This window comes from Bidens hawaiensis, unplaced genomic scaffold (assembly GCF_021521415.1).
Source record: "Bidens hawaiensis isolate Kalapana, Puna unplaced genomic scaffold, B.hawaiensis_p1.1 tig00014712_1, whole genome shotgun sequence".
Lineage (NCBI taxonomy): Eukaryota > Viridiplantae > Streptophyta > Magnoliopsida > Asterales > Asteraceae > Bidens > Bidens hawaiensis.
This window is the reverse complement of record NW_027492287.1, coordinates 41,024-113,112: the sequence shown is the minus strand read 5'-3', so window position 1 is coordinate 113,112 and position 72,089 is coordinate 41,024. Positions and strand designations below refer to the sequence as shown.

Sequence of the window (72,089 nt, the reverse complement as noted above, 5' to 3'; positions counted from 1 at the left end):
GACAAATAAATTAGTCTATATTTATCTCTTGATTGAAAACTCATCATGATGATTATTTGCTAGTATTAGGATGCTTAATTGTAATCTAGTATTTATGTTTAGATTCATGATGGTTTGCCATATTATTGTTTTATCATGTTAATAGAGTGGATTCATGTATAGATAGTTTGTGGATTGATTGCTTTCTTGCATTTTTATTTTCTTTGTGTTCATTGTATGCTATTTTAGTTAATTAAAAATTCATTTTGAGATTTACTTGTTCGGTTACTCATTTATAAAGATTTAGTACTATAAAGTTACCGCGTCCATGGATTGATACTCGGTTCTTACCGACACTTTATTACAAACAATAGGTAAAGTTTCCTTTCGTGTGTGGTTTAGTTGTAGGTGAAAACCTATTTTAAAACCTGATTTGTGTGGAAATTTTATTCAAATTATATATATATATATATATATATATATATATATATATATATATATATATTCACACACGTCACTACGCGATGGGTTGTAAACTTTGCCTATAAAAAGGGGATCGGGGATCAAAATTAAGCAACCCAAAACACACTATAAATGCACACATATAGCCTCGATTTCCATGCCACGAGTCCAAGCCCCAATATCCCGATGGTTTAAGCCCCAGTACACGACGTAAAGTAGAAGTGCTGCTCGACCAAGCTTAGGCATCCAACTCCAAGTACCCGCATATAGTAGGCATTCTGCTTAAGTTTCTTATTTGTATGGCTTAGACCCTAGTTGATTGTATACCTCTAACCTTGATCAAATTTAAGTTAAACATAGCTTTTCATATGCAAAAGTTATAGCCAAATTAATTTTTCTTTATAACCAAAAAACATATAGTTTTACATACAAAAGATTTAGTCAAATTGATGTTTCTTCTTAAGAAGAAACCTAACATTGGGACTAAAGGTCCAAATATTTTATATAAATTGACAAGGTTAAGCTATACAAAACAGACTAACTGTGTGACAATTGATCATTGATCTAGTTATTTATGAAAGTTATTCTCGCACTATAGGTCCAAGGTAACACTCAAGCATAAATCAGTGAACTGCACTGATCATAACAAAGGTGAATACGTCTAAACTATTTACAAATATAAATGAGCCATTATACAAAAGTTTTCATGGGATTACAGATCCCTAAAACTTAAGTACTACTAGCATTTAGGCTAGTTATACGTGTGACTGGATCTTTGCATATGTGGGCAGACGGTAGCATACCCCACCATACTGTACCTGACCATTGAGCTCGTCTATGGTTGTGAGGGCTGGACTATGTGATATAATTGGTACGGCGATCTATAGAGCCTCTAATTGTTTCGAGTATGAACTAAATGTTTACATAAATATGTTTTAAGCGTCAACGTATTCACCAGTGTGAGTTGCTGACGTATTTTATAAATATTTTTACATGTAACGAGGACAGGGATAGAAGATGATGGCTTAGCCATTAGATGATCTGATGGCTCAGATGATTTTTTAATATGTAAAAGATGTAAATTTTTGTTTTCAAAAAGACTTTTGTACAAACTATCGGGTGTTTGATATTATTTTAATGAAAGACTTGCGCTTTGCAACCAATACTCCAAAATATTTACAAAGCAGGTACCAATGTTGGTCATATGCCTAGACCCATGAAGCCGGGTGTGAGATTGGTATTAGAGCCATCGATCTTAGCGAATTAGCTTTTTAAACCTGTCTAAGCTTTGATCAAAGATAAGATTTAATATTATAAATATTAGGGATAACATAGGTTGGTATTTTTTCCTATCCCTTATCAACCTAATCTTGATAGATCCCATCAAATCCTTACATCAGCTACTTTGGCCACAGACGTAAGACCGCAATTCATTGACCCCAATCCTCCAGAGATGTCAAAGTGACAGTTACCTTACTGAACTTTTCAACTGTGAGAACATCGCTAAGAGAATGTTAGACGAGCCAGTATATTTCCCCAACACGGAGCATATGCTGATTAAAATACCAAGTGATCCTCCAACTTCGGAATATCATCCAAAAGTACCAGATTATCATCCCTCGGATGAGATGGAAGTTGAAAGTTCAACTAAACTTGAAAATAGAAATTAATATAATAAGTAGCTATTTGAACTAGATAATATAATAAAAGATGGTATTAATTGATTGTCTTGCCGGATCGTACATATGATACTTAGCATGGGGGCGTGATGGGTGAGACACAAGGTTGTGTTTTGGATGCCAGATTCTTATATTTTTGTCTTTTCTTGGGAAGTTGACCACAGGGGCATGTTGAATAGGACACGACCCCGTGTTAGCTTCATCAGATTTTTGTATTAACTTGGAAAGGCGGCCACGGGGGCGTGTTGGATGGGATTCATCAGGTTTTGTCTTTTTCTTGGAAAGGGGACAACGGGGTTGTGCTAGGTGAGACACGGCCCCATGTTGGCTTCATCGGATTTTGTCTTTTCTTGGAAAGATGACCACAGGGGTGCGCTTCCTGAACATAGGGGTGTGCTAAATTGACTGATACATAATTTCTTCATGTATCCACTCGTTTCTTCGTTTGAGGCTGGAATAAACTTGAAAATAGAAATTAATATAATAAGTAGCTATTTGAACTAGATAATATAATAAAAGATGGTATTTTGGAGATTATTTGATGCTTAAACATGTATATTTTTATATACATCAAACATATAGACAGCCTTTGAGTAGGAACCAATACAATAATTCGTTATTGTACATTATGTATGCAACACCCTTAACCCTTGATTTCGAAAACATGCTAACCCTAAAATCACAACTACACGATCTGTTCGTCGTCCACCGCCTTTGCCATCCCATCAAAGTCCACCATCGCAACCATCATCTACTGTTGTGAGCATCGTCCTCTTCCGTCACGACCATCGATTGTTGTTCACAGGTCAATTGATCAATTTCCTATTGAAATTGAAATTGAAATTGAAATTGCTTAACCTAATTGATCAATTAACCTTGAAATTGATCAAATTAATCATCAACTTGAAGCATTAATCGATCAATTTCGAGTTTTGAGTTATGGGTTTTAACCTTGAATGTATCAGAATTAAGCCTGAACGTTTTAGGTTTTAAGCATAAACGTTTTAGTTTCAAATCCTTAACGTTTTAAATTTTGGAATTTGGCTTGAACGTTTTTGTTTTTTAACATTGAACGCATTTCGTGTACGTAACGTACGTTAAGCGATTATTGTACGTTAACTCAACCTAAAACCATAACTCAATTACAACCCTAAGTCAATTAAACCTAAATCGATAAAAATATTGACTGCCCCATATATAATTGATTAAAACAATAAATTGATTTGAAGACTAAATCATTTAAAACCTTCATTTTATTAAACCTAAATCGATGAAGATAAACAATAGAATAAATCGTATGTCGTTTAGAATTAATAATACCTTAAATATGTGTGAGCTCGATTGGTTAAAATCATCATCCAAACAACACCTGCAAATTTATAATAGCTCAAAATGGTGAGTTGAACTCAAATCATCATCCAACCAGCACCTACAAATAGATTTCAACAACATTAGAAAGAAAAACTTAAAATGTCAACAAACCCACAAAATACAAAGAATTAACTTGGAATCGATAAGCCTTTAAGCTGTCAATGTATTCGAAAGTAATCACCCTATATCCTGAAAATATCCACACAACTACACAATTGTTGCTATCAAGCACTTAAACCACCAACAAATCGATTAGGGTTTGAAGGTTTACCTTACATATAGCGATCGGCCTGGATTTCACATCCAATCAAAACACTAAAAGCCTGAATAGATGCAGAATTAATTGTAAATTAATATCCTGTCGTGATTGAATGGTAGAACACGATGGAGTGTATCAGATGAAAAACTTAAAATGTCAACAAACCCACAAAATACAAAGAATTAACTTGGAATTGATTAGCCTTTAAGCTGTCAATGTATTCGAAAGTAATCACCCTATATCCTGAAAATATCCACACAACTACACAATTGTTGCTATCAAGCACTTAAACCACCAACAAATCGATTAGGGTTTGAAGGTTTACCTTACATATAGCGATCGGCCTGGATTTCACATCCAATCAAAACACTAAAAGCCTGAATAGATGCAGAATTAATAGTAAATTAATATTCTGTTATGATTGAATGGTAGAACACGATGGAGTGTATTAGATGAAAAACTTAAAATGTCAACAAACCCACAAAATACAAAGAATTAACTTGGAATTGATTAGCCTTTAAGCTGTCAATGTATTCGAAAGTAATCACCCTATATCCTGAAAATATCCACACAACTACACAATTGTTGCTATCAAGCACTTAAATCACCAACAAATCGATTAGGGTTTGAAGGTTTACCTTACATATAGCGATCGGCCTGGATTTCACATCCAATCAAAACACTAAAAGCCTGAATAGATGCAGAATTAATTGTAAATTAATATTCTGTTGTGATTGAATGGTAGAACACGATGGAGTGTATCAGATGAAAAACTTAAAATGTCAACAAACCCACAAAATACAAAGAATTAACTTGGAATCGATTAGCCTTTAAGCTGTCAATGTATTCGAAAGTAATCACCCTATATCCTGAAAATATCCACACAACTACACAATTGTTGCTATCAAGCACTTAAACCACCAACAAATCGATTAGGGTTTGAAGGTTTACCTTACATATAGCGATCGGCCTGGATTTCACATCCAATCAAAACACTAAAAGCCTGAATAGATGCAGAATTAATAGTAAATTAATATTCTGTTATGATTGAATGGTAGAACACGATGGAGTGTATTAGATGAAAAACTTAAAATGTCAACAAACCCACAAAATACAAAGAATTAACTTGGAATTGATTAGCCTTTAAGCTGTCAATGTATTCGAAAGTAATCACCCTATATCCTGAAAATATCCACACAACTACACAATTGTTGCTATCAAGCACTTAAATCACCAACAAATCGATTAGGGTTTGAAGGTTTACCTTACATATAGCGATCGGCCTGGATTTCACATCCAATCAAAACACTAAAAGCCTGAATAGATGCAGAATTAATTGTAAATTAATATTCTGTTGTGATTGAATGGTAGAACACGATGGAGTGTATCAGATGAAAAACTTAAAATGTCAACAAACCCACAAAATACAAAGAATTAACTTGGAATCGATTAGCCTTTAAGCTGTCAATGTATTCGAAAGTAATCACCCTATATCCTGAAAATATCCACACAACTACACAATTGTTGCTATCAAGCACTTAAACCACCAACAAATCGATTAGGGTTTGAAGGTTTACCTTACATATAGCGATCGGCCTGGATTTCACATCCAATCAAAACACTAAAAGCCTGAATAGATGCAGAATTAATTGTAAATTAATATTCTGTTGTGATTGAATGGTAGAACACGATGGAGTGTATCAGATGAAATAGAGAAGAAGTAGTTAGGGTTCGTGTAAATCAATTTTGAAGCAGGTCTTCCAATTGAAATGGGTGAAGAGAGCGTATATCGGTTTCAACATTGGATATTTTTTCTTATTTTTGGTTTATTATAATACATAGATATTTTTGGAAAATATTCAATAGAACCAATAGAAAGATGCCAGGTGGACAAAGAACATCTTGTTTTAGTAGTATAAGTAGACTCTCAACCCATCTTTCATCATCATCTTTATAAAATTACATTAAAAAACATTACATTTCTCTCTCATGTTCAATTAAATAATATTTTTTTTATCATTACAATTTTCTCTCTTCTATATTCACAATCAATCAAAGACATATTAAAAAATAAATTGGGGCAAACAAGTTTTTCCTAAATTTATAAAAAAAATCACAACTTTTCTCTCTTCTTCGCTCACAACCATTTTTAACCCTATCTTATAATTTACAAAAGCCTCTCATAAAATTTTAGGGGATGGGTTGGGAACGCTCTTACTAAATAAAAAAAGGGGGGGGGGGGGGCTTAGCCAAATTCCAAACACAAACGCACACATTAATCAACCTTTACCTTTATTAAAATTAAACTGTACATTCAGTTTTTATAGTCGCCACTCTTGTTATTTCGTCTGTACGTATCAAATCCTTGCTGGGTTACTCTTTCATAATTTTGTGTATTAAATACTAATTTACAACTAATTGATTACTTGAACTCTTGAAGAACACTTAACAACTCTAAAAATCTGAACTTATATTATTTTAATTGTTAAAATTGCTTATGTTAATTCTTATAAAAGTCCAACAAGCCAAAACCGTGAAACCAAACCGGAACAAAACTATTAGTAGCGGTTCGGTTTAAAAGTTCTACGGTTTGGTTTTGGTTTATAAAAATAGAAAAACTTTACTACGGTTTGGTTCGCTGTTTGACCTAAAAATCGTGAAAATTGGACCGTGAACATCCCTAATTGGCATGAATGAACAAGGCCTATATTACAACCATTGAAATACAGCTAACATAACTAACAGAAATACTATGCAGTATATATCACGACATGATTGATAAGCTATAATATTCAACTACCACGTTGCAAATTGTTATCACCACAGCAACTCGCGGGTTTCATAATAGTTTTATAAAATTATAATAGTTTTTTTTTTGAATAATTATATTAATTCTTCATTTAAAAGTAGTATTTACATAGAAACAGAAGATAAATGGGCAATAAGTTATGCGGCCATCTTTTCATAAATTGTAAAACTAAATCTTTTATATAGAAATGGGTTTTATTTTTAAATAAATAAATTCAGTTGACTTTTAATTTTCAGACAGGATTCTAGCATGTTGGAATATCTTTTATATCCTTCTTATATTTTTAATCTAATCTAGAATAATTTAAAGTATGGTAGATGCTGGATTTTCTTTCACAATGTGAAACGCATCGATCAGTATGTGTTACCATTGTTTATATTATCATGAATATGAGACGTATTTGAATCCAGGTCTTGGTATATGTTGTACAAAATATTCCATGAGGGGAATTTAAATGGGCAGGGCCAGCTATTATATGTGGTAGGGGGGTCGACAGCCATAAATTCGACTAGCCACTACTAGTACAAAATTGATTTTTTTGGCGGTCAAAAAGTGTTTTTTGGCAGTCAAATACCTTTTTAGGCGGTCAAATATCTAAAACCGCTTAAACTTATATTTTAATTATTTTCTCTATTTTAAATACATCTTTTGGGCGGTGTGTATTTCTTTGAACCGCCTAAAAAAGAGAAGCAAAGTTAAATTGTTTAAATTGTTGTCATTATATATTTCCGATATATAATTATTAATATATGTTTCATATTTAGATTATTAAGTGGGGAGTTTTTGTAGGGTGTTTTAACTGTTTCATCTCACCACGTATAGTACAGGAACCATGGGCTATTTCGCCATGTGCTATATATTATTAAGAAAACCCAGGTTATTAATTGAGATAGCTTAGAAATTATATAATATATCGGATGTATTTAAAGCTATAAAATTTCTTTTGAACGACCAGCAAATATAGAATGCGTAGATACTTCGTACGGGGTGGTCCAATGACTGAAGGCCACTGCCAGTTATATGAAACCCTTAAGCGCCTCCAATTTATCTCAAGTTCCAAGAAAAACTCACCCGCCCAAAGGCACACTGGTGGTAAAACCCAGATGTCCTCGGGATCGAACTGGAAATCACAAAGATCTCAGTCTTCCTTCATTAGACCACCCATGTCCCCTAAAAGTGTTGTAACCGAGAATTTAACTTAGTCTCCATTGAGAAACCCAAATTCCCTACCACTACACCATATTAGAAAGGACTATAAAGGACTATAAACTGTGAGATAATTATAAATAATAATTTTCAAATATTTGTGAATATATTGAAAATAAATATTAGATTAATAATTTCATATATTGTATTTATAGGTGCAAATGAACCGAGCTGCTCGCGAGCAACTCGAGATCGGTTAAAAAGCTCAATCGAACCAAGCTTAATCGAGCCCGAGTCGAGCCTAAAAGTAAGCTCATTTAATAAACGAGTCTGAGCCCGAGTTTCACTTATCGAGCTCGAGCCGGCTCGCGAGCCTAAACGAGCCTGTCATTTAAATAATTTTTTAATATATATATATATATATATATAATTATTAATTAATATATATAATGTTATGAAAAAAATAACAAAAATAACTAAATAACATATATTATTTTATACAAAAATTGTAGTAGAAAAAATATATATAAAATAATTATAATTATATAAAAAATAGTTGATATATAGTAAACGAGCCGAGCCTGAGCCAAGCTTGAAAATCTACTCACGAGCCGAACTCGAGCTTTGAAAATAGAGCTCGAAACGAGCCGAGCTCGAGCCTAAAATTAAGCTTGTTTAATAAACGAGCCTGAACCCGAGTTTCACTTATTGAGCTCGAGCCGGCACGCGAGCCTAAATGAGTCTGTCGTTTAAATAATTATTTAATATATATATTTAATAATTATTAATTAATATGTATAATGTCACGAAAAAATAACAAAAATAACTAAATAATATATATTATTTTATACATAAAATTATAATAGAAAAAATATAGATAAAAATAATTATAATTATATAAAAAATAGTTGATATATATTAAACGAGCCGAGCCCGAACCGAGCTCGAGTTTGAAAATCTACTAACGAGCCAAGCTCAAGCTTTGAAAATAGAGCTCGAAACGAGACGAGCTCGAGCCTAAAAGTAAGTTCGTTTAATAAACGAGCCCGAGCCCAAGTTTCACTTTTCAAGCTCGAGCCGACTCGTGAGCCTAAACAAGTCTGTCATTTTTAAATAATTTTTAATATATATATATATATATATATAATAATTATTAATTAATATATATAATGTTATGAAAAAATAACAAAAACAACTAAATAATATGTATTATTTTATACATAAAATTATAATAGTAAAAAATGTATAAAAATAATTATAATTATATAAAAAATAGCTGATACATAGTAAACGAGCCGAGCCCGAGCCGAGCTCGAGCTTGAAAATCTACTCACGAGCCGAGCTCAAGCTTTAAAAATAAGGCTCGAAACGAGCCGAGCTCGAGCTCTGTGTAGGTTAAACGAGCCGAGCTCGGGCTCGACTCGGCTCGTTTGTACCCCTAATTGTATTGGGTTGAGTAATTCTACAAAGGTTAGCAAAAAATAAGAAGTCAGAAATCATAAATATGTGTCAACTAGGGACCAAAGTGATAAGGACATAAAAATAATAAGCCATTTTTTTATTCACATGCGAGACATATGTCACTTTTCCAAACACAAACGCACACATTAATCAACCTTTACCTTTATTAAAATTAAACTGTACATTCAGTTTTTATAGTCGCCACTCTTGTTATTTCGTCTGTACGTATCAAATCCTTGCTTGGTTACTCTTTCATAATTTTGTGTATTAAATACTAATTTACAACCAATTGATTACTTGAACTCTTGAAGAACACTTAACAACTCTAAAAATCTGAACTTATATTATTTTAATTGTTAAAATTGCTTATGTTAATTCTTATAAAAGTCCAACAAGCCAAAACCGTGAAACCAAACCGGAACAAAACTATTAGTAGCGGTTCGGTTTAAAAGTTCTACGGTTTGGGTTTGGTTTTGGTTTATAAAAATAGAAAAACTTTACTACGGTTTGGTTCGCTGTTTGACCTAAAAATCGTGAAAATTGGACCGTGAACATCCCTAATTGGCATGAATGAACAAGGCCTATATTACAACCATTGAAATACAGCTAACATAACTAACAGAAATACTATGCAGTATATATCACGACATGATTGATAAGCTATAATATTCAACTACCACGTTGCAAATTGTTATCACCATAGCAACTCGCGGGTTTCATAATAGTTTTATAAAATTATAATAGTTTTTTTTTGAATAATTATATTAATTCTTCATTTAAAAGTAGTATTTACATAGAAACAGAAGGTAAATGGGCAATAAGTTATGCGGCCATCTTTTCATAAATTGTAAAACTAAATCTTTTATATAGAAATGGGTTTTATTTTTAAATAAATAAATTCAGTTGACTTTTAATTTTCAGACAGGATTCTAGCATGTTGGAATATCTTTTATATCCTTCTTATATTTTTAATCTAATCTAGAATAATTTAAAGTATGGTAGATGCTGGATTTTCTTTCACAATGTGAAACGCATCGATCAGTATGTGTTACCATTGTTTATATTATCATGAATATGAGACGTATTTGAATCCAGGTCTTGGCATATGTTGTACAAAATATTCCATGAGGGGAATTTAAATGGGCAGGGCCAGCTATTATATGTGGTAGGGGGGTCGACAGCCATAAATCCGACTATCCACTACTAGTACAAAATTGATTTTTTTGGCGGTCAAAAAGTGTTTTTTGGCAGTCAAATACCTTTTTAGGCGGTCAAATATCTAAAACCGCTTAAACTAATATTTTAATTATTTTCTCTATTTTAAATACGTCTTTTGGGCGGTGTGTATTTCTTTGAACCGCCTAAAAAAGAGAAGCAAAGTTAAATTGTTTAAATTGTTGTCATTATATATTTCCGATATATAATTATTAATATATGTTTCATATTTAGATTATTAAGTGGGGAGTTTTTGTAGGGTGTTTTAACTGTTTCATCTCACCACGTATAGTACAGGAACCATGGGCTATTTCGCCATGTGCTATATATTATTAAGAAAACCCAGGTTATTAATTGAGATAGCTTAGAAATTATATAATATATCGGATGTATTTAAAGCTATAAAATTTCTTTTGAACGACCAGCAAATATAGAATGCGTAGATACTTCGTACGGGGTGGTCCAATGACTGAAGGCCACTGCCAGTTATATGAAACCCTTAAGCGCCTCCAATTTATCTCAAGTTCCAAGAAAAACTCACCCGCCCAAAGGCCCACTGGTGGTAAAACCCAGATGTCCTCGTGATCGAACTGGAAATCACAAAGATCTCAGTCTTCCTTCATTAGACCACCCATGTCCCCTAAAAGTGTTGTAACCGAGAATTTAACTTAGTCTCCATTGAGAAACCCAAATTTCCTACCACTACACCATATTAGAAAGGACTATAAAGGACTATAAAGTGTGAGATAATTATAAATAATAATTTTCAAATATTTGTGAATATATTGAAAATAAATATTAGATTAATAATTTCATATATTGTATTTATAGGTGCAAATGAACCGAGCTGCTCGCGAGCAACTCGAGATCGGTTAAAAAGCTCAATCGAACCAAGCTTAATCGAGCCCGAGTCGAGCCTAAAAGTAAGCTCATTTAATAAACGAGTCTGAGCCCGAGTTTCACTTATCGAGCTCGAGCCGGCTCGCGAGCCTAAACGAGCCTGTCATTTAAATAATTTTTTAATATATATATATATATATAATTATTAATTAATATATATAATGTTATGAAAAAAATAACAAAAATAACTAAATAACATATATTATTTTATACAAAAATTGTAGTAGAAAAAATATATATAAAATAATTATAATTATATAAAAAATAGTTGATATATAGTAAACGAGCCGAGCCTGAGCCAAGCTTGAAAATCTACTCACGAGCCGAACTCGAGCTTTGAAAATAGAGCTCGAAACGAGCCGAGCTCGAGCCTAAAATTAAGCTTGTTTAATAAACGAGCCTGAACCCGAGTTTCACTTATTGAGCTCGAGCCGGCACGCGAGCCTAAATGAGTCTGTCGTTTAAATAATTATTTAATATATATATTTAATAATTATTAATTAATATGTATAATGTCACAAAAAAATAACAAAAATAACTAAATAATATATATTATTTTATACATAAAATTATAATAGAAAAAATATAGATAAAAATAATTATAATTATATAAAAAATAGTTGATATATATTAAACGAGCCGAGCCCGAACCGAGCTCGAGTTTGAAAATCTACTAACGAGCCAAGCTCAAGCTTTGAAAATAGAGCTCGAAACGAGACGAGCTCGAGCCTAAAAGTAAGTTCGTTTAATAAACGAGCCCGAGCCCAAGTTTCACTTTTCAAGCTCGAGCCGACTCGTGAGCCTAAACAAGTCTGTCATTTTTAAATAATTTTTAATATATATATATATATATATATAATAATTATTAATTAATATATATAATGTTATGAAAAAATAACAAAAACAACTAAATAATATGTATTATTTTATACATAAAATTATAATAGTAAAAAATGTATAAAAATAATTATAATTATATAAAAAATAGCTGATACATAGTAAACGAGCCGAGCCCGAGCCGAGCTTGAAAATCTACTCACGAGCCGAGCTCAAGCTTTAAAAATAAGGCTCGAAACGAGCCGAGCTCGAGCTCTGTGTAGGTTAAACGAGCCGAGCTCGGGCTCGACTCGGCTCGTTTGTACCCCTAATTGTATTGGGTTGAGTAATTCTACAAAGGTTAGCAAAAAATAAGAAGTCAGAAATCATAAATATGTGTCAACTAGGGACCAAAGTGATAAGGACATAAAAATAATAAGCCATTTTTTTATTCACATGCGAGACATATGTCACTTTTTCATGCGTTCTTCGCATTTTCCTCTTAAAACCCTCAATAAAGCACCACAAATTTCTGATTCAAATCTCAACTAACCTCCGTCGCCGAATCAATGGCGTCATCTACGTCACCGGCAATCGAACCTCTAACTGAACCACCGTCATCAGAGACAACACTTCAAATTTCGAAACCTACTGATACTAAAAAGAGAAAGGCAAGCAGAAATGTTCCGAATAAGCGAAAAACAACTTCAAACGAAGGTACATTTTAGGTTTTATTTTTCATTGTGTACCTGGATTATTGTGTAATTGTGTCATATTAGTTCATGTGTGTTACCGTATCTGCACTATTGTGTCATTGTGTAGCTAGATTATTGTGTAATTGTGTCATATTAGTTCATTTGTGTGACTGTATTTGCACTATTGTGACATTATGTAGCTAGATTATTGTGTATTTATGTCATATTAGTTCATTTGTGTTACTATATCTGCATCATTGTGTCATTGTGTAGCTAGATTATTGTGTGAATTGTTTCATATAAGATCATTTGTGTGACTATATATGCACTATTGTGTACCTAGATTATTATGTGATCGTGTCATATTAGTTCATTTGTTTGACTGTATCTGCACTATTGTGTCATTGTGTAACTAGATTATTGTGTGATTGTGTCCTATTAGTTCATTTGTGTGACTGTATTTGCACCATTGTGTCATTGTGTAGCTAGATTATTGTGTAATTGTGTCATATAAGATCATTTGTGTGACTGTATCTGGATTATTGTGCCATTGTGTAATTGTGTCATATTAGTTCATTTATGTGATTGCTCACATTATCGTGTCCATAGTGTCAATCTATATCATTTGAGTGTTGTGACATAATCTACTGTGTTAAATTCTAATTGTTTTATCGGGTAAATGAGTCAGTGTTATCGGGTCGGGTATATTACAAATCCTAAATTCGTCCAAAACCCACGAAAAATTTCAAAACTAATCCCAAACTCGTCCTAAACCCTAATGGAGATGATATTACCATCTCATTTATGTCGGGTTTAGGTTTTCCTAGCTAGTATCACTTCCAGTTAGGGGTGCAAACGAGCCGAGCTCGAGCTCGAGATTTGTATAAATTAAACCATCCGAGCTTGAGCTCGACTAGCTCGGCTCGGCTCGGCTCGTTTGGACCCGTACTTCCAATCATTGCATAAAACCCACTAAAAATGGAGGGAATATGAATGCTTGATTAAAATTTTTGTGGGTTTCCCTGTTTTTACATTTTCATTCTCCCTCGCTTTCACTTAACTGTAACTGTAACTTGATTTATCTTAAATAGATCTTATCCTCAAATTCAAATGGTGTTCCAGCAGCAGTGGAGAAATAGTAGCCGCTGGCTAAGCCACCATCAAGATGCATTGCTGTCTACCTTTCCACCATCGCTGATCACCATAGATTTATTCAAATTGATTGGCATCCAATATTTCAGCAGATTCGGAGATGAATCAGCCCCCGGCTAGACGCCCTAAAGTTGGTTCAGTGTATTTTTATTCAGTCTTGATAGATATCTTCGTTCTTCGTCTCAGAACTATAACACTTTCTTTTGCTAATTAGAATTTTCAAGATGATAAGCTCTTAAATTGTTCTAATTACTATCTGGGAAAGGTCTCATGGGAGCATAAATGTTTATGCAGGTAATCAATTACTAGAATACATGTTTAGTGGTTTCTTTTTCTTGTTGTTTATTAACTGTTATATTATGCACAAATGGGATGCCTTGATGATAGTTATTAGAATTGAACTAGAATAGCATGAACCTTGTTTACTGTTTAGTGTTGCAATTTTGGGGCTGAACTGACCAAAATAGGTTTAGTTTCTTGCAATAGTTAGTTATGCACACCACATGTTTGATGAAATAACTCAATGTAATCTCTCTTTTAGCTTAAACGTATGTCGTACAACTGTAACATTTCCATTTGCTGATAAATTGCTGATAATGTAAGGGCTGCTTTACTCAAAACAAACTTGTGTCATTTGATTACATAATTAAGATATATTGAATCGCATAATAGATTTCCGTTGAGAGATTACAAGTTATGTTTCATTGGCATGCCATAAGGTTTCATTGCTTATGTTTGATAAATGGTATATTATATGCAGCTTAATATATGATTTACATATTTATTTATTTAAATTTTTATAAGACTTCTAATATTTTTCTTTAATTGTAGCTTATGAACACAACTCAAACTCCCGAGAATGAACCCCTGACGCAAATAGCAGATGGCGTCTCATGTTATATACGAGAGGTTAGGGGTTGGGTTACTTGGGTCCGTGTAATATATAATTTGCAATATTTTATTATATATAACAATTTTATTTGCTTGATAGACCAATTGACCATGTGGAATATGAGGTGATGCTGGAATTTTTAGCAATTGGGTGGCTTGATGCTAGCATCATTGGTGTCAAATGCAAGTTCCTATTATTTTTTTATCTTGTAAGTTTAATTTTTTAACATTGCCTTTTATTTTCTTAATGTTAGGTATTTGTGTACCCTGCAAACACAAGATACTCAAGTCATCTTTTCAATACCCAAAAAATAACTATGGAAGAGTACAACAAAAATTTTGCAAGTGTTATATAGCACTTAGTTCATATCTACAAACTTCATCATGACAAACAAAATATTTCATTGCACCATTTTCCATAGGTAATATATCTCGTGTTATGATTAATTTTCATTATTATATTAGCAAAGTTTTATTACTGACTTTACAACTTTGTATTGTAGCAAGCATCGAGGTTGTATTTTGGATTCTGTTTCGGTTAAAGGCCAAAAGAACAAAAATGATTGTCTTCTTTCAAACACAGTCGAAACTCATTTTGGAGGTTCATTTGCTTGGAATATAGTAAAGGTATGTTATCTACATTATATGGATAAAACATATTTTATTTTATTTGAATTTTCCTTTTTGTTGTATTGTAAGCAAGAAGGATTATGGGAGTGCGAATTCATGGCAATAAGACATATTTTTATCAAGCAATATAGTTTTCCAAACAGTGTATTGTATTTTAAATTTGTATACTTTGATTTAGCATGTTGTTTTGGTTAATCAGCTTTACAACTGTATTATTTGGGTTTCATGTTTATTATTCAGCTTTCGTTGTTCGGATGATTCAAATACTTTTTAATGTTTCAGGTTACGTGGGTTTGAATGAATCGGGTTTGGGTTTAGTTCATACTTACATCTCATTTTTTGTTTTTTCTTTTGTTTCCAGAATTTGAACATTATAGAAAATATCACTGCAGAGATTGACAAGTTGGAGCGGATTTTTTTTTCGGTATTTCATGATGAAATAAGCAATGTAAAGTGTAGCTTAGATAGATTTATGTTTGAACAAGTAGGTTTTGTAAACTATGTATGACGAATTATAAAGGTTTTGTATTTTTATGAGTTTGTTTTCCTATTTGCTGAATTTATATAAAATTTCTAGAATTTAAATAAACATATTTTTTTAATTTGTCACTTTATAAGAAGTTGGTAGTTTGAGCTTAAAGCAACTGGTGGGCCTTATGTTGATTAATAGTTGGCCAGCCTAGCCAAACAAAACTCAATATGGCCTGATTAAGTAATAATTTTGGGCGGTTAACACTCTATTTTGGGCGGTCACATCTTTTTTAGAGAAACTAGGTTTTGGGCGGTTCTCTAATATTAATTTGGGCGGTTCGTTCTGATTTTTGAGCGGTTCCAAGTCTTTTCCAGCGATACCTGTTTGAGCGGTTTATAAACCGCCTAAAATCAGCAAATCACCGCCCTAAACAACCCCCTTTTTGTACTAGTATGTCTGAAATTTTTTTAAACTTTTATATATATTATATATTGTTATAAAAAAAATTTGTATTTGAACTTATAGTCTTAGATCTTTAATTTTGTTTAAGCCCATATAAAATCATGTCTAATTGCCCAAACTATTTGTAGGCCTATAGCCCAATTACAAAATTTTTTTATTTGTTAATTTGTTATTTTGTTATACCGCTCAAAAAATAGAACTGGAAAAGCAGAAAGCCAGAAAGAAGAAGGCCAAACAACCTTAATCCACCGCACGACTGACGACGGCTTGCTTCCGCCTTCCGTCACTCCGTCCGTTCGTCGCTGGACCACCGGTCGCCTTCCAGACCCGCACGACCACTGCACCACCACCACCGCCAACCTCCAGCCTCCGATTCTCCAAAATTCTGAATTTCTGATCTAGGTTAGTTATTTTTTTTTATTAGTTTTATAAAAGTTATTGACTTAAAATAATAAAATCTTAGATTTAATTGTTCATAATTCATGTTGTGTTTGTTTATTGAATTATGTTGATTTGTTGTATATGTCAACAACAGTATGCTTGAAATTCAGTTATTAATTAGTTTGTTTAGCAAATAGACGATAAGACGAATAACACATTTAACTAAGTAACTAACTGCACTCGGAACTAAAGCATAGGTTATCAAGAATTGATCGAGAGTTTTGCTTCAAAAAATGCAAGGAGAGCATCACGTTTCGTTTTGGTATTTAAATTAGATTATTTTGCTACAATATTTATGTTTTGTGTATTGAAATTACTATTATCATCGTATAATTTACTTTTTTTTATGAGTTATCGAGTTTATTTTTTGCTTAAGTCTTTAGGCTCGTCTTTGGCCCAAAATTGTTTAGCCTTTCTCGAAGCCGGCCCTGTAAATGGGTACTCTTTATTTAAAGGCTACAAATTTTTTGAAGGTTCTTTCTTACGCGTGTTCCCAAGTTTATTTAATTAAAAAAAGGAATGAAATGGAAAGCCTTACTTTCCTTTCCTTCTCATTCTCGTCTCCTCTCCTTTCTTTTCTTCTATTTCCTTCTATAATTCCCACGCAATGAATCATTCCATTCTCCTTATCATTTCTGTATACCAAACGGTATCTTATTTTTTTTCCTTCCTTTTCTTTCGTTTAACAAAACTCAGAAACACACATTTTCTTATTTCCTTCTCTTTCTTTTCTTAAATGAAACTCGAGAACACAACTTTAGTTTGGACCATATTTAGCATCACTCAAATACTATGTGTATCGTATTTGGTTTATGGTACTTTATTAAGAGCAATTGTTTGCATGACAAATAAGCCTAAGTAAAGGTAGGAACCGTCAGTAAGTCATACAGAAGATTTATATAGGTTTGGGTAACTTCACTGTCAATTAAGTGTTATAACTTATACATTTACTTTTCTTTTATTTTTTAACGTTCTTAGTATTATTGTTGGTGATATCCACATATCATCGACAAAGTTTTAGAAAATCGTAATTCTTCTTGTGGCTTATTTGGTAGTCTAACTATGATCCGTTGGTGATTAAATGACTAGTCAGAAAGAGTTACTATCATTTTAGATTTTCATTCATCTAGTATTAGGTGAAATTTTTGTCAATGAAAGTCTTTTCTCTAAGCGGAGTTCGAAGTAACCCAAATTATATATTTCTAGTTTTGTATATTTAATTTTCAAATCATAAAAGAAATTATTTAGATGAAATGAAATATTTTGTAAAAGATATCTACACGTGTTATGACTTCACTAAAAGTTATATATATAATATGACAATAAAGCCATAGTTCTTAGGCTGTGTGCTATGATGGGGGGCTTTGAAGCCCCTCCACAATGCCATGTCAGCACCACGTGGGCACTGGGGGCATCAAAGCTCCATGGCATAATGCCCCTCTATGGTGAGGGGGCTTCGAAGCCCAACATTTTTCTTTTTTTGTTAAAGCAAAAAAACCAATACAATAATAAAAAAAATACAATAATACTAAAATACAAAATAAGTTGAATAAAAAAACATATAAAAAAATTAAAGCTATTTTTAGTCGTTGTCCTAGCCGTCACCTTGCTTATTACTCCAAAGATGTTCAACCAAATCCGATTGAAGGCTGAAATTCGTTTCCCTTTTTCGTGTTTTTAATAGATTAGCAAGTTTCTCATCTTCGTTTAGTGTACAGAAATCGTTCCGAATCAAAAGTCGCGTCCGATGAAACATATTCTTTCATCAACCGGTCATGCGTACCTACGCGATCCCGTTGAAGATGAGGCCGTCTTTCTAGTGGTTGTGAGCTTTCGTAATTCTGGACTACGAGTCGGGCAGCCTCTACAACGACACTAAATATCGCTTCATCCTCTGAATCCGAATTGGAAATATCGTCGATATCGAGCTGGAAGTCGAGTGTGAAAAATGAGTCGGAAGACATATTTGAGGAGAAAGTTTTATAAAGTTTAAATAGGAGAATGGGATGTTTGTAGAGGATGGGTGATTGGTTGGTATATATATATATATATATATATATATATAGTATTTTATATTATTTATTTTTTTCTAAACGGTAATAATGTCGTTGGTGGTGGCCCCCACCTCACCCCCCCATCACGCTCATCGTCCGCTCCACCCTCACCCCCTCTGCGCCCCTCGGTGGTGTTTCCTCCCACCGCGCCCGTCTCCCCCTCCCTTCCCCCCACCGCACCCGTCTTCCCCTCCCTTCCGCGTCCATAGCGCATAGTCTTAGGCAAAACGTGTTTTGGGTGGCTATAGTAGTAATGAAATGAAATGTTGTGTAAAACCTATGTTATGATCTGCTAAGTGCTAACAACTCTTTAACATGTTTAACTAGATTTCAAGTTACTTAATGATATTTATAAAGTGAGAATCTAGCACCCACAAATGATTTAAGTCATCTCGTACGTTAAATTTTTATATAAGTGCATCAAAAACACAAACTTTTTTTAAACGTTACAATCATTCTTTCTTACCAATAAAATTTTTATACATCATAACCCTTGTTTGCATCTATAGTAAAACTTCTATAAATTAATAATATTGGGACCGGGATATTTTATTAATTTATCGAGATATTATTATATCGATAAATTAATAAATTATTAATTTAAAGAGTTGGGTTTTTTTGTGAGCAACTCTTAAATTAATGCATCAACCGCCAAAATTTCCATGTCCATTTGATTTACCTATTTGAGTAAAACAGAAACAAGAGCATTCAAACTTCCCATGCACATTCACACATTAATGAACTTGGCAAGTTTAATGTACATAGATCTAGATTGATCACTATAAAATGTCTAATGATAAATTTTAAAATCTCATCAACTATGGCTTATAAACTAAAAGGTGTTAAAAATCAACGATAGTCAATCAACAATGAAAACTATTATGCGAGTATAAGAGAGATAACCAAGAATGCACTCAACAAGATTTGGTGCAGTGGGTTGACAAAACTTTCGATTTGAAAGTTAGTCAAGGAACAATATCAAACACTCTTAAGAGATCATCGGAGTTCCTATCGGCTAACTTTGATAAAGATGGATCTTCCAAGCGTCACAAAGCAACCAAGTATCCGGACATGGAGAAAGTTGTTTATGAATGGTTTCTCCAACATCAAGAGCATGTAAATATAGCAGGAGAGTTAATCATAGATAAGGCGGTTGAGACGTTAAAGCTTTTGTATCCACAGGATCCTTCTGAGCATAAACTTTCACAGGGATGGCTTGAGAAATTCAAGTTAAGGCATGATATCGATCAAATCGTATCGCCAATTCAGAGAAAGTGGACACACATGACATGGAGAATAAATTGGAGTGTATAAGGGAAAAATTAATCAATTTCCAATGAAAGATGTTTTTAATATGGATGAAACAAGTTTGTTTTATAAGTTACAAGCTGATCATTCACTTGCAACAAAACAACTTGAAGGTAGGAAACAGGACACGGAAAGACTTACAATTGTTATCTGTTGCAACGAGGATGGCTCGGAAAAAATTCCTCTATGGATCATTAGTAAGTATGCAAGGCCACGTTGTTTTAAGAATGTCAACAAGAATAGCCTAGATTATGAATACCGTGCTAACAAAAGAGCATGGATGACTAAGTTGCTTTTCGAAGAATATGTTCGTTGGCTAGATGATCAAATGCACGGTCGAAAAATTCTCTTGGTAGTGTATAATTGTCCAGCCCATTCAAATAATATTCAAGGGTTGCAAAACATCGAGTTGTTTTTTCTAGTGCCAAACATGACTTCAAAAATTCAACCATGTGATGCTGGGATAATTAGAGCCTTTAAAATGTACTACTGTAAAAGGTTTTATCGTAAGATTTGGAAGGTTATGAGTTGGACATTTCTTCCTAGAAAAGATTAATGTTTTAGATGCCATCAATTTGGCCGTCTCGGCTTGGAGAAATGTGAAACAAAAGTCCACAACAAATTGCTTTCGACACTGTAACATTTGTTCAGCTAATCCAACCAGCTCAAATGATTTAAACAATGTAAGTTATGGAGAAGGCATTCGTGAGCTTGAGAACTTTATTACGGGAATGCATTATCGACACAAAATGGATGTGAATGAGTTGTTGGATTATCCAGGTGAAAATAATGAATGTCATGAGGTTCAAAGCATTAAAGAAATTATAGCAGATACTGTTCAAAAGCCGGTTGATGGTGAAGTTGATGATGATTCAGTACCTTTGGAACCGGACACTTGGAAAGAAGCATTGCAAGCAGCAACAACCCTTCACAACTTTTTGTTGCAATTAAAGAGTGCAATGCCTCAACTCTTAAGTGCAATTGGGAGATTTAAAGACGAACTCAATATAGATTAGAAGTTCACAAAAATACAAGTGACTATAGATTCATTTTTACTAGACAATCATAGAATTTTGGAATATTTTAGTAATTATTAATTTATAATTTCGCTGAGACCAATTATTTACATTGGGATTTCAACAAAAAACTATTATTTTATCGATTGAGGTCCAATTTTGTACCGGTACCAAGTCGGGACCAGACAACTATTAATTTTATCGAGATTATTAATTTATCGAGTATTAAATTACTTGGGACCAATTATTTGATAGCCATTTATCTATTTTTAGCTCTAAGTAGGACCAACGCCTCATTACGGATGGTCTAAGTATTAAGAGCAACATATTCCCTATCCATATCCATATAATTACTTAAAAATCACTACATTTTCTCTCTGCTTTTCAGTTAAAAAAATACGTTTTATATCTTTATCATTATATTTTCTCTCTTCTACACTTACAATCACTTTTAGAAAATATTAAAAAAATTATAGAGTGTGAAAAATATATTCTCAAATTTAACTTTTATATATAACATTTTCCCTTCGCTTTCCTTCTACTAACAACCACTCTAAACCACATCCTATTATTTGCAAAACTCCGGCACAAACTAAAGGGTACGGCTGTGAATGCTCTAAAGTCAGCTAAATGTTTTATGGATTCTTCATTTATTCGTTGTTCAGGTTGTGGTTGGGATTGGACCTTGGGCCTACTTCCATATAATTGAGCTTCTAGAATTGTTAAACGGGCTCTCAAAGTGAATCGTTTTCAAGTTGTTAAAGACACGTGGTTATTAACTTTACAAGCCTATATTAACTGGTATAGTAGACACTTGGTTATTAACTGGTTATTAACCGGTATAGTAAAAAACAACCCAAAATCAAAACCAGTTATTAACTGGTATAGTAGAAACCAATTACAAGCCTATATTAATCGTAAGTTAGGGACCAGTTAGGAATTTTCGAACACGAACAGGTTAGAAACCGGTTATCAACGTTAGTAATAAAATTTTTACTGTTTTCAAAAGGCTATGTAGTCGTTAGAAACTGGTTTTTGCCCATTTTTCCCCAATACGTTGGTTTAAATAGGTATTAGGCATATTGCTTTGATTACACGACTTTTCTATCTCTAAAAAATTATCAAAAACATAAAATCGCTCAAAAGTTTTCAAGTCTTAGTCCTTAAATGCTCAAATGGAAATAAAACAAACATAGTATTGGTACGGGAAACCAAGAGAAACCTCAAAATTTTCAGGAAGTTCAGTTTATTTTAATGTGTTACCCAAAGCCACGTCTAACTTCACTTTAAGAGCTTATTTGGCAAAACACTGTAAGGCGGTGAAAACTAAAAAGGAGGCACAATTGTTAGCGAAAGCCTCCGAAGACCGAAGGTAGCAACTATTATTATTATTACTATATATAAAAAAAAAACTTTGGTGTCGCAAGTGCTCTATTGGGTACCTAACGACACCATATTAGTTTGTGATTTTTTTTATTTAGTTCAGTTATCATAAAGAACGTATAGGAAACCGACAAAACGCCAATTTTTTTTTAGTTTCGATGCTATAACGAAGCTGACGGAAACCGACCGAATTTGTGTAGACTCCCTATCTCAACGCTCAGGTTTTACCAACTTGTAAGTTTACCAACCAACGCCCCCCCAATATAAAATTGGCCATTGGTCCACCTTAATTTTTATAAATATTTTTCGTTTTGTAGCTCCAATACCGTAACGAACGTAATTAAAATCAACCGAATTTGTGTCGAGTTACCGTCTCAATGCCCGGGATCGACAACGTTCGAGTTTTTCCACTGCGCGGCTTGCCGATTAAATAAACATCCTTTTGAATATTTTATCTTTTTATATATATTAATCTTTTTATATGTTAATTTGATGAATTAATTCTTTGGTTTTTTAACGCTCAAATTTTACCACCGGTGTTTATACTGTAACGAACGTATCCGATACCGACCGATTCGCATCTACTTATCGTAGTAACACTCGGGTTTTACCAACGTCCGGGTTACAATGTTGGGGTTTTGCCAACTGCCCCGGTGCAACGCGCTGGGTAAAAAATCTAGTTAAAAACTAATCGAAGAACACGATGACATCGAAGATTATATATCATCAAACAAAATGTATTTCCTTTTTAATGTTTTATAACAATGTTTGTTGTTTTATTATTATTATTTTTTTATTTTAACAAAGCAAGTTTAATTTATATTATACAATCCGAATCATGAGGAGCATGAAACGTTGAAGCAAATACAATATTACTAGAGAGAACAAGTGAACACCTAAAATACTAGACTTCCTATGGTTTTACTGTAGTTGCAAGAATAATTCTTGTTAGAGAGAGTCACTTAGGGGTTTTTTGCTTTTACCATTTAATGGGACCATTCAGATGTTTACATCTGATTCGACTAGATTTAAGTGTGCTTATCAAACAGCCCCTTAGTGTGTCTATGTATTTTTATTTTCTTTTCTCGTTGTTGATAGCTTGATTTATGTTCAAATCATTAATCACCCAATCGTCCAAACTCAAGTACATCACTGTTGAGTTTCTTGCCTCCGTTTTAAAATGTTTGGCAGTCGAAGGTGACACTCGAACCGATCTTAATCAAATTTAAATCGTCCACCAGGAATACGGAATACACTTAAAAGATAATGAAAGGTAAAACCAAGCCATAAGGTGTTTTAAAATTTTACATAACTTTAAATTACTTCAAATATGTTTATTAACCAAAATCATTCACACACACAACATAAACCTTGTTCTCTTAATTATTATTATTGGTTATCAGGCCTGTACGTGGCTAATAGGGCAAATTTCACATATTAGTTATATCAAAATATGTAATGTTGCAGATTCTGGTTTTATGGGGTTTTAAGAACAGTGTGTATCATGTATTGAAGGAATTGTGAATTATAGGGGTGTGCATGGTTCGTTTTGAGACGGTTTTTTTGGCTAATACCTACTAAACTTTTAGGACGGAAAATTTAATGAAGTTAGGCCTAAATCATTTCGTTAATTTACTTTTTTTGTTTTTGAAAGGCCAACAAACAGAGAATTGCCTAGGTACTCCATGCGGTGTGATCCAATGGCAAAAGGCCACCGCCATCTGGCCCAACCCGCCCGAAGGCCCACTGGTGGTAAAGCCCGAACGCCCACATGATCGAACCGGAGATCACAAAGATCCTAGTCTTTCTTCATTGACCCACCCATGCCCCCTTAAGGTGTTGTAAGTGGGATTGAACCTGTGCCTCCATTGAGAAACCCAAGTTATTTAATTACTGATTGATTATTTTACATTTGGGCTAAAATATCTGAGTTACATATTTTTTTTTAATTCTTATGAATTACTTAAATTACAAAAAAATAAAGAAAATCTGAAAATTCTGGTTGATTTGGTTTTTTTGTTTTCTGTTACATGCAGAACTAAAATCAAACCGTAAGTTTGGCTTTTACATAAACATAAAACCAAGCCGCCGGTTTTTGTTTCAATACTGTTTTTTCGGTTTCATACTCACCCCTGATGAATTACATGATATAGTGTAATGAGTAAGCAGCTGCCTTGTTTATGGCACGTTCTGCAGGCTGCAGATTCTCAAGTTGTCTCAGATTATGTTAGATGTTTTCTTCATCAGCGCACGTGAGCATTCTGTATATCACTAATTGCTTATAAATATGTTCCGTTGAATCATATAGTTTGTATTACATTTATTTTTTTCATTATGTTTTTGGTAATATTGTAGATTAGTGGTTAATTATCTTAATTGTTTTTTGCGGGTCAACAGGATTCAGCTTGGCAACCTGCTACTGTAAAAGTGGCTGCAAATGTTGTTAGGCTTGTATCATACAACAAGAAGGTTTGCACTCTCTTTATATCATTATCAGTTTATAATAACTTGCTAAGAACTTTTCAAATTTCTTTGTTTTATAATTTTGTAGAACATGTTGCAAACGGATATAATTGTTGGCGGACGGGACAAATATGAAGGCAGTAAAGTATACGGCATCCCTCTTGGTGGAACCATTCTTGAGCAGCCATTTGCCGTTGGAGGTTTGTTTGTTTTTTCTAATGCATATTGTCGATTCACAAAATGCACGTTGGCAGTTTATTGATGATTAGTATATTTGATACATATTGTCTTCCACTGTGGCATGATGAGGTGGAGGCGCATGAACCGTTGCTGGATATTCTCAATGCTTCAAATCCCAAGCCAATGAGCACGTAGGTTTTTGTATCGTGTGTGTCTGGAGTGGAACTCGATTAGTAATTCACTTTCTGCTAATGCACTGATTAAAAAGTATGTAAGTTTTATGCATTAAAAGGTTCAACTGGAACTCATAATTTGTTCGTATTGGGTTCGGTTTGTGACTGGTTTGATATCTCTTTTCACTTATGTATGCTGCTTTAGAAGATTATATTAAAAACCTGTTCAGTCCGGTCTTAATCTGGCATGAGTTACACAATCTATTTTCTACGCCTCTAAATAACCGAATCACAAACTGTTTTTTAACTGTTAATAGTTCAGTCAGGTCCCAAGTTGGTTCATTGTTTTTGCTGGTTTTGGAATGAGGTTTGGATGTCTGGGGATCAAACTTGGACACCACTCACCTGCTTAGGATGTAAATTGATGTACCATGAGTAGATGATCTAGTCATATGTACATAAATCTTGTGTATCATACTCAAAGCAATAGACATAGTTTATTAGAGTACATTATCTGCTTCTCTGCTGATCTTTTAACATAGTATTGGGTTTAAAAATAGACGTCCATCTACGTAATATATGTAATATATATCGTCTTGTGTATCATACTCAAAGTTGTAAGTGGTAATTTCGTTATTAATTAAAAATAATAAGGGTTGAAAGGGTACAAATGGGAATTCACCTATTGAGTAAGACTTTTTGCATTAAATTTATGTTTAAAACTCAGATTCAACAGTTTTTTAAAAATCAATAACTTTTAAATGCTTCATTATTTATTTAAAAATTATGCATAAAAAATCAAGAATTTGTCTTCTATTATGAATACATTTTTCTTAAAATGTGTAATGCACTGTAGCGATATATCATTTTACACAGTGTTATATCTTCTACGAATTGTTATACCATTTATGAAGTGTTAGATATCTTTTGTTCTGTGCTATTATGCATGGTATAAAAGCGTGTATGTTGTAACGCCGATTACAAATGTGTATGGCATAAACACGTGTACATAAATAGACACAAATGCCTCCACGCATTTAACCACTCATTTACGCGTCAAAACCTCGTTGCTTCCTACACTTCTCACAGAAACCTATTGGAATCTATTTATTAAAACCAAACCCAATATGCTTGAATCTATAGTTGAATCTATTTCACATTTTAACTTCAACCACCACCATTTCCAATTTGGTTTATGTTCATATGCTTAGTAAAACGAAACCGCAAGAAACATAAAGCCAAATACAGGTTATTTTCAAACCATAAAGAGCTGCATCCAACTGTTGATCGGGGTTTGTTTATCTGGAGAATAAAAATACAGTTACGCTCGAGATTCTAGCAGCATTCAACCCGAAATCTTGTTTTCATCGATTTGATTATAGTAGGCTTCATATGTTTCAACCCTCGGCTTAGATTGAGATAGTTCCTGTTCTTCCACAAACCCCATGGTCATATTCACAAAATCTTTCATCTTTGACTCTTTCCAAGCCTACAAAAATACCAGCACTAGATAAACATATATGCCGACACACAAGAGATGGTTAATTGAACTGCTAAACAGGCCAAATAGGTAAAAGTTTGGTAGTTGGCCCATGACATTTTTAGGTCCGAGTTTTTTCTCTTCTTTTTCTTTTTTTTTTTTTTGGATAAATAGCATGTCAAGTATGACTGCAATAATCTAACTTTGAACAAGTTGTTTCCTTTTAGACAATATGCAAGGATTTTAACCATCTGACCTAGGCCTTTACTCGTGTTTGTTTGTTTGAGCAATCCATCCAACAAAAACAATTAAACAAACAGGACTTTCATGTCCGTGTTCGTTTTAAGAAAATGAACATGTTCATGTTCATTCGTTAATAGTATAAACGAACAACAGTTCAAGAACGTAAACAAACGAACATAGATGAATGAATATAAGAAAATACAACAAAGCAAACACCCAAAAAAAAAGTAGTAAATGTAAGCATCAATCTGGTGATTCTAAAAATTTAGTAAACTAGACTAAATTGTAAGGGTGATAATTTAGTTTCATAAACTTGACTATATTGTAATGGGTCTAAAATATTTAAATGAATATATAAACGAATGAACTTAAACAAGCATAAACTAACAAATATAAATGAACATAAACAAATGACACCGACATGTTTTCCATGTTTGTTCGTTTAACTAGGAGAATAAAAGGTTTTGTTCATATTCATTAGTTTCTCAAATAAACAAAACAAAATTCCCACCAAATGGTTCACTGAACGTTCGATTCATTTGCAGGCCTAATTTGGCACGTTAAAGATAGAACATAACCCAGATTAAACAAGATAAACGATCTAAATTGGCACAACCAATGCACCAGGTTCCTTTGCACAAATCCAAGATTTTGGAAATTGGAACAGGCAGTTAGGTTGCATTTGTAGACAGTAATGGAACATGATAACAAAGATTATTACCTCAAAATCCCATTCTCCATACAAATCGGGGTCGTCTTTGTCGGCCCACACATATGCGTAAGCCGGTGAAATGCCGGAACTACCCTGCAAAAATGGTTAAACAGTTGGTTTTTTGCTACCACTGTGTATAAGTAAACGATTCCGGGTACAAACCAGCAAAGAAACATCAACAAGCCTCCTTTCATACTCATAATCCTCAAATTTATCCAGAATATCTAATTCTGGAGCTGTAATATCCAATAAAACCTGCAACAAAATGATTGAAAATATTGGTAATCACTGATTCTATATAAACCATATGATATAATATCATACGATTAAAATGATAAAATCAAACAGATTATGAACACACATACCCTCCCTGTAACTTTCTTGTTTTCCACAGGCAGAATTGCAGGATAAACACGCCCTTTGATGCTGAACCTATGACTACAGTAAGAAGAACATATTAAACATGCATACGAATGGGGGTGTTTGCTATTGGAATCGGACTCGAAAAACTCGAAATTCAGTCGAATTCGAGTTATGCATTCTATTTTTCTTTTATATACCCACATCATTATAAAAATACACAAACACATATATAGATACTTAGATAGGCACATGACTACAAAAGAGCTTCTAGTAAGACTGCAAAATTACGACATTAAATATTCAATTCAGTGATCAACCCAAGAAACAATTGCCCGTATATCATTAAATATGTACAATTCTAAATCCATAATGTAGCATCGGCTTTTATGTTTTCGTATTTGATTTCTAGTTCACTTAGTTTGAACTTCATTTAATACTTTGTTATTTGATTTTGATTCCTAGATCAGTTTGCCAATTAGGGGCGTTCAACGTCCAAATCCGACTCAAAAAACTCGAAATTCGATTCGGTTCGAGTTCAGTAACCTAACTTCTAAAATGAAATTCGAACTCAGCTTCAAAATTTCAAAATACTCAATTCGAATTCGATTAATTTAAGTTTTCAAAATTCGACTCGATTAGCACCCCTATGTATGAGCTGGCAATATAAGGAAGCTAATTATTCAAATTCATCAACAAATTAGGTATAATTAATTGATTAATGATTATCAAGTTATATAGCTATCGCCTATCAATTACATAACAGAATCACAAGCAAATTAAACTTAGGGCTTCGAATCAACGGAGACGTAAAATCAAACAAATTAATATTAACAGAAGATAAAATTCAATATAACGGAAGAGACTGACTAGCCGTTAAGTGTGGCAGGAGAATTCTGAGGGATACGACGGAGGAGAGCACGAACGACGTCGTCGGCTAATAAGCTGCCGTAAACAAATACAGTACGGAGGATGTTGCTGCCGTTTGTATCTACTGCTGTAACCGAATTTGCTGATGCCATTTTTTTAGTTTGATGCGATTATAAATTGAGGGAGAAAGAGAGAGAAAGAGAAGAATATAAATAACCGAAGAAGATTCATTTGGAACAATTGGCCATGCTTGTCAATTGTCATATAATAGTTTATGGAAAATAAATAATTATCTTTGAAATATTGCACTAACTACCCTAAAGTTTCATTTTTGCCACCATTTTTAAGAAACTTTTTTAAATGCACACAGAGTTGTTCTCCGTGGAGAAGCCGGCACCGGGTGGGAGCACCAACCTCACTGGCTTTATTCTTTAAAGAAAGTGATTACATTATACAAACACTTTATTAGCTCATAAATATCACACAAGACTTCTTCCATGATAAATATATCACTGCTATATTTCTCCCTAACTTTGATTATTTATAAAATTTTCTAAAGACAATATGGAGATAAACTTCTTTGCCAAAATAGAACACAAGTGAAGAAACACTAACCGGACCCCGGACAGATTACTAGTAACCTGGGGGTTAGAGAGATGTTTCCCACGAGGGGTTAAACCCTTGGAAGATGGTTCTTCTGATAACCTGCAAAACAGACACCGTGAGCTCGTCACTGAGAAGGGGGGGTTCCTCCTTGTGACCACCCTCCGGCGTGAGAATCAGACTAGATTGCTCTTTAAATATAAAAGTATATTAAGAGATTGCTAGAGCAGATATCAGGTATAATATGATGATAATGTGATAAGATATGATAAGATGAGATGGTCATACCATTTGTGGTATTTATAGCCGAAGGTAGGTTTCCAAGGAGGTATGGCCGGCTGCAACAGTGTTCCTGTTCCACCAACAGTAGCCTACGCACGTGCCCTGCTGGTAGTTGGTGGGTAGGTAGCGGCTGATAGCGACCAGGCCTGCTGTATACTATTCCTTTTCTACCAACTGCCGGCTACGCACGTGGTATGACAATAGTTGGTGAGTAAGCAGCGGCTAATAGTGACATACAGTGTAGGAGCATGCTGCTCGCCATACTGTTGTCCATAAGCTGTCGTATCTTTAGTCAGATCTTTTTCCCATACCTCGTCAGGTACAGTACAGAAGATCTTCCCGTATCGTACGGACTGGCTTATTTGGGCGGGAGTATTCCCCCTCCCGCCGTTGTGCGGGATTGTTCCCGGCTTCGCTCATTCCTTCAGGTGACACTGAATGATTGAGAGCTAAGTGCCTTGTGCGTGTAGCCTTGCTGCGCGGGTGGCCTTCCCTAATGGCTTGTATCCGAGGCTGCGGGGACAGGCGGAGTCCTTCACCATTGGAAGGCATTTCCTGCGGGACCAGCTTGCGTACTGCGCGTAAGGACGTCACGTCTCTGAGCATGGTTGGTCCTGCGGATCCAGTTGGTTTCTGCGCAGACGTCCCTGTTTAAGGTGAGTCTTGCGGGTCCAAATGGGCTCTGCTGGGACCTACCTCTTCAACAAGTTAAATGGTTAGAATCATTAAAAATGTATATTAATTTACAAAGGAAAAAAAAAAAGAAAGAAAGTACATCAAATTATTAAATTAAGTTAAATATCATTCAAAATGTATATTAATTTACATAAATATCTAATTTATCATACTACTTTAATCCATAATTATATTTTATATGCATTTGTCATTAAAATATCAATATACAAAATGATTATTTTGTTGTGCCTATAAAATTGAAAATCGTATTCAGATTGCATATAGAAACAAGAATTCAACTACAAGAAACCCTTGCACCACAACCAAGATGGCTATGTTTTTGCATTTGTTTTGGCACTAGAAGACAACAAAAAACGACTTCGTCGATTCAGTGATCCACGACTCTGAACATAGGTAAAACATGATACCATGAAAATAAATTCAGCACTACACCAGATCACTAACTGTCTTCTCAATCCGAACGCCTGTCTTCCAACAGATCACTATCTTCAAGCCACCAGAAGACCAACTTTGAAATCTGACAAATACAAGATTATGTTAAAAGAGTAGAATGTGTAGTAGTGTCGTGTTGGGTTGACTTGAAACACGTTTTCGTGCAGATTCTTTTGCATCATTTATAAAGATTCAGTGTGGTAAATATGATCATGAAAAGTATATAACCAACAATGGTTAACTAGTTTCTTGCATAAAGTGAGATAATGTGTACACCAAAAATAGTAAAATACACTTTGGTGACTTTCAATATGTTGACCCACTCAAACCTATTTGACCCATTTCCTTTTTACCTGCAAATCTATTTAACCCGGTATAGATAAAACATAACCCAAATCAACCCATTCATAAGCAAGGAAAACCTTAAACGGGTCTTCATTAATTTCAAGTTTTAAAAGGTCTTATGGTGCATTGTTTTCATAAACATTATGCAACTTATATGCACACACGTGAGAATACACACGTGAGAGAAGTCACGTACCTAATCATCATAGAACCGAGAAGGACGTCTCTGAGAACTGTTGCATAAGAAAGTAATATATAAGAACTAGAATCACATGTATGTGTGCACATCAACTGTTTTAATAATCAAATCACCCAATTTAAAAGCAAAACGAGTCAAAAATGCTGACCTGCGATGACCTGTCCTGCCCCTGAAAAGGTGACTCCTAGTCACAAACTCACCTTCAGCCTCATAAGCTCTATAATCTGCAAACTCTGCAGACACCACCGAACCGTCATCAGAAGTTTCAAAACTCAATCGACGGCTACCTTGCCTCGATTCACTAACCCGAGCCCGTCTTCTATTTCTAGAACACCTAAAATTAACAAACACTTTATACAAAATACAAGAAGTCCACCAACTTTTATCTTCACCAGAAAAACCTTCATATTCATCACCAGAAACATTATCTCCATATTCTATAACATAATCTCCCAAAACGACCCCGTGTGGTACTTCTGAGTGTATAGTGGTTAAAACATCAATAATATCAGATGACTGTTGAAAATTATCCCAATCTTGTTGTCTTGCAGGATCAATCTTTGATGGGCACGCGTGAGGATGCTCCACCTCAGCATGCTCACTAAGTTCCATATATGTTCCTGTAAATGTGCATTTTTCTTCTTCACAGCATCGTTTTTTACCGTCCAGTTTAACTCGGGCTTCGTTTACAACAACCCAACCGATAACATCGCCTCTACAAAGAGGGCATAATGGTTTGCTAGTGGCGTCAGAAGTCAAAGGCGGGTTTGACCCAGGTGATACTGATATCTTGTTTGCTGTTTGGAAACGGTGCAAACAGTTTGAGTGTAAGTGACTGGTGTCGCATATGAAAGGTCGACATCCTTTTTTGTAAGAAGTGCATTGAAGAAGAACACAATTGTGTGGGGAGGATAAGCATATGGGACAAGTGATATCTTCCCATTTGATATGAAAACTGTCCATAACAAGTGCCAAGTTGGAGTTGTGCGGTTGATTTGTTATGAAAATGTGTGTTCAATTTCTCATTCTTGAGTTAGAAGTTGTATTATCAAATAAAATGATTATAACCAATAAGGCAGATGGCTAGCGGCTACCAAGAACCTGATCTTAAACAGCATAAGTGTATTGTACCTGGTGAAAGGATAATAAGAAAATAAGCAGGACATGATTTATTATTTTTGAATATGTAAAAAAGGAAATAAATATATTCAGTGCTACTTGCATATGTGTCTCAATAACCAAATTGCAGAAGCAAATACACATCACATAATTCCTATTGAAACGTAGATCACGGTTTAATTAGGTATCTAGAGATGGTATGGGTGACCATGTAAGATTATGCAATACAATACAATACTTGATTGATTATCATTGAATGGGTGCCACACGATATCGGAAGCAAACCTAATTGGGTCTGTATCTGTGTTCTAATAATTCCTACTCATTGTCTTGTCCATCTTTTACATTCATAAAACTTAATAGGCTAACAGTAAGTCACATATTAATGTCATTCCTATAACAATCAAACAATTAATTCTCACCAAAATCAATACAACAACAACAAACGCACCCGGTAAATCCCACAAATAGCAAAAACTATAAATAAATACCTATCACCCTAATTACAAAAAAAAGGAGAAGGCTGAAATTCAACAATCAGTTAGATATGAAGCATGATGCAATTGATCTATAAAGCCTTAAAGTGATAACGTACGATGCAGGGATCAAAGCGGCAGGATGAAAGCAAATTGATAGGAAAATGGAGTTAGTGAATCTAATCTAACCTTGGTGATGATCGATGAAGAGGTGCAAAAGGTGGAATATTATTATTATTATTATTATTATTATTATTATTATTATTATCTGAAAGTGTTTAGTGAATCCATCGGAGGAGAGGACTTTGAGATGGTGAGGTCTTAGTCTTAATCACAAGATGATGGATGACTACACGCTAACGCTCTAAGTTTCTACTTATTATTATTATTATTTACAATATTTTTATAAATTATAAGTGTCACCTGCAACTACACCCACGCCTCCATTAATCAAATCAAACACAAGCGCTCTCTTTTTAATAGCATTTGGAAATACTCTCAATTGAGACCATTTGAGAAGACTCGTTTCATACTGATTTTGACGTTTTAATCATTACCAAGGGACATAATTAAAAAGGAAACCTACCAATGTGGGATCATTTCCTTGAGTTAGTTAGGTTTCGAACCTAAGACCATAACAACTCAAGTCTTAACCATCACTCGCATGTGATTAGACCAGAATGCCAACTACAAACACAAGCCATATTAATCGATTTATTTGTTTGTTATGGTCTCACATATAAGTGAAAAGACTAATAAGCCTGACATATTTTAGTGTAAAAAGACGGAGTGCAAAATAGTAGACTATATATACGTTAATTCGCATACTAGTAATACGCTATCTATATAGAACTAGCAGACCATATAGTAAGATCTATTTTATATGACTATATTGTTCCTACAACATGTATGATACGCAATTAAGTTATACATACTGGTACGAAAATATAATAAGAACTCATATGATATGTGAAAAACATTACATGCTAAGGTTTTAAATGATCTACAAAAGTTAGGTAATTTTATTGAAATTGGTTAATGTGACAGTAACTTGTTCTACATAGGGAATATTATCAGCATAATCTTCCTAGTGTCCACAATTCTAGGGCTTCATCAATTAAAAACCATTTTATTTCCGTAAGGGACTCAAAAGATGCGCCCCAATGTGCACGTAAGAAGTGGGTTTAATGTGGGAACTTGTGTAGCTATATTTTAACGAAGGGCGGAGGGGAAAGCTACGTCTTCAAAATAGTATTATATCTGTGAGTAAATATAAATATACTATATTTTAATGACTATAGTATCGTGTTTACATGTGTCATGCATCAAAAACATTATTATTATTTTGTTATGTTTAGACTTCCGTTTAAACTATGTAAGGCCCCCGACCCAGGTGTCCTACTTTCTTGCTGGTTGGATTTACTCATTCACATAATTCGTAAAATCAGAGTTAATTAAAACTTTTCGCGGAATTAAAAGTCATTCATTCATAACATAACCATCTTGTCCTAAACATCATAACATAAATCCATAAAACATAAAACATTAAACGACACGATGTCTTCTTCATAGCGATGTCAGTCTTCCTCTTATTTGCCACGTGTCCTCATCAAGCAACTTGTCTCATTCTACATGCCTGCGTGCATACTAAAAGTCAGCTACGCTGAGTGAGTTTTAGTTAATTAACGTACATTACATCCACTTACTTACCAATACCGTCCGAAGATACGTATTGATACTTACTCATTCGTCTATCATTCAATCATACATACGTACTACATACATACATTCATACTTTCATACTAACAACATACCTCGGATACTATAAAGATCCGGTCCTCACTTACCTTGGATATTATAAGGGTCCAGTGCCCTACATACCTCGGAATTATAAGGATCCGGTGTCCTTCATACCTTGGATCTTCTCAGAGTCCAGTCCCTACTTACCTTGGATATTATAAGGGTCCAGTGCCCTACATACCTCGGTTATTATTAGGGCGCGGTGCCCTCTAACATACCATACCATTCTAACTTCATTTCATTTCCTTCTAATTCCTTCAATCATAACTAATATAACATTATGTGCATACTAATTAATCAATCCATAACGTTCACATTCATACACAAACATGTATCTAATATACACTTACCATTTAAGTTAAGTGTATAAATCTAAACACATCGTAGTATGCACACAGCCCCGAAAACATAACACATAAAAGGGGCTAGAACTCACCTGGATCCTGTTACGTTCACCGTTTATAGTAATGCCCTTCCTGAGTTGTGCGCGGCTAACTGTTTAACACGTATATTCATTAATTAACCACGTACTAACATAATTAATTAGATTCGTATTTATTAGTCTAGCGTACTTGATAGGCTAGGCTCGTTTGTTTGGGCTAACGAATCAAACGGGATTACTTCGTTTAACGACGATCTTTATTTCCCGTTCATATTCTCCAATTATTATATATATATATATCTCCTCTTTATAATAATGTGTTCCTTTTCATTAATATATTATTATGTGTGTATATACAATATATATATATACATATATTTATATACCTTTCTTTTAATTAAATATTACATATTTCTTTGCTTTAACGGATTATTTATCTTAAAAATATATCGGGTCATACAAAGGTGACGAGGTTAGTTGGTTTGGTTCATCTTGTTGGATTATCTTGGATTAACTCGGAATGGCTCAGTTCACATCGCATGAACCCCTCAGTTCGCTTCGCTTGGACTCGTTTCGCTTAGACTCAGTTCGCTTCGCTTGGACCTGGTCTGTTTCGCATAGCCTTCTTCGCATAAAAAGAATTCGCGCGAAAGCTGGGATTCGATCCCGTGACCTCCGGTTCCCATGCTCGTGTCTTATCCACCCAGCCAGCATGTGTGTATGTTTAATGTTTACCTTCCCAACCTATACACACATTGGCTGCTCATCATGAGCTCCTTTTCCTTTCCTTTTCTTTCTCTTTTCCTTTCTTTTTCCTTCTTCTTTCTTCTTTTTTCTTTGTTTACGATTATTATATTATTATTAGTATTATTATTAATACTTTTATTAATTTATTTATATTAATATTAACAACTAAAATATAAACTTGGTTAGATTCAAGCTTCAAATATTATATTCTAGGCTTGCAAAGAGCCAAACTTGCGTTAGATCTACAAGTCATGAACGAGCCGAACTTAACTAACGAGTTAAACGAATCCGACCCTCAAAGTTCACATTTTTACGTCAAGTTTATATTTTTATTAACCTTTAGGCCCCAATCTATGGTTCTACAAATTTTCATGGCGAACCGACACCAAATGAACCACCTTTACACTACAAACGTACCTCTAGCGAAATTCATTTTAGAGCTTAATCTAGACACGAGCTAGATCTTGATTCTTCTTGTTGTTTGGATGCGAAAATCACTAAAACGACTTGGATCTCGTTCTCGGGTTTCAAAGTATGGAAAGTGTGTGTTGGTTAAAAATGGAAAGGTAGGGAATTATGAGATCTAGGGTTTTAAGAAAGGTTTAAGGGGTACTTATACCCTTATCCCATTGACCTTAGGTCCATTAATTCACTAAGTCCATGTTTTATTTTTTAAATCCATATCCATTAAGCCTACCATCTCTCATTTTAATTTATTATATATTATTATACGACGATTAAATAACAAACTTTATTTAAATATTTCTTTATCTATTACTTCAAAAAGTCGGATGTTACAAACTAACTTTAGGTGTTGTTTGTTTTTAAAGAAAAAACTGTCTTTAGTTTGATTTCATGTCTGCAACTGAAGATGTGGTCTGAAGGTCTGCAATCTGAAAATATAATACTGTTTGTTTTATAAATTGGATATCGTCTGCATAAGCTGAAAATTAGTTGCTATCATACATATCACAGTAGATAAAATTTATTTAACATCTGTAGACTGCTAAAATAATTGGTGGTGGTGTATGAACTGTGAAAGTGGGTGGTGGTGGAAGATTAGTGGCAGACGATTGTGGTAGCCGGTGAACGGTGGTGGTGGACGGTGGGTGGTGGTGATGCACAGTTGTGGTGGGTGGTGGACGGTGGTGGTGGTAGTGGCCGACGGTGGGTGGTGGTGATGGACGGTGGTGGGTGGTGGTGGTGATGGTGGACGATGGGTGGTGGTGATGGACGGTTGTGGTGGGTGGTGGACGGTGGTGGTGGCTAACGGTGGGTGGTGGATGGTGGTGGTGGCGAACTATGGGTGGTGGGTGCTGGTAGTGGACAATGGTTGTGGCCGACGGTGGGTGGTGGTGGTCCTGTACGGTGGTGGTGGTGGTCGGTGATGGTGGTGGTGACGGTGGGTGGTGGACAATGGTGGTGGCAGACGGTGGGTGATGGTGGTGGTGGTGGTGTTGGACATTGGGTGTTGATAGGATGTGAAGAAATGTGAAGAAGTGTAAAGAAGTTGAACAATAGCTTATTTTTTAAGACCATAAAAGCATTTTTCAAATTTTTTTTCTTCTAAAAAAACAAACAGTATTCAGAAGCTTATGTCTGCGCGCCCGCAGACATAAGCCCGTTGTAGACCTTTTAAGCAAAAACAAACAGAACCTAAATCTCACTAACTTTTGGTTTATAAAATAAAACTGGCTTTAGAGTCTGTGTAACACACGAGATAATTCAAATAATAAAGTTATAAATAAAGCAAATAAGTACATATTGTATATGGAAAATATGCTTATATCTATACTGTGTGTACATAAATTGATTTTATTTATATCAGAAAAATGATTTTTTTCAAAAAAAAAACGAACTTAATAAATAATATTAATAATAATAATAATAGCACAAGTGCAAAAACATACCCGAGAATGGTTCATCTATTGGAAATTTGATTCTCAGTATCATATATATATATATATATATATATAATTGAAATAATTTTGGTTATGAACCAATTTCAAAAAAAAATTCATATAATAATAGTTCTGAGTTACATCATGAACATGATTTTTATAATTTTGAGAGGGCTTCTTGACTTTGTCATAATGACAACACATAAAAATAGCACATTAACCTGCTCCATTTTGTAAATGTTTTGCTTCGCTTGAGCACAATTTTGTATGACATGTTTCACACACTACATTTTAATCACCATTAAAGGAAAAGTTAATACTGACACAAATGTTTCAAATTTGATAAAAGTTAGAAGCATTAATAGGCCTAGAGGTAGCATGTCGAAAGTGTTCGCTGTTTTTTCTTAAATTTTAATAGTTGTGAGAAAAATAGTTAATTAGCCAAATCCCGAATCTTTTCATTATTTCCAAAAATGCCATTGAAAATAAATTCGAAACCTAAATCACGTTTAAAATTCTAACTTTCATTATTTGGCATTTTCAAGTCAAAACTTTGAACCCGTAACAAATTTGATGATAAATCTACCTGCATTCTCAAACTTTTAAAAATACTCATATTACCCATTTGACTCGTAACAAATTTTGAGTCAAACGTAATTAACTTGTACCATACAATCTATTTACCAACTTTTGACTCGTAACAATCAAATTTAATTCCCACAAAAAACCTGAAATAATCGTTGATAAAAAAAACCGAGAAACTGACTATGATAAATTTTATTATATATGAAAGTGAATGGTATATATTATTACATTTTAACACACACACATATATATATATATATATAGTTTAGTAAATTAACTGGAAAAAAATAAATTGATAGATTTAAAGCATATATTTATAATTTATAAGAATATTTATTTTTATAAAAATGTATAGTATATATATAATAAAATAGAGTTTAAAGGACGGTGAATAATTTGATCATGTTATAGATGTAATATAAATGGAGTGTAAAAAAAATGAATAATTATTAATCTCTAGCATAATTATTAGTTTGGAGGGAAAAAAAGTTATAAGGTTTAACCACAAACTGACATGAAAGTTATTTTACTTTATTAAAATAGATAGATATATACTTTTTCGGTGGTGGTGGTTGTTATTTATAGAAGTGATACTTTTTCAGGCTTGCAAACCTAGCTTTCAGTTATATATGAGGTGCGTTTGGCCTTGATTTAATTCATGTTTTTAACATGTTTTTAGGCTTTTTCATGAGCAGGATAACTACTATAAATTTGTCCCATTAGTTTCAATTATAACTTTGAAATCCTCAAATAAAACAAAGTGTTTAAAATTCAAGGGTGTGTTCAATTGTTAACTTATGTATATGCTGGGAGAAGTGGCGAAGTTTGGGCTTAGTTAAAGGGTGACCGACGTCACGAACATAAAAATTTTCAGTTCGGCAATTTGATTCAAGTCGGTTCGGCGATTCGTTTCAGGTAGGCAATCTAGTTCGGGTCAGGTCAAATAATATGAAATCTAAATATCTAATTTTTCTTCATTTATTCAAATGATTGTTTAAAAAAAAAAACTAGATGATTTTTTAACTAACAAAGACCTAAAATATTCATGATAACGCGAGAGGAAGGGTGCGTTACTCGACGGTGCGGCGTGTGTGGTGTCTCCAAGGTTGAAGACGTTGTCCTGTGTGTGGTGGCCGGTGGTCTCCAGGATTGTGGCCGATAGCGGCGGACGACGGTGTGTGCAAGGACGGATCATATCACGAGCCAAGGCGGGCATCGGCCCATCCGGCCTTTTCATTTAGTAGAGTAAATTTTTCAAAAATGTCAATATATATATATATATAGAGAGAGAGAGAGAGAGAGAGAGTTCGGCCCATCCATATTATTTTTGTCCGACCCATCCATATTATTTATGTCCGGCCGACACTTTATTTTTCTTTAGATAAATTCCTTAAACCCGAAGAACGGGAAACTGTTTACCTAATCAGCGTAAAGAAAGCCTTATATGTCCAATTTTTTTAGACAAAAAGCCCAAGCCCAAATTATTTTTAAACAAAAAAAAAAACAATAAGTCCACACTCCCAACCCTAATCAAACAACTGAAGAAGAAGAGTGTTTGTCTGGACGCTAAGGTGTGATAAATGAAATCGAACATAAGCAGAAACAAGCTGCTCGAAGAAGACTTAGACTACTAGACCAGGGTCAAGTCACGAGTGCCTACATATCACAATTCAGACATTAGGCAAGCAACAAGTTCGGTGTTCTTATTTCCGATTTGGTATGTTAGCGCTTGGAATTATTGGAAGAATTAGTGCTTGAATTTGGTCTCCTTCATGAATTAGGAATATGTGTGTTTTTATTATGTGAATTCGGTTTTTGAATTTGAACTTGAGCCTTGAGGTACTAATCTTTCACCTCGCATCCTTTGTTTAAAAAAATGTGTTTTTTATGTGTAAGAACGGTAAGCTAAATAATTGAATCGGTATTTTAGTTGAATGATTGAATATAGAGTTTTTATTTTTTAACCCGACCCGACCAGGTTGTCAACCCGAAACTTAGAAGTAGGAAAAAGTTCGTCTCTCGTGACTTTCGGCCCATTCATACTAGATGTTCAAGATCCGCCACTGGGTATGTGCTTAGTGCTTGCCGGTCCAATGACTCAGTAAGTCAGAGACTTTGAACCGAATGAATGGTAGATAGTTTCCAAACCCTAACCTAATGGTAATCCTGTTGGGTTTTTTTTTTCTTTTTGTTTTTTGTTTAAACAAGTTTATCATTATTACAAATAGCCCCCCTTCAAGTTCGGGTTTTATAAAAACAAAGCTTTTAGTATTCAACTAGTATTTGTTTAAAAAAATGCAAGGTTATATATATATATATATATATATATATATATATATAATCAAATGCGGGGATATTATAAAAAATTAAAAAAAAATTAGTTGTGACCGGTAGCCTTTTGGAGAAATACCTTGGGGGTGACTGCGCTCAATACCTATAAAAATTTTCAGACAAAAATCATGAAATTTACGCTATTAACAGAAAAAACAGTAGTGGTCGAGGTCACCCCTGGTCTCCCTGAACCTTCGCCCCTGGAGCGGAGGATAATTTGAGAAATCAAATTACAATGAGAATAAGAAGTGCAAAAAATCAATTTGAACTATCCATTATGTATGTATAATTAATTAGTTTAATAATAACTGACTTGTAATTAACAAGAGATTAATGCGTCAAGATTCCAATGAAAATGAGGGTTTTTGAAATCAAACATGAATTATAAATAGCATTAATTTTGTAGCTATTATATACATATTATATTTTACTTCTATTCAAGACACAAAAACACTGTTTCTTTCAAAATACATTTATACTACCTGTACATAGTGCTTAGATGACTGTAACCATAAGCCCCTTCTTACACCTGTGTTGTCTTATTTACACGTGTTGGTTTTACGGCTGCCTCTTTTCTTCTCTTCTTTTTATTTACTTTATATATTATAGTCACCGCCATAGCTCTCTTTTTCTAATGCAATGGCGGTGGTGTTCTTGATTCATCTGGTGGAGATGGCTGCCGCTGACCACCGTTAACCATCTGACGATTGCTAAGCTTCAACACCTGTGAGTCGCTGCCACTCAATACGATGACGACGACGGTTGTTATCTGTGTCTGCACCATAAGCGTGGTTTCGCACACCTTTCAGGGTCTCAAATTTTCAGGCGATATTTCCTTCAAGTGCATCTATGCTTCAGCCATATCTCTTTCAGAAAAAGGTTCTGCGGATTGTTTTTACGATTTGCTGCTTTTTTTTTTGTATTTGATTTTGTGTTTTCGGCTATCAACGCCACTACATGATGCCTGATTAGCCCTGCTTGCGGTGCGCACATATGATGTATATATGTGTGAACCCTCGGGTGGGCAAAAGTGAAATTGCACTAATTTTGACGTTATTTTACTAATCTCGTGAAAATAACGTTAAAAGTGACGGACGGTTAATCAGGCATCATGTAGTGGCGTTGATAGCCGAAAGACAAGGGTACATGCACCGATCAGCCGGTGTCCCGATGATTGAGTGCTATGTGCCTTATGTCCAAGGCTTGATGCAAAACTACTATCGAGCCGGGGTCTCACAGGAAGCAGCCTCTCTATCCTTATGGGGTAGAGGTAAGGCTGTCTACATCTTACCCTCCTCAGACCCTACTATAGCTTTGCTATTGGTGGGATATACTGAGTACGATGATGATGATGATGATGATGATGATGATGATGATTTGATTTTGTGTTTTCACTTATAAATTCGATGTACTCTATGATTTTCAAAATGCATGCAGACTGTCCGTTGTTGTCGCAGACCAATCTAAGGTACAATTTACTACTGCATTTGTTACTTTCATGCTATGTTCTACTTTAGTTGACTTGATTGTTTGCTTTTGGGTGACATAAAGTTCAATTTTATTTGTTTTGAGTCCCAATTGAGAATCACGGTTAGGTTGCCGTGGAACTTCATCTGTTGTAGGTCGTTTTGGATTTTTTAGCCTCTTGAAAATCAAATGTCATGTCACTCATTTGCTGTTGATTGCATTTAGAGTTTGCTTTAATGTAGAGCGAGGAAATTATGATTTAATTCGATGTTACATTGATCTTTGAAATGCATGCATGTTAGGTGTTTGATGTAATGTTTAACTGAATTTGATTTTCTTATGATTTGTGGAATCTGGAGGATGATCTTTATGCTACATATATCTTAAGTTTGTGCTATACGTACGATAGGTTAGTAAATCAAGACAGAATGATGCAAAGGGGTGGTTTAATGGGAAGTCGATGTTATGTCACACGCTCCCCGGTTCCTTTTGTCTGTAGACGTGATACTCAAAAGGTGAGGTCTTCCTTCAGACCCAAGTGGGTGAAGCGGCGGGAATGAACGTGCAAATTTTGGGCTCTAAATAGAGATTGATTTTGCCTTTTGAGGTTTAGTTTAATAGGAGTCTGCGATGATAAGCTTCAAGATATTCGACAGGATTGGAGCAAAAATATGTGCAATCTGGATGGTTATGTGAAAGGAACAATTGTTTCTCTTACAAGGCAACCGTTTTATTTGCAGCCATGGTACATTTCTCATAATTTGTTCCATTAATTTATGTATCTGACTATTTAAGCCACATATAATTTAAGAAATCTGAATGGTTTTTGATGTATCCTATAATCTAACATAATTTTGTTGTATGTGGTTACTATATGCAATCAATTTCACTTTGGTTTCTATTTTGTTTCAATACGTTTCAAACCTGATTTATGATTGATTTCGGAAGAATCACATGTATGCCGTTTCGCTCATGTGTGCTACAGTTGTTTCTTCTTCCATTTTATTACATTTTGTGAGACTACAAATACACTTAGCTTTACTGGATGATGGTTATTCAATAGTGCTTTGGCCTATAGCTTTCCAAACAATCGATCGGTGTTTTCCCAGCTTTATGTCACCCGCCGCAATGCGACGGGTCTAAATACTAGTTACTAGTTAATTCAAAGTTACAAACCAGTTCTTATATATATATATATATATATATATATTAAGATTTACTTCTATTTTTATTATCTTTTAGCTGTAAATCTCATTACCACAAGCCAAAAACTCCCACTAACGAGCCGCTAATAGGAGGCAACACACAAAGAAACAGATTATAAAGCCAAAATTTTTCATCTAGTTCAGTCTAAATCCAACCTTCTAGCTCTATTTTTAATCCACACGTAACTTAACACCTTAATCACATCCAAAATCCACCAAATCTTAACCATATAGAAAAAATACAGCTGATCTAGGCTTTCCATATACACCAACACGCCACCATGACGATTGATTGCACCATCTTTCATGTATGCTCAATTCCAAGACATGTTTATAAAAATCGAACACATCTTCGATCGAAAACACATATATTCGGGATATATCACACCACAAACTAATGTTATACCAAACCACGGAAGCAACATGACAAGACGTAAGCATGTGATCCACTGTTTCATCCGAGGCAAAGCAACAACTACCATTGTCCAGACCTGTAATGACTTTTCTTTTTATCAAATTATCATTCGTCAAAAGTCAGCTAAGAAAAGCTCACCACGCTACCATATTCACTTTTAAAGGCACCCAAGGGTTACATTCTAAAATATTATTATGAGGCAAGGATTCAACTTGATACATTAGCTTTTTCACCAATGCCACCGAAACCAGCTCGAGCTATCGCCGCCCCATATCCATTTGTCACTAACACCTTTGAATCTAAAACAGTATAATATCTCTGATTCTCCGACTCCATAACTTCATTAACTTCATATCTATACCACGGATGCCTACACCAATTCCACTTAAGCATTATAACTCCATCCATTTCATCACATCGATCCGCCACCAAACAACCATTTTCCTTCTGCAAAGCAAAAAATATTAGGAAATGTGTTTTTTAGCATACCATCATCTAGCCACACATCCAACCAAAAATGAATTTTCAAACCGCTCCCCCCCCCCCTCCTTTAATCAGCTTAGATAAAGAAACTTGAGAAATTACTAGGAAGTTATTAAGTTTCCTCATCTTTTTGCTTGAATTCCCTTATTTATTTTTCTTTTTCAACATCAAAATTAAAAAATAACATCTAAAAAATGGTTTGCAAGGGCAAAGTGTCTTTGGTTTATATTTTCAAGGTTAAAAATCTCCTTAGAGAACATTTACACGTAAGAGCACAAGAAGGGGAAGAAATCAATCTAATCGTTCATTCTTACCACATGTTGGGCTTCTGGAAAATGAAAAATGATACATTGTTTAACAACATACGAGTGTCAATCAATAGACTAAAAGAAGACCTCAAAAGAAATTTGTTCTTACGGGTTAAAAACAGAAGGATAATGGAGGGTCTAGTGTAACATCCCGAAAACTCCCATACTAATTTTGACAATTTAGAAAGTTGAGGTACTAGTTAGTCATTTAGCTGAAATAAAATTTAAAACACTCACGAAGCGACACGTGCCCAATGACTAATCGGATGAAATTGACATGTGTCTGATGACTAATCAAATGGAATGACAGTATCGCCACTGTCACACCACAACCTACGACGGAAGCGAACCGTTGGTTCACAGCTCACAAGGTACTATCATACAAATTAAATATGACAATGACTAATTTATTTATTACTTCCAAAATTTCAAACAAGTACACAAAGTTTAACAAATTACTAAACAATCCAAATTATACAACCATTCAAACACAAATGTCTTTATTAAGTTAACTGAGGGATCTCTAAGTGCTTCTTCGCCTTAGCTTCAAACCAAATGATAACCTGCAAATGCGTACAAAATAATATAATTTGTCAACACGAGGTTGAGTGAGAAAAATCACTAGTTTTGATGTAATAATGATATATAAATAAAAGAGCAAAACTGATATTGTGAATATAAATCAATTAAACCATGAGCAAATAAAGAGTGTCAATTAACCATGCCTCACAAACACGGGATATGACTACTATGACAGTCGTATGATCATACTATAATGTGATTATGATGGACCTCTCCAAATGCGATAAAATAAAACAACTAAATAAGTAGCAGTTAGTCATTCAATTGATAAACACACAATACTCACAGTTTGCTAATGCATATATAATATAATATGTAAATACTAATAGGTACTCATATGTCCCCAAAACGTTTAAAGTCATTAAAACATGGGGAATGACTTCTCACCTTATTACTTAGGCGAGATTAGAGAATAATAATAATAAGCGAGAAACCAAATTTTAGCGTGATGACTCAGTTAACCCAAATGAACCTAAAACTTAGAGACAATAAACTAGAATTAAAACTGAGAACATAGCCACTAGAATCAATTCAAACGGACGTATAGAACTCCGGGTATGAGATTTTCAGTAAATAAGCGAGCTGGTACTGACCGGAATCCAAACAGCGAGTCGGGAGTCAGGTTTTGGTTAGTACACTCAAAATCTTGAAATAAATCAAAAACCTTCTGATCCGAATAGTAGTTTTAACCATAAGGTTGAGTAATCAAATAGTCAAAGAATTTGACTATTATGCCCTTAAACGAGCCGGGATCAAATTGACCGCTGAGACTTCATCAATCGGTAAAATTGATTGAGGTCTCTTGTTCTACAGATGAAAAACTACAATATTGAAGAAGACAACTTACCCCAGAGATGAATAGAAGGATGAGAACATCGTGGTCAAAAAATTCTTAAACTTAAAAGTCAACATAGCAATACGAACTTGATTAATTCTTGAAGAAAATGATGAAAGATGAGAGGGATTTCGTGGGATTGATGTTATGAACGGTTGATACAAGGATTTTAGGGTTTATGGTTGTATTTTGGTTAAGAATACAGAGATAATACTTATTAATTTAACAATCAAACTCGATTAGGAAAGTGAATAAGCAATTAATGACTTAATCGGTTTTAATAACTCAAATATCTTGGGGTGATGAACAAGAAATGGATGTAGACAATGTACGATAGTAGATTATAAAATAAGTTCCCGAAATTAACCCATTAGATTTTGTTTTTTTGGCAAAATTAGTCCCTGTAGCTCCCGAAAATGCATTTTAGTCATTTTAAGCGATTTTAAGAGTTTCTAAGGGCTATTTGGCATGATTGAAAGTTATGAAATTATAACTTAGTTAAACAAAATTAAATACTAATAAATTCAAGATTTATTAATACAAAATATCCTAATTATATTCCTGAGTCATGTAAACGAATACGGTTATGAATATGAAAAATCCGAAATGTTACACTTGTCAACATGAAAGGGCATGTACCATCACAAGAATGAATGGTGGCGATCGACGATCCGATCGAGGGTGTGAGTGAACAACTATAAATAGCGGTCATGGGCTGCTCATTTGTGACATCCCGAACACCAAACCACTATCACTTTCTCGAAGTTTGAGTCCCGACACCATCTAGAGTTTCAATGTTTCATAATTCGACACCCTGCGTATAGTCGAAGTACTCCTCGTTTGCCCTTAAGCGTTATACCTATTTTAAGGTAAGAGTTATTTTTAAGATGTTTCAGTTCAGAGCTTAGATCCTAGTCAATGATATAGTCTAAACATTGAAAAGTTTATAGATATATTTAAACTTTTTATACATAAAGGTTTACAAAAATAAACATTTCTTTATTATTAAGAAACATAAAATTTTACATATAAAGGTTATTGCCAATTGGCTTTCTTCTAAAGGAAGAAATATTATTTTTTTATATAAAAGATATGTATAAATAATTAAACATAAAAGTGTGACGGGCATGTAGTAACTGAAAGGGTGACAATACTAGTAGCCGAGTTTCTTGTCTAACGAAGGTAATTCGTATAAATCCCAATCAACCGTGGGACACGCTTACTTTCCTAGAGAGCTTAATGAAAGTGGTTGAATATTAGGCCAAATCACGCCACACCAAACGTCATACGAACTAAAGTAATCATTTTGAATAAAAATGACTTTTGTATCAAAAGAAATATTTTATTAAGGTTTAAAGCTACAAATTGGACTAAAGGTCTAAATTCTAAAGCTAGATCATTCGATCTAGACAAATTATTAAACTATTATTCTCGAACTATAGGTTTGAGGTAATCGTTCTCAATACAGATAAATTGTTAGTTGAACAACTCATCAAAAGGTGAATACGCTCAACCGTTTTATATCGTTAATACGCTTTACCTTTTTAGAGCATGGTTACGTTCAACCTTTTTACAAAAGTCATTACTCTTTTAATTTATGTATATCTATCCATCTTTAAAGAGTCAGAAAAGAATTTACATGAGGGTTGATTCAAATCCTCTAAAACGTTTTGATACAATTTAGTAATTAAACACTCAGGCTAAAATACACATGTGTTTAGATGCTTACATATATGATCTGTAGTGGCCCCACTACAAAGGCAAGTAACTGTCTCGAGGGCGCGTAACCATCCACTAAGTGGTCTATGTGTATGTTTAGTTTCGATGAGGCGGGCTGAGACCCACTGAGTCGTCGAAAGCTATTGGTAATTGTGTCATAACAAATTATAAATACCTTAATCGAGTCAGCATTATTCACCAGCATATAGTAGACGTTTTTTAGAAAGCGTTTTCATGTAAGCACGAGTAAATGGATATGCCCAGTGGAAATATAAGATCGCTAGGCATAGAATATAGTTGATGGCTCAGCTAAGTTTTTGTAAACGAAGCATATGTAAATCTTGTCTTAAAGCAAGTAATTTTGCAAAACGTAAAAAGGTATGTAATTCCCTATGTTATGAAAGTAAATATTTTATTAAACATTTTCTGTTGCGTAATCAAGTTTTGATAAATTAACAAACTCGGTACCAACTACTGGTCACACGGCTAGGCCCTGAGGCCGGGTGTGACACCTAGATGGGGAGAAATGGTTTAGATTGTCGTTTTGGTTTTATTGTATCGAGGCATGTACTAAGACCAAACTTAGTAGTGGTGGGGGAAAGGTCCATCACCTTCTTTCCCATTGGTTGGTTTACAACCTTGGCCTCGCCATCATCCTCATCAAACGTTTTCTACAGAACGCTGTGACACTTTTTGAACCCTAAAACGCCCCAAACTGCCCAGGGGGTGTTCCCCGACATTTTGGGCCAAAACTTACCCCAAAACGCTTGACTACTCTTGGTCTAAAAGGTGTAGGGTTAGATTTGGGTTTGTGCTTTTGGGGTGGCGAGCAGCCTGGAAGTTTTTTTTGTTCTTTAATAAATTTAGGCCTTTTAAATAAACAAAAACAACTTAGAAAAACAATTTTCCAAACAATTAACAAACAGAGAATTGCATAGGTGTTTTGTACGGGGTGAACCAAAGGCCAAAGGCCACCATCAGCTAGTTCAACCAGACGTACGGAGCCCTTGAGTGCCTTCAAATTATCTCCGGTTACGGGGAAAACCCACCCATCCAAAAGTCCACTAATGGTAAATTCCGAGAGCCCTAAGGTTGAATCGGAGATTACAAAGATCTCGATAACCCTTCATTGAGTCATTCATGCCTTGCCTGCTCAAAGTGTTGTCTGTAAGAATTAAGCGTGAGTCCTACCGCACTAGGGATGAGCTCAGTACCGCACATGTATCATTACCGAATTTGTTCATTTAAAAGAAAAAACAAACAATTATTATACACTCGATCTAAAACACAAAAAGGAAGCAGTGCTTGGACTCGTCCTGAACAATGTCTCGGTTGTGCACGCCACTTTTCGACCACACCAATCTCTTCTTCCTCCATCCCCACCGGACTCCCAACTTCCCGCCGGTATCCCTTTCCACGTCATCCTCTCGCCGGAATCTCACCGTACGTTCATCATCCGCCGAATCACAGACGTCCAATTCAGATAATCTCATCCCCGTACTCGCCACTTCCGCCGCTCTACTTTTCCTCAGTTTCGGTAGCTCCGCCAGCTTCGCCGCTACCTCCGGCCGTGTTCCACCGGTTGCAGCTGTATCCGATGCCGATACATTGGTCGACAATCACTCAATTCAAGGTTTTGTTTACTTAATTGACCTAATTGGCTAATACCGTCCACTTGATTTGATTTTTTGTTTCGATATTATTATGAATAGTAGGTTTGAATTTGTTATCGGTTAATGTAGGTTTACTGTTTAAGTTAGTTAGTTAATTAAGTCAATTGCAAAGAAGAGTGAGTTTATATGTGTCAACTAATAAGAGAGCAATGCAGAAAAATATCGGATATCCGTCATCATTCTGAGATCTCGGTAATTTTAATATAATGCAGAAGTTATATATATAGCAATTTAGCACTAAAATTCAATATCCTCTTCTACCATTAACAAACTAACCTTGTGCAACTCACAGAACCCTAGCAATTGTAGTAAGTAGGAACTGATTAAGACTTAAAACACTAACATTAAACACTAAAAATTGACTATTAACACTTAAAAGACTGATATCGGGAAAATCGGGATATATGTCAGTCCAATATTGTCAATATCGCCAATAATATTGGGGCCGATAATGGTGATATATCGGCGATATCGACTACGTAGAGTGAGAGAGATCATATGTTTAGAACTCTTAACTATTGCTGTTCAAGCTTTAAAGTCTAGATGAATATATGTTAGGTTATGACGTCAGGACTTCTTATATATGATTGTTGTTTTGCTTGTGAATACAGATAGCTACGCAGTCAATATGGGTGCTATATCGGTTATCGGTCCCCATGTGAAATATTGGTCAGAATATTGGTACCGATAATCTCGGCGATATTGACCGATATATCATCAGTATCGTTCTTCCATTCGTCTTTCTTCTTCTTGTTGCTATCAGTGTTTTAAGTCTTACTTGTCAATTGTTAGTGTTTTAAGTCTTATTCAGTTTCTACTTGCTACAATTGCTAGTGTTTTGTAAGTTGCAAAAGGTTAATTTGTTAAAGGTTGGAGAGTATATTGAATAGTTAGTGTTAAATTGCTACATATCTAAATTCTGCATGATATTAAAATTACAGATATCCCACCACGATAACCTATATCTCATATATCGGTCCTTAACCAATATCCGGTTTTTTACCGCATTAACTACATAGACAGATAGCTATAGTTATGAAAATTAGGTATGAATTCGTTATCGAGAATGGAGGTTTACTCATTAAAATAGTTAATCAAGTCAATTGCGAAGAAGAGTGCGTTTATTTGTTTCAATTAAAAAGAGAGAGATAGAGAGATCTTATGTTTTGAAAACAAATTATTGCTGTCTAAGCTTCAAAATCTAGGTGAATATATGTTAGGCTATAATGTTTACATCAGGACTTGTTATATATGTGTGAATGTTGTTTCGTATGTGAATATAGATAGTGAAGATGTTGGAGAATATGATAATGACGAAGAATTAAAAGCTGCATTCGAGAGTTACAAATCAAAAACTTATGCTCTTAGTGTTCCATTGAGAATCGTTGCATTGCGCAACTCGGTCCCTCCGCTATGGATTAAGGTTTAGTTGCTTGAATTCTCTTTATCATGTGTATTGTGCAGTTGCTCATAAGATTCGGTATTTTTTCTTAACAGAAAGAAGTTAGGTTTGGCTTAGAAATGTGACAAAGAAGTGTATCACCTTATAATTAAATAGCTTAAATGAGTGGATTTGGGTTATCCTTTATATCCAACGGGCCAAATGGGTTAAATTGAACAGTTTAATTTAAACCATTTAATTATAAAGGAAACATGTCAAGTGTATAAAACCTTGGAATTTGCTCTATTAGGATCTGGGAGGAACATTAAGATTTTGTTCATGTCACAGGCTCTTGATTATCATCTTTATTCTTTAACTAGTTCATATTTACACAGAGTTTCATACAATCTCAAGGAAAGAGAGTGAGATTTCGTCTAGAGTTTCGTGGAACTATTCAGGATATATTTTCAGAACTCTCTACAACAATTGGTAAAGGAGTTGTTACTTCTAAATCTGTTGGTGCTGCGGATATTGTATCTCTTGGTGACACCTGGCTTAATTTTGCCATTATTAAGAAACTAATAGAACCCGTACAAGGGGTTGATGATCAAGATTGGTTTCACACATTAAGCGACAAGTGGAAGGTGAGATACATATACATTTGATTATAGTATCAGTTGGGCACCTGTCGTTTCTAACCTGTAAAACACAATAATACCCGATTTGACAGCCCTAGTGTCAGTTGGTGCTAAAATATAAAGCATCTAAAGAAGCCTAATAAGATAAAGTCTTAATGTACATGATACAAGTATTTATTACATGCTAATGCTTTGCAAAGGCTACTCTTGTTTAAATGCAATTGTTTTATTAATTTAAGGGTTGTCTTATAATAATCTCAGGCATATTTGCGCAGGAATGATGAAGGAGAATCAGACGTGCAAGGTAAGATATATGCGGTTCCGTATCGATGGGGAAGCATGGTAATAGCTTACCGGAAAAACAGATTTCGACAACATAATTTGGCCCCTATACAGGTAAATTTTTTAAAATATATACATTTGTCAATGTCAACCCTTATATGAAAACGGCTCAATTCAGTATCGGGCAAACATGTAAAAGAAAGCTATCTATAAAGGAAACATGTAAAATGAATCGAACAAGCCAAAAGCCACTGAAGTGTATTCAGATGCTCACAACCATCTAATCATTTTATTAAAAGAATCATTATGTTATTATTTTAATATTATGCTACAATTTACACATTAATTATTTGTAAGCTTCAAAAAGTGAGAACAAGTAGGCCTGTAAACGAACCAAACGGACATGAATAGGGCTTGTTCATGCTTGTTCGTTTAGTTTTAACTGGACAAACGGTCGAAGACGAACAATTAAACAGAGTGAGTTTTCTTGTTCGTGCTTATTCATTAAGAAATTGAATGTGTTAGTGCTCGTATATGTTCATTAGGTAAGACTTAAGAGTATAAACGAATGGTTAATGAACGTAAATGAACATAGATGAACAAACGTTTACGAGCGAACACCAATTAAAATAAAAGTGAACATCAATCTGTTGAGCCTAAAAAATTAATAAAATTAGACTAAATTGTAATGGGTAATATTTTATTTTCATAAATTTGACTAAATTGTAATGGGTAATATTTTATTTTCATAAATTTGACTAAATTGTAATGGAACTAATATATTCAAGTGAATATAAACAGAAACAACCTTAACAAAAGTAATCTAACGAACGAACAAAAACGATGTAAACAAACAGACTTAAACAAACGTTCACAAACATAAATGAATGAACGCGACATTTGTTCATGTTTGTATTTTAACTAATGAACAGATAATGCTATTTATATTTGTTTATTAACTAAATGAACATATACGAATAACCTGCCGAACGGCTGACGAACAGTTCACTGAACTGAGACGCTCGGTTCGTTGACAAGCCTAGGAATAAGTGTTGGTGGGTCAAGACAATCCAACCCTGTCTGAGTGTCTGACTCATACTTCAAACATTACTCATTTTGACCGAATCATCGTTGCAGGACTGGTCAGACCTGTGGCGTCCTGATCTTGCTGGAAAGATTGCAATGGTTGATTCACCAAGAGAGGTTATTGGTGCGGTTTTAAAATACTTAGGGGCATCATATAACACAAGCGACATTGATTCTGAAGTTACTGGTGGGAGAAATGCTGTGAAGCATGAACTTGCTTCACTTAGAAAACAGGTATCATGATGCAGCCAAATCATAAAATGTTAATGTATGATGGTGGCTCTGTAAATATTATATAATCATCTTTACTAAGATGATGTTTTTGTAGGTTCGGTTATTTGATAGTGCAAATTATCTTAAAGCATTTAATGTTGGCGATGTTTGGGTGGCTGTTGGGTGGAGTAGTGATATTGTTCCTGCTGCCAAACGCATGTCAGATGTTGCTGTGATTGTTCCAAAATCAGGAGCTAGTTTATGGGCCGATTTATGGGTATGCTTAATTTACATTTTACAGAAACTTTAGTTTTTATTATTTATGTACCTGTATGATACTTTTTTTTTCCAACTTTTTTAGCTTTATATGTATAGTTATTGTGTTGATTATGATACAAAAACAATATTATAACAGCAATAATTAAAATGTTTGACTTGACACATTTTAGGTGGATTTTTTTTAGGTTTTAGCTAGGGGTGTAGATGAGCCGAGCCGAGCCAAGCCAGACTAAGCTCGAGCTCGGTTTGTGAGTAATCGCACAACTCACAAGCTCAAGCTCTGCTCGTTTATTTTTTAACTGTTTTTATATATATGTATATATACTCTTTTATATATGTTATTTTTTATAATTTCACATATAACATAATATATACATTTTAATTTTGTATAGCTATACATTTAGTAATATTTGTTATGTAATTATATATTATATTATATTGGCTAGTTTAGGCGATCTCATCTTAGCTCAGGTGTTTCAAGTAAGTGGGTTGTAAACGGACTGGACATTTAGTGAATAGTCCGTGAACCGTTCAGCTGTAAGTTCGTTTATGTTTATTTAATAAACAATCAAACATGAACAGAAAATTTTGTTTTAATTAAAACGAACAAACATGAACACGTCTTTATATCCCTTTATGTGCTTTAGTTTACGCTCGTTTAAATTTGTTTATGTCCATTTATGTTCTTTAGTTTACGTTTGTTTAAGTTTGTTTGTTTTTAAGTTTGTTTGTTTACGTTAGTTAATGTATTTCATTTAAGTTATGTCCGTTTGTTACGATCTCGAACAGTTCATTTATACCAATAATGAACAAACATAAACGACAGGAACTTGTTTATTTTCTTAACGAAAGAACACGAACAAGAAAATCCTGTTTGTTGAAATGTTCGTGTTTGATAGTTAGTTCGGTTAAAGTTAAATGAATGAGCACGAACATGCTCCATTCGTGTTCGTTCGGTTTGCTTACAAACCTAAGCTTGAGTAGCTCACGAGCGACTCGGCTTGTTTACATCCCTAGTTTTAGCTAAATTGTTTTATTTAACTCAAGTCAACCCATTCATAAGTAACCTGGTCAAATTACCAAATGAGTTAAGTTCATTATGTGTCATCACTCATCAGAACTGCATAAACTGGCATATATGGAATTAATTAAGTATTTTACAAAAAACCACAAGTAATATCAGAAAACCTAACACAAGCTTGATAGCAACAAACTATAATCTTATTTATTATTATTTTTTTTAATAATTTTTGTATGCAGGCAATACCGGCTGCTACAGGCATAGCTAAAGACGAACTTGGAGGGCGAATTAGAGGGCCATCTCCGCTTGTGCACCAATGGTTAGATTTCTGCTTGCAAGGTCAAAGAGCTATACCTTTTGAAGAGGAGGTAGTTGCGGGTGCATCACCATTAGCCATTGACCACACCCCTGCCCCAAAGCCAAAAAGTTTGACCATAAATAAACCAAAGCTTGATACAAATCTCATTGCGGGAGTGCCCCCACCTGATATTTTAACAAGATGCGAGTTCTTGGAGCCTTTATCGGATTCTGCGTCTTTAGATTATCAGTGGTTAATAGGTAGCATGCAAAGTGCTAATCGCGGGCTTATGCATAAGTTCCAACATTTCATATTTCAGGCGTCAAAAGTCCTACAGAATAAGGTATTGTAGCTTTACATATGTCTATATAACTTAAGTCTTAATTATTGAATTTTGTTTTCAAATCCTTTTAGGAGGTTGTAAGCTGTGCAAATTATGAACTCTCTCAATTGATATGTTTCATTTTAGTATGAGCCTGCAAATAAGATTTCAAACCCAAGTCAGTAGTCTTTACTTGGTTTCAGTCTTTTTTTTTTTTTGGGTTAAAGGAGACGGAACCCCGCAAAAAGAACGAAACTACAAAGAAAAGGAGATTACAATACAAGGCCTTGGGTATCCCAGGGCATTTCCCCAAGGACAACACCAACCCTCAAACAAACAAACAAACACAACCCAAAACCAAACCGACCAACAAACACTCACTCAAACCAGCCTGGCAAAGTACCCAAAACTAATCCAAACATCAAATTTAAGCTACCTACTAAGCCATAAACAAACTAAACAAAACAGAAGACCATACCAACTATTACAAAACAAGGCACAAACAAAATACCCAAAAACTAGATAATCAACTGAATTATAGCAGTTATGTTCTCATTTGTTATTATCATAGTCTAGACTAGGGTATCTATGTGTAATATATGATTCTTTATATAGAGGCCTATGCAACCATATTACACACAATTAATATTTATCCTTCATAATTTTACTTGTACCAGAACCATCTTTTAAACCCTAACAGAAAAAGTCTTCTCGTGAGCCCCTTGCGAGAAAACTAGTCAGATGAAGATGTTACACCTAAGAAACATTTCAAGTTGTCTGCTAGGACTCACCAAGGTCAAATGTAGAGAATAAAGAAATAAGGTGTACAAGGCCTAATGCATAGTGAAGCATGTGATATCATTGGTTAAATTGTGACATACATTTATTAGAAAGTTAAAAACAAAAGATTAGAAATCTGAAGAAACAAGAACCCAGTCTTTGCTCTTGCCAACAGACTCTTGATTGCACCATTATCTGTAGACATAAATCAAACTCTGAACATGTTGCATGTGTTTAATTTGCATCCTAAATCTTCACGAAGACAGGTTATGTGGGCTAATGTTGAACATTTACGAGTTGATCAACTCTTTCTTCCTTGACCACCTTTCTTCTTTGTGCAATCAAACATGTTAACATTTAACATTATTGTCATGACAGAGATAAATGCCACTAGCGACACGTAAACAAATAAATTTATTAATTATGATAAATTATGTCATTATTTATAAGTTAATAGTTGGAAAATTACTTGCAAAGTTGAGGAACTGTCCATAAACCAAGAGACCCTTGTGTCGACGTTTGATTCATACTCGATTGTTTCTATTTCCGCCAGTCACCAAGCATGATTTCAAGGTCATGAACCTTGTTCTCCAACCCAACACAACAATTGGCATGCATTGTGCGCACTTTGTTTAGATCTTTGCTTGCCTGACAAAAACCACCAAAGTACCCTGTATCTAGGAACCGAATTCGTAACCCAACATTTTCGATGAAAGGATTAAACTTGATCTTATTGAATAAATCTTGATCATGTAGCTTCGGGTATGTTAGCCTTGAGTTGTACCAAAATTTGTAAAATTGAATTGTTTTGTTGTTTGACTTGACATAATTAAAACCTCCATTTGGCCGGTTGTTCAAGGCTGCTGGGTTTCCGTTAAAATAATCGCAAGCAATTTGGAAATCAGCGTCTTTATGAAACCATGGAAATGGGTCTCTAAACCACATTATGTCAGCATCCTGGATAAGAGTTGTTTACACATCAAAACCTCCATTTATTTTTCTGTTTTGGTAACTCATATGAGTTGTTTACAAAAATCTATTTCTTTTTTTTGGCTGAGAGTCAATGTTCCACTTAAATGTGACAAGTTAGATTTTTCAACAAATATGTATATATTCATGAATTTGGTATTTAGAAAACATAGTTTCACTTGAATGAATGAAATATAAAAGAGGAAGTAGTAAGTACCGTGAAGACGAAGCTATACCCTAAATCAAGAACACTTCGTAGAAAATCAATTCGTCTCCACATCATCTTCAAATAATCTAGTGCCATAAAATATGCCTCTTCTGAAAAGTCCGTCCCACGGGTGCCAAGATTGTAACAATGTGGATGTAACTTCAAGCATCGAGCATATGCCTTTTGGTCTAAACTTACAACAATCAAGTGTTTCAAAAACCGCTTCGTTTGATCCCCGATTCGAAAGCTCTCCAAAAGAAGATCGAACATAGAGTTTGGTTCAGCCCATGCATCATTTAAGGTTGTGATTATAACCGTGTTATTATTCATTGCAGCACTTTTTAGTATGATTTTCAACTCCTTAAGATTGATATCCTGTTGAATAAATTTGAAACGATAATTAGAATTAAAAAATGGAAACACATTTTTATAAAATTTTGGAAAATTGGATTTAAGTAATCCCAACTATTGACTATTGGCAAATAACCATTCCAACTAACGAAACGTCTGCTGACGGTCTCATCTTTTAATATGTTTGCTCCAACGATCCGCGAGTATCAAAATCCTAACACCGTTAGTCGCACACAACTAGAAAAACGATTTTGGTCGGGAAACTCCTTTCACGTCGGAAAACTCTACCTTTTCTTTCCCAAACCTCTTTGTAGCCTTTGATCAGACATTTAGGAACTTGTTTCTACTTAAAACCCTAATTATTGAGGTTGCCATAACACTAGAACTACCGATGGAGTCCGCTGGTGGTGCTTAAGTGGTGGTGAGTCTGTTGGTGCCTTGGTGACTTTAAGCGGTGAGTGTTAGCTGTGGTGGCTGGTGTCAGCGGTATTGTTCAAGCGGTGGTGGTGGTCCGCAATGATGTTTAGGTGGTGATGGGTTCAGATTGAGTTTTCCGGGGAAAAAAAAAGGTTTGAGTTTTCAGATCAAAAGTGTATTTCGACGATTAATGGCGTTAGGATTTTTGTTAGTTGCGGATTGTTAGAATATGGAACCGTTAGCGGACATTTCATTAGTTAGGACTGTGTTTTTTAGAATGACGATTTTTTTGTGTTGTTGGTCATCACACTCCCCAAATGGAGAGTCACGCTGCCCCACTCTGGCCAAACTATGTTGTCTTACCCGAGTCCATGTTGGCTTCAGAATTTGGCTTGGGCATCCCACAGGAAACCATACCGCTAGCTGTCACTTGACAGTCGTGCCGCCACAAGAGCATGACTCTCTGGCGTAACACATGGTGGGATGAAAACCTGGGTGGACTCGGGATTCGAACTGACAACCTCACAAGGCTATATCAAATCCTTCATTAGTTGAGACTGTTATTTGCCAAATAGTCCATAATTTGGATTATTTAAATTCAATTTTTCTACTATAAAAATTATTCGTGTTTGTATATGTATATTCAATGCAGTGCTGGGCTGTAAGCAGACCGAATCGAACGAAACATTGTCCATGTTCGTCCGCTAAGCTTTTGTCAAACATCGGATGGTTCACGAACACTCTACTCATCGAAAATTTATGTCAATGTCCGTTCATTAAGGAATTAAGTTTGTCTGTGTCCGTTCGTTAATATTGTAAATGGACGCTAACAAACACTAATGAACAAATGAAACAAACATAAACGACTCTAACGAACAAACAAACATAAACGACTCTAACGAACAAACAAACATGAACAATTACATATTAATTCAAAAAGAATAATCATAAACTCACACAAGTTTACCCACAAATTTAGAATTACACCACATGATATTCAAAAATACTTAACAATTAACATAGTAACCAAAACATTTCTGTTTGTTTATTAAATGGACGTTACCGGATGTAATTGGACGGATGCTACTGGACGTAATCAGACGGACGTTCACGGACACTATTGAACGAGCGCGACCTCTGTCCATGTTCGTCCGTTAAGTTTACCGAATGAATTTTTTTGTTCATGCTTGATTCATTTATTAAATGGACGAAAATAAACAAACTCTCCGCTAAACGGATGACCGGGCATCCGGTGGACATGTGGTTCGCTTACGGCCCAAATTCAAAATTGAAGGCATGACTTGGTCATGTTTTCGGTAAAAATTTAATTGAAAGTTGGATCTAAAATATTGCAAACAAGGACAGGTAATGGAATTGAAACAAACATTTAGGTAATAAGTTAAATAATTTGAGAAGTTAAATAAATTACAAGTAAGTTGACCACGTACGTATAATACCAAAAATGTTCCAGATATTTTTTGAGCATATTTAGAATTACTCATTTATAGTTTCCATGCCTTGTTTTGAGAAGAAATTGTACTCGGTCTACATGAGTTTGTTTAAATTTTTAAAAAAAATTTCGTGTTTAAGCATTAGCAATGAAACTTATGTGTAACTTATGAGGCTATCCGTTTTGAGTCATTCCCTCATTTTCAATCATTTGTCACGTATGTACCATCTCAGATATTCCTTCATCATTCAACTTCATCGCTTAACCCATGTTACACCTTATTCTCAGCCATTCCATTTATTTTATTTAAATACAAAAAAAAAATATTAATGAAGAATAGAAAAAAAAATATGATTGGGTGAGGATGTGAGTGGTAGCCGAAGTCAAAAAATAGGAGAAGCAGGAGTGACCACTATGAGGGTGGCCATTTCTCTCCGGCCACTAGGGACCAATGATGTCATGAGTGTCACCTTAACACCTCAATGATCATCCGTGACTCGCACCGGATGGTTTGATATTTAAAGGCCAAATTAAATTATGTATTGGTCTGATATCATATAACGTTTCAACCAATAATAAATATACGTCTTAAAAGTGTGTAAATAACTAAATTTGCAATAAATATATATTGACGTGGCGAATTAAATTCTAAAACCATACAGGTTGAGTAAGAAGTTGCGCATGATTTAAGACCTCTTTTATCAGCTATTTTTTTAGAGCGCTGACTATCTTATGTGTTAGGCAACCATACTCTTTAAATTTGGAGATCTTGTTGTTCACTCTGGTCAAACTATGTTGTATTAATTGGGCACACGCTAGCTTACAGAGTTTGACTTGAACGTTCCTCGTTAACTTGAAAGAAAAGTGAATAATACTTGTACAAGTTAAAAATAATTCAGATAGCTTTTTTTATTCTCAAGAAAAACTCACAAACACCATTTTGCCCGTATTAAAACATGAGGTTGAACTCTTATCACTTAGGCTATGCACTATGGGTGCGGAAGGAGGGGGGAGAGGGGCACGGTGGGCATGAAACACCATAGAAGGACGCGGAGGGGGGAAGGGTGGAGGGGACAATGGGCGCGGTGGGGGGGGGGGGGTGAGGTGGGGGGCCCACCACCAATGGTCACTAGCTGTTTAAAAAAAATTAAAATTAACATTTCTATATAAATTCAAACCTTTTTTTCAATTTTACTCAAACAACTTTCATATTCATACCAAATTTAACCATCTTCACACCAAATTTAACCATCTTCATAACATTCATCTTCACACCAAAAAGAAGAGTAAAGATATTGGCCAAATATGCAAACGAGGACGACGACAAGCATTAGTTATATTTTTATTTGTAGGATTTCTATTTTTATTTGTAGGGTTTTTATTTTTATTTGTATTGGTTTTTTTATTTGTATGTTTTTTATTTTTATTTGTATTGGTTTTTTTGTTTTATAAAATAAAATAAAATAAAAAAGGTTGGGCTTCGAAGCCCCCTCACCATAGAGGGACACTATGCCCTGGGGCTTCGATGCCCCCGGTACCTACATGGCACTGACGTGGAACTGTGTGAGGGGCTTCGAAGCCCCCACCATAGCACGCATCCTTACGAGTGACTCCACCTATTCACAACATCGATCTTGGTACCATTTAACTATAAGCCGTTGATATTCAAATATATAGTTAACTACATACATATCCTACACAAATGGCCCACGTTACATGTGATTGTAACAAATTCCTTATTAATATTTTTGAGGACCGAACAAATTGCCTAATTTGTTTACATAGTTATACTAAGGGTGTGTTTGACAAGAAATTTTTAGGAGCTTTTTAGGGGCTTCAAGTTTTAAGCTTTTAAGAAAAAGTTTCTACCTAACAAAAAAACCTTGTTTGGTTTAATGGGTTTGAAGCTTTTATATTAGGAGAAAAAGCTCTTTTTCTAAACGCTAATACTACCAGCATTTGAGAAAAAACTACAAGCTTTTACAATTGAATTTACAATTTTGGTACTTGAACTTTCATCAACTTTTGTTACTTTATATAATAGTTACATATTTTACCCTTATTTAAAACTAACTATCCCCATGACTCTTTAAAAGTCCATAACTTTTTCACACGTTAATATTTTTTTAAACACATTACATCATAAAAAAAAGCATTTTATTCTCTTTAATTTGAGTATGATATTGATATACTTCTTTACCGGTTACGATTGGCAACAAGTCGAGTCAGAAGAGCTCGAGCCATGTGTAAGACCAAATTAGGGTCAGAACGAGTCGATAAAAAAAGGTTAATTTAGTTTAGTTCGTGTCGGTACGGTTTTGGGTCAAAAGGGGCCAGGCCAGAACATGTTTCAGATTAAAAAAGGTGTCGGGTCGGAAAGGGTTTCAAATCAAAAGAGGTTGTTTTAAAAAACTATCTATTTGAAATTACTGTATATTTTAATTTTGTTTCTTGATTTTCGCCACGATTACACGCTTGCTGTCTTTGCACGAAGTACACATCTGCATTCGGGTTATGCGTGCACTAATATCAAGTGAATCACGTACTGACACTGATTATGCGGTTGATCTCAGGTTGCGCGCGCACTCCGCCGCACCTCGCTGGCACCCAATTAATTTTATTAAAAGCTCCAGCTACTCTGCCAAATACCTAAATATATCTAAAAAGCTCCAGCTACTCTGACAAACACCTAAATATATATAAAAAACTACAGCTAATAGCTACCAGCTTCCAGCTAGTTTTGCTAAACATACGCAAGGAGCTTTTAGGAGCTTTTAAGGGCTTCAAGCTTCAAGCTTTTAAGAAAAAGCTAATACTCAATTAAAAGTCTTGTTTGGTTGAAGGTACTTAAAGCTTTTAGTTCATGAGAAAAAAACTCCCTTTTTAAACGCTACTACTAGCGTTTGTGAACAAGCTACAAGCTTTTATATTTGAATTTACAAGTTTGGTACTTGAACTTTCATTAACTTTTGTAAATTTATATAATAGTTACATATTTTACCCTTATTCAAAACTAACTATCCACATGACTTTTTAAAAGTCCATAACTTTTTCACATGTTAATATTTTTTTAAACAAATTACATCATTAAAAAGAGCATTTTATTATCTTTAATTTGAGTATGATATTGCTATACTTTTTTACCGGTTATAATTGGCAACAAGTCGAGTCAAACGAGCTCGGGTCATGTGTAAGACCAAATTAGGGTCGGAACGAGTCAATAAAAAAGGGTTAATTTAGCTCGGATCGTGTTGGTACGGTTTTGAGTTGAAAGGGGCCGGGTCAGAACATGTTTTCAGATTAAAACGGTGTCGGGTCGGAAAGAGTTTCAGATCAAAAGAGGTTGGTCTAAAAAATTATCCATTTGAAATTATTGTATATTTTAGCTTTGTTTATTGATTTTCGCCATCGATTACACGCTTACTGGATTTGCACGAAGTACACGTCTGCATTCGGGTTATGCGTGCACTAATATCAAGTGAATCATATACCGACACTAATTATGCGGTTGATGTCAGGTTGCACGCGCGCTCCGCCGCACCACGCTGGCATCCAATTAGTTTTATTAAAAGCTTCATCTACTCTGCAAAATACCTAAATATATCTAAAAAGCTCCAGCTACTCTGCCAAACACCTAAATATATATAAAAAGCTATAGCTAACATCTACCAGCTTTCAGCTAACAGCCACCAGCTAGTTTTGCCAAATATACCCTAAATATATATTAAAATATTCTTATACAGTATCTATATTAAGACAATACTTCTTTCCGTAAATAATATTCATTCTTATAATTTCTCTCTAATAAAATAATTTAATATTAAATTAAATAATTCTTTTTATAATAAAATAATTTAAAATTAAATTAAATCATCTTTAACTTATTTAATTTCTATAATTTCTTCTTAATATAATAAATCAAAATTAATTCATTGTTTTAAATTTTTATTAAATTCATGATTTAACTTTCTGAAAATCAAATTTGTTTATGATATTGATGCCAGAATTTAAGTTAATCCATATTTAAAAAACACGGATAGTTAAAAAAGACAACAAAAAGAATTATTAAGTCTACCTTTAAATTCTGACATCAATATTATAAACAAATTTGATTTTCAAAAAGTTAAATCATGGATCTAATAAAAATTTAAAACAATGAATTAATTTTGATTTATTATATTAAGAAGAAATTATAAAAGATAAATAAGTTAGAGGTGATTTAATTTAATTTTGAATTATTTTATTAAAAAGAAATTATGAGATTGCATGTTATTTATGAAAAAAATTATTTAATTTAATTTTAAATTATTTTATTAGAGAGAAATTATAAGAATAAATATTATTTATGAAAAGAAGTATTGTTTTAATATCATTTATGGAAAGAAGTAACTTTGCATCTTTCTAACTATCATTATGTCCTTTTAAAACAATTTAAAACATTTAAGTTGATATGAAAATTAATCAGCTTTCCATCAAACGCACACAAAATTAGTTTTTATAACGGAATTCGCCTTGACCAGTAGAGTAAAACTAAGATGTATCATATGTCATGTTATAATAAAAGTATGAGTTACAAAAATATAATTTGGCATTAAATAATAACACCATCATCATTATACTATAGTGATTTCTAGAAGATAGAAATGATATACAAGCTAAATTCAGATCTTACCAAAAGCATATCAAGTAAACTAGTTTTTACCAACTTCATTTGCTAATTAAATATTTATTACTAGTTTTCATGCATATTTTCGGTTCTCAATCACATTCAGTTTTTTTTGAAAGGTGATGCATTCGGGCTAAGGTTACAAAGCCATATCTATTCGTTATTTATTTATTTATTTATTTATTTATTATTCTTTAACTTTAATTTCACATAAAAGTTTGCTCCAAATAAACTCATCCGGCTAAGGTTACATATATAGCCTGTTCCGTCTGATCCAATCCGGTTAAGAAACCATTAAAGTTGATCTAAACAAAGTAAATTAAGTGAATTGTATACTTACCGAATGATCAACGCCTATGCCGGCTGCTAAAGAGTTGTAATCGCCTGATAATGGAAAGGTGACGGAAGTGTGATAAAGAACCAAACATTGAAACGCTACGACGACAAAGAGTACTACCATCTTCAGTGGTTGCTTGAACAACTTGTGGCGGTAGAGGTGATGGTCAGGTGGCAGTGGTGGTTGCGGCAGAGAACCCTCATCTGGATTGCCGGCGACAGTCTTGTTGTTTCCGTTCTCTAACCCCATCACTATGGTTTACGATTTTGTTGTTTCATGTGTGGTTTTCTACCTTGGTTACTATTCTATGAAGTTCTCCCTTTATATTTATGAATATATTATAAAACCAGTCCCTCAAGTATTGTTGAAGTTGTAGTTTTTGGTCATTTAAGTTTTAGTTTTTTACTTTCACTCTAAGTTGATGGTATAAGTTAGAAATATATGGAATAACTTATAATTATGTTTTAAATTGTTATTTTTCTCTATCTGTCTTTGTATGTTGGGTTCTTTTAATTAAAGTAACAGTGTGATAATTTATTTTAATTTTTCTATACTATTAAACCAATACAAGGTTTTCCACATTTATTCAACTAGTATATTCACATAGGCTTCTAACTCATCAATTTTCTATTTATATAATTTCCACATGTTAGTTTGAGCATTAATTTCAAATATTAACTCAAGTTGAATAAAGCTTTAAAATAGATTATTAAAATAATTATTTATTGACTAATAAAGACAATTAATTGTTTTCATTGTTATTTTTTCTAATTGTTAGCATTTGTTATTTTATTTTTTAGATTTGGGAAATTATTTATGAACGTTTGGACTAGATGTTTGGATTGAAATGATGGATGGTTTAAGTCACAGGGTTTGGATTATATTGTTGTTTTTTTTTGGAACGATCAACTAAGTAACGCCGGATACTCCGTACGTGGCCCCATTGGCTAAAGGTAGCCCGAGCCAGCCACGAGTCCGGACGGCCGGAGCCCCTAGCGTTCCACTTATTGAGGGATTCCCGGATAAAACCCGACCTCCACGCCCGCCAAACGGCATGACAGCGAGGAGCCGGTAAAACCGGGTGAGTTCAGGACTCGAACCCTAGCAAGCCAGGGTCATCCCTCGTATCTCCCATATAAATTGGTGATAGTGAGGTTTGAACTCCCTACCTCTTAATAGTAAGGTGAGTGCTCTACCATTGTTTCTTTGTTAAACGCGCGGTTTAATAAAAATTATAACTATATCTCATTGTTATATTCATATTTTTAGCATTTTTTATGTTGTGTACTTAAATGTTTTATAATTCAACAAAAATAGCTTTTATAACACACAACTTATGTTACAAAATCTACATGCTTACGCTTCATAGCTTAGACATATGACTCCAGTAGATGATGAAGTTTTAAGTGGTATGTCTTTTTTGTTTCATGGTATAAGTTAGAAATATGTGACATAACTTAGATTTATATTTTAAATTGTTATTTTTCTCTAATTTGTCTTTGTATGTTGGGTTCTTTTAATTAAAATTACAATGTGATACCTTATAATAATCTTACTATACTATTAAAGTAATACAAGATTTCCATATATCATTCAACTGCATGTTCATATAGGCTTCCAACTCATTAATTTTCCATTTATATAACTTTCACATCTTAATTTGAACATCAATTTTAAACATTAACTCCTAAGTTGAAGAAAGTTTCAAAATAAATTGTTATAATCATCATTTATTAAATAATAAAGACAATTAATTGTTTTCATTGTTATTTTTTCTAATTTTGAGACTTTGTTATTTTATTTTATTTTTTGAATTTTGGGAAATTATTTATGAAAATTTGGACTGGATGTTTGGATTGAAATGGTGGTTTAAGTCACGAGGTTTGGATTATATTGTTGCTTTATTAAACGCGCGGTTTAATAAAAATTATAATTATATCTCATTGTTATATTCATATTTTTAGCATTTTTTATGTTGTACTTAAATGTTTTATAATTTCAATAAAAATAGTTTTCACAACACACAACTTATGTTACTACATCTACATGTTTACGCTCTATAGTTTACAACATATGAATTCAGGAGATGATGAAATTTTAACTAATATGTGCTTTTTGTTTCATGGTATAATTTAACAATATGTGACATAACTTAGAATTATATTTTAGATTTTTATTTTTCTTCATTTGTCTTTGTATGTTGGGTTCTTTTAATTAAAATAATAATGTGATATCTTATAATAATCTTACTATACTGTTAAAATTAATACAAGGTTTCCACATAGCATTTAAATAGCATGTCCACATAGGCTTCCAACTTATCAATTTTCTATTTATATAATTTTCACATGTTAGTTTGAACATTAATTTCAAACATTAACCCCTAAGTTGAGTTTCAAAATAGATTGTTAAAATTATATTTATTGACTAATAAAGACAATTAATTGTTTTCATTGTTATTTTTTCTAATTTTGAGACTTTGGTTTTTTTTTTTGGATTTTGGGAAATTATTTATGAACATTTGGATTGGATGCTTGGATTGAAATGGTATTTTAAGTCACGAGATTTGGATTATATTATTGCTTTGTAAAACGCGCGGATTAATAAAAATTATAATTATATCTCATTGTTATATTCGTATTTTTAGCATTTTTTTATTGTAAATACGTTTATAGAGCCTTGGATCTAGTCGCAATACCGATACGATTAGGTCGTGTTCAATACGTTAAACAAAATACTTTATTGATGATGGATGAATACATTAATGGAGGATCTGGAGCAAATCCGGCAGCATAACGTTACAGGGGGATATAAATAAAATCAGATCTCTATGCTAACTAACGAAGTTAACCTATATATAGGCATGACACATTCGTTAAAGCTCATTCGTTAACATCACTAACGAATGAGCCTTTCTACTAGCGAATGGCCTCTCATTCGTTAACCTCCGTTAACGAATGAGGAATACATTAACGAATGAGCCACCATTCGTTACACTGTAGTAACGAATGGGCTCCTAACTTAACAGATGAGCCTAGTCTTTAACGAATGGGCCTCATTCGCTAAACATGCTTAGCGAATGAGCCATTTTACATTAAGTGTAAAGACTAAACTACCCCCAGCCTATTCGAACAGCTGCGGACACCAAATCTGTGCACTAACAGACTCCCCCTTTTCTGTAGCTGTCGAATGCTTTCCAATACTTTAGCCTCCAATACATTAATGACAAATACGTTAAAGTTTAATACTTTAACTGTGAATACTTTAACTACAAATCATCAGTTGTAATACTCCCTCTTGATTGATGATTCTCGAGCTTGTGCAAACAGACAAAATATAACTCTTTGTAAGCAAACCAACAACTTATAGCTGCTCATATCAGATCTCCCCCTCAAGTAAGCATGTCTAGGTGATCATCCTAATCATCCAACTGGCATATGATATGGATCAATCTAACGAATCAATCAGCAGCAAGTCATCGGCCATCTGTCGCACTGGTAAAATAAAAATGTCTTTACGTTTGACCTCGTCACACATCTTCATGAACAACCCGATCATTCCACATATTTCACATCGGTCTTCACTCTCTCGATAACGTCTATTCCAAATTATCACTCTTTGAAGCTCTTCGGCATCCCATACGTTGGGATGCGCTACTGTTTTGGGCATATGATTCAGAGTTCCAACCTTCGTTAATCAATCCCGAATGATCAGATTCTTCAATCCAATAACAAGACCCGTATATTCCTCAACAAGATCAACCCATTCAATAATTGTCCCCCTCAACAGAAGCAATCTGTCGAATACTCGTAGCCAACATAGTCATGATCAAAGTTCCTTAGAAAGAAGTAAACGGACAGACACTCGTATCCCACATAGTCAGGTTTCAATCTTGAACAAATCAATCAATAATCGAAGAACAACCACAGTCTTGAACTCAGTCAAATGTAGCTTTGCAATCGTATATTACCACCCGAATTGCAGTAATTTTTCAAGAAATCCTTGCAATCGTAGGAAGATACCAATCAAATAAACTCATTGAAATTTTTATCTCCCCCTTTTCTTTACAAATTCGGTAAGGTCTTGAACAAATCTTCGAAAATCTTTAATAAAATTTTTGTTAACTTAATCGGATACTCCCCCTCGGCCCATCGATATGCATGAAAAGTCGGCCGAAAAATATATAATCAAAATTTGCCAGAAAAGTGTCTGGCACATTTGAAATATCCCCGAAAAATTTCGTTTAAGAAAATTTTCCGAAAATCCTCTTTTTTTTACCCTCATACGTTAATGACGTGTGTGAATATATATATATAAATTTGGATAAAAGTTCCATACAAATCGGGTTTTAAAAATAGGTTTTCACCTACAACTAAACCACATACTAAAGGCAAGTGTACCTATCGTTTATAATAAAGTGTCGGCAAGAACCGAGTGTCAATCCATGGATACGGTAATTTTCTATTACTAAATCTTTGTAAATGACTAACCGAACAAAGAAATCTTAATTTGAGTTTTTAACTAACTAAACTAGCAAGCAATGAAAACAAAGGAAGTTAAAACACAAGAAACAATCAATCCAACAAGACTACCTAGACACGCATCCACTATACTAATGTGATAAAATAGCAATGATATGGTAAACATCATGAATCTAAACATAAATACTATATTACAATCAAGCAACCTAATACTAACAAATAATCATCATGATGGACTTCCAATCAAGAATTAAACATAGACTAACTTGTTTGTCAAAACAACAAAGTCTCATAATCAAACGAAAGCTAGTATGAACAACATTCTAACCACCTAAGATTACACTAAATTAGCTAAATTCATGAATTAAACATCAACTTATGAAACTTTAACTAGCAAGTCATCACCAAGTCAAGAATCATAACAACACTCATCAATTTTCCAATATCAAGTGTAGGGTTTCATGCTCATCAATAATATTATAACTAAACAAATCTTTACTAGTCATTCCTAACTTAGCATTGTAAACAAAGAAAACATGAACATTCAAAGTTTACAAACAAACATCTAGAACATAGTTTTCCAACATGAATGTCTAAACATTTGTAAGACTAACAAGGTATGCAATTCTAAAAAGCATGAACACCATCAATATCAACTCATAAATTCAACATTTCCTTGAAAGAGAACCAAATTATCCTAACCATACATAGATAAAAATCACAATAGTAAAAGCTTCAACAATGTCTAGATAGTAAAGACCTTAGCCCATAAGGCTTAATACAACTACAATTAATCTAAAAATAAGCTTACAAAACATGCTCTTAAAAATAGAAATGCAAACCAAAATCAAGAAAGGATTGAAGGATGGAATGATGAATCTTATGTTGGTGGAAGCCTCCAACAATCCCCTAAAATCGCTGCACTTGATTGAGAGAAAATCCCCAATACTCCACACTCAAAAATGAAGATAATGGATGTGTATATATGCTGTCTGGACGTTTGGCACGGGCACTTGCACGGGCTTGCACGACCGTGCCTATTTGTGGAAAGTCAACCATTGGCTTTAATCCGACCAAACAGTCAGATTTCTCTGTTCTGGCACGGGCTGGTTATTTTGACTTTTCTCAGCATTAGATCATGCACTGGCTTGTACTGGCACATTTCCTGTTTGGCATGGGCAGGTGCACGGGCTGGCATGGACGTGCAAGTCTGGCAGATTGCTATTTTTGCCTCCGAAACGCCATCTTTTCATATTTTCTTTGTCGGGCGGGCGCCCGGACTTGCAAATTCACAAATAACTCAAATATGTACCAAAAACAATGAATTTGCATGGAGTTCGGCATAAATATGAGGATAATTCAATGCAATAAGATGTACACTTTGTGTTACATCAGTTAACCTCCTGTTCTCATTCGCTCGAACAATGTCACATTCGTCTGAATCCACCCCTCATTCGTTACATGAATGAATAGGTCTCATTCGTTAATCCCCATAACGAATGTCCACATATGTTAAACTCACATTCGTATGAACAGTACACGAATGATGTCTCATTCGTTACGAAATCCACATTCGTTAAATTCCTTAACGAATAAACTCATTCGTTAAGCCTCTGTAACAAATGAGTTTAAATTAACGAATAAGTTGTTGGTCGCCGGAAAAACAGTTACAGTCACCGGAAAAACGCAATTCAAGCTCCATCCCTGGGAAATCATCAAATATTCATCAAATCAAGCAATTATCCACCAGATTATCACCAAAGGCTCGGATTTAAGACCAACTTTTCCACATCCAATGAACCGCCATATTTTACCATCACGGTGGCGGCAGTGCTGGCTACACCGGCTTCTGCCATGACAGCTACACCTGAACTTGCACCTGCAATCTGTACCCAAAAGTTAGTTTTCGGTAATGGGGATGCTGCTCATGTTTGTGTTTTCCAGTTTGTTCGGTTCAAGCTGTTGGTTCAGGCCCTAAGTTAGCACACATATGTATGTGTATGATATGCAAAGAGTAAATATGGAAGAGAAGCTACTGTATTATCAAAAAAAGGGTACACCAAAGTTAAAGAAAGATATCACTTAAATAGAGAAACAAGTAAAGATAAATAAAATAACAACTATCAAAAGATTCGGACTTGATGAACAAGTAAGGTGAATTATTCAAAACCCTAACATGCAAATAGAGCACGTACTCATACTCCTCCAACACCAGTGATCCATCTTAAGATAGCCCATGACCATTAGCTTGTAAAACATATTAGAAACGAGTGCGATATAAACTCCTTCAGATGCAAGACAAAAATCAAGACTGACCCGTTTAATGATCCTAACCCGTTACCCATTGACTGGCTTTTGAGCAGCTGACCCGTGACACATAAACGAACCCGATTGTTCCAAAAACAAAAAAATTTAAACAAATGAACACGAACATGCACTGTTCATTTGGTTTGTTTACAAGCATATGTTTTATACTGATTACGATATATAAAACACATGTGGTAAGAATGTGCAGATTAGTCTTTTTGTTCAAATAAGCTTTTACACTACAAATTAACCAAGCCAATTTTTACATTACCCATATTGCCCTCAAACCAACTTCATTGAATTTTAAGCAATTAACTACGTTTGACCAGCCCCCAAGTAACATGTTGTTGCGTTTCACGTAGGCGAGAATTAAGGGTGCAAAAGAGTTATAAATGAATATGGCCCGCAGCAAGTGAAAGACTTCTGCAGTAATAAAATCTACTTAAAAACGAAATCTGCAAATACATAAAATCCGCATAAATAAAATTAATGAACTGAACTGTAATACCTGCTGCTGGTATTGAGCAAGCTTACGCCTTTGGATTTTAAGAGAAAGAATTGCTCGATCAACTTCAGTACTTGACAACATCAATAATATAGCTGCAACAAAACAAAATAAAAAATTTATAATCATCCGATTTGAGCTATGAGATAAAACAAAACTTAAATGACCCGTTAAAATAACTTGAATGTAAAACATGTTTCAGGTGGCTTCGATTCGGTTTCGCTAAAGAAGTTCAGATCTGGTTGTTTCGGGTCTGTTTTGGTAATCGTTTACATTTAGAAAAGACACCCTTATATAATGAATGTTTACCCGCTACCATGATTTGTTTCGGTGATTGTTTAAGTATATAAAACCCAAGTGTACATGTCACACCCCGCCTTCGGGCCTAGGCGTGTGACTCACAGTTGGTACCACTTTTGTCAATTTATCAA

General features: G+C 34.3%; 4 protein-coding genes and 1 pseudogene across 5 annotated transcripts; 2 read left to right on the top strand and 3 right to left on the bottom strand.

Moving 5' to 3' along the window:
- The first annotated feature begins 14,827 nt into the window (after window positions 1-14,827).
- LOC143547338 (CENP-B homolog protein 2-like) lies at window positions 14,828-21,218 on the top strand (annotated as a pseudogene).
- A 5,350-nt stretch (window positions 21,219-26,568) lies between these two features.
- Window positions 26,569-29,234, bottom strand: LOC143547320 (AIG2-like protein D). Its single transcript, XM_077038777.1, has 5 exons — window positions 29,083-29,234; window positions 28,218-28,290; window positions 28,015-28,107; window positions 27,862-27,945; window positions 26,569-26,906 (listed from the first exon to the last, which is right to left on the bottom strand). The coding sequence occupies exons 1-5, from the start codon at window positions 29,232-29,234 to the stop codon at window positions 26,763-26,765; spliced, it is 546 nt and encodes a 181-aa protein (XP_076894892.1). The 3' UTR covers window positions 26,569-26,762.
- A 1,612-nt stretch (window positions 29,235-30,846) lies between these two features.
- On the bottom strand, window positions 30,847-32,602 carry LOC143547337 (uncharacterized). The gene is made up of 3 exons (XM_077038789.1): window positions 31,788-32,602; window positions 31,637-31,673; window positions 30,847-31,180 (listed from the first exon to the last, which is right to left on the bottom strand). The coding sequence occupies exons 1-2, from the start codon at window positions 32,600-32,602 to the stop codon at window positions 31,637-31,639; spliced, it is 852 nt and encodes a 283-aa protein (XP_076894904.1). The 3' UTR covers window positions 30,847-31,180.
- Window positions 32,603-49,317: 16,715 nt separating this feature from the next.
- Window positions 49,318-55,353, top strand: LOC143547336 (uncharacterized). Its single transcript, XM_077038788.1, has 7 exons — window positions 49,318-49,627; window positions 50,951-51,090; window positions 51,444-51,692; window positions 51,948-52,082; window positions 53,106-53,288; window positions 53,383-53,544; window positions 54,807-55,353. Exons 1-7 carry the CDS (start codon window positions 49,318-49,320, stop codon window positions 55,215-55,217), a joined length of 1,590 nt encoding a protein of 529 aa, XP_076894903.1. The 3' UTR covers window positions 55,218-55,353.
- Window positions 55,354-56,448: 1,095 nt separating this feature from the next.
- On the bottom strand, window positions 56,449-64,514 carry LOC143547319 (uncharacterized protein At4g15970-like). Of its 2 annotated transcripts, none has more exons than XM_077038775.1 (3): window positions 64,369-64,514; window positions 57,154-57,519; window positions 56,449-56,924 (listed from the first exon to the last, which is right to left on the bottom strand). In XM_077038775.1, exons 1-3 carry the CDS (start codon window positions 64,486-64,488, stop codon window positions 56,508-56,510), a joined length of 903 nt encoding a protein of 300 aa, XP_076894890.1. In that variant the 5' UTR covers window positions 64,489-64,514; the 3' UTR covers window positions 56,449-56,507. The 2 variants fall into 2 exon arrangements, with proteins under 2 accessions (XP_076894890.1, XP_076894891.1); XM_077038776.1 differs by having other exon boundaries at window positions 57,154-57,393.
- Between the last annotated feature and the right edge of the window lie 7,575 nt (window positions 64,515-72,089).

Excerpts from the sequence above, each read along its gene's own strand:
- LOC143547336 (XM_077038788.1), top strand. The coding sequence starts at position 49,318 with ATGTCTCGGTTGTGCACGCCACTTTTCGACCACACCAATCTCTTCTTC. Across the intron at positions 49,628-50,950 it reads CGACAATCACTCAATTCAAG|ATAGTGAAGATGTTGGAGAA; the intron begins GTTTTGTTTACT and ends ATGTGAATATAG. Across the intron at positions 53,289-53,382 it reads TTGCTTCACTTAGAAAACAG|GTTCGGTTATTTGATAGTGC; the intron begins GTATCATGATGC and ends ATGTTTTTGTAG.
- LOC143547320 (XM_077038777.1), bottom strand. The coding sequence starts at position 29,234 with ATGGCATCAGCAAATTCGGTTACAGCAGTAGATACAAACGGCAGCAAC. Across the intron at positions 27,946-28,014 it reads TTGTTGATGTTTCTTTGCTG|GGTAGTTCCGGCATTTCACC; the intron begins GTTTGTACCCGG and ends CCATTTTTGCAG. Across the intron at positions 26,907-27,861 it reads ATGGAGAATGGGATTTTGAG|GCTTGGAAAGAGTCAAAGAT; the intron begins GTAATAATCTTT and ends GTATTTTTGTAG.
- LOC143547319 (XM_077038775.1), bottom strand. The coding sequence starts at position 64,488 with ATGGTAGTACTCTTTGTCGTCGTAGCGTTTCAATGTTTGGTTCTTTAT. Across the intron at positions 57,520-64,368 it reads GCATAGGCGTTGATCATTCG|GATATCAATCTTAAGGAGTT; the intron begins GTAAGTATACAA and ends TTTATTCAACAG. Across the intron at positions 56,925-57,153 it reads GGTATAGCTTCGTCTTCACG|GATGCTGACATAATGTGGTT; the intron begins GTACTTACTACT and ends ACTCTTATCCAG.
- LOC143547337 (XM_077038789.1), bottom strand. The coding sequence starts at position 32,602 with ATGGACAGTTTTCATATCAAATGGGAAGATATCACTTGTCCCATATGC. Across the intron at positions 31,674-31,787 it reads GGCAGGACAGGTCATCGCAG|TTCTCAGAGACGTCCTTCTC; the intron begins GTCAGCATTTTT and ends CTTATGCAACAG.